The 60,948-nt window shown below is 47.5% G+C and overlaps 1 protein-coding gene across 1 annotated transcript; it reads right to left on the bottom strand.

Moving 5' to 3' along the window:
* Positions 1-22,874: 22,874 nt before the first annotated feature.
* NOC4L (nucleolar complex associated 4 homolog) lies at positions 22,875-60,495 on the bottom strand. The gene is made up of 15 exons (XM_081842697.1): positions 60,310-60,495; positions 58,040-58,160; positions 56,580-56,686; positions 55,561-55,662; positions 53,481-53,630; positions 49,729-49,828; positions 47,571-47,605; positions 45,407-45,457; positions 44,297-44,408; positions 41,921-41,981; positions 40,942-41,052; positions 39,673-39,836; positions 37,890-37,972; positions 23,580-23,693; positions 22,875-23,062 (listed from the first exon to the last, which is right to left on the bottom strand). Exons 1-15 carry the CDS (start codon positions 60,439-60,441, stop codon positions 22,946-22,948), a joined length of 1,560 nt encoding a protein of 519 aa, XP_081698823.1. The 5' UTR covers positions 60,442-60,495; the 3' UTR covers positions 22,875-22,945.
* Between the last annotated feature and the right edge of the window lie 453 nt (positions 60,496-60,948).

Below are 60,948 nucleotides of genomic sequence, written 5' to 3' on the forward strand. Positions count from 1 at the left end.
CATCACACTGATTGGAGTCCTTAAGCCAGGCTTCCTCAACCTCGGCCCTCCAGATGTTTTTGGCCTATAACTCCTATGATCCCTAGCTAGCCGGTCCAGTGGTCAGGGATGATGGGAACTGTAGTCTCAAAACATCCGGAGGGCCGAGTTTGAGGAAGCCTGCCTTGTTGTTGTTTAGTCGTTTAGTTGTGTCCGACTCTTCGTGACCCCATGGACCAGAGCACGTCAGGCACTCCTGTCTTCCACTGCCTCCCGCAGTTTGGTCAAACTCATGTTCGTCACTTTGAGAACACTTCTCTTCTCATGAGGTGACCAAAGTATTGGAGCCTCAGCTTCAGGATCTGTCCTTCCAGTGAGCACTCAGGGCTGATTTCCTTAAGGATGGATAGGTTTGATCTTCTCACAGTCCAAACCAGCCATTCCTAATTTCTCTCTGGCCAAGGTGTGAGCACCTTTGCGTAGGCTAAAAACACTCCGTCCCTATCAATGCCCATTGATGCACATGCAAACAGAAATTAATTGAACCTGCCCTTCTTTGCAAATGGTCGTGCTTGGTCATTTATAAAAGCGTGCTGGTGCACATACATGAGATATTTAACTATAATAAAAATGTTGTGTGTGGTTTTTGGGTTTTTTTTAAATCCCACCAGAAATTAATTGAAGCCCTGCTGTGAAATGCAATGGCGGTGGGGGGGTGGACAGAGAACTTCACTGTGCTCGAAGGAGGTAGTGTTGCTCCAGAGAGCAGGACCGGGTCCCAAAGCTGTGATACCTGCATTGCAGTGGGTTTAACTAGATGAGCAACACCAGGCTCAGGACAGAACCCTGCATCATTTATTCTGTGGCCATCAGCTTGGGCACTGCTTTCCTTTTGGCTGAAGAAAGAGGCAAAGGAGGTGTTGAGCAGTTCTAACTTCTCTCTGTCCCCCAATAGTGGTTCTCCATCTTCTCCACGCAGAGGACCTACCACTTGCTTGTTCTTCATCTTGCTTTAAACAAGAAAAACCCTTCTTATTATTTTTAACTTCTTGGAAAGGTAAAAGGTAAATGACCCCTGGGCGGTTAAGTCTAGTCAAAGGCAACTATGGGTTGCAGCACTCATTTTGCTTCAGGCCGAGGGAGCCAGTATTTGTCCTCAGACGGCTTTCCAGGACATGTGGCCAGCAGGACTAAACCGCTTCTGGTGCAACGGAACACCGTGACGGAAGCCAGAGCACTTGGAAACGCCATTTATCTTCCTGCCACAGGGGTACCTATTTATCTACTTGCACTGGTGTGCTTTCGAACTGCTAGGTTGGCAGGAGCTGGGACAGAGCAATGGGAGCTCACCCCGTCGCAAGGATTCGAACCACTGACTTTCCGATCAGCAAGCCCAAGAGGCTCCTCTTCCTCTTGGTAGCCTGAGCTTGTTCTGAGCTTTAATCCGCCTGATCTTCTGCATGTTACTGTTGGCAACTCATTTATACCCTTCCTTGGTGATTCCCCCCCCCCATTCACTTCTTATGCACACCCCTTTTAAATCTCAGTCATTGTGTACAGTGGCGTAGCGTGGGGGGTGCAGGGGGGGGCCGGCCGCACCGGGCGCAACATCTGGGGGGGGCGCACTCGCACTCGAGTGCTAAAATCCATGGGTTAGGGGGCGCAAATTATTTGCCTTGCCCCGGGTGCTGACAACCCATGCTACGCCACTGATTGTGTATGCTCCTTCATGCAGGCAAACTGCTTTCTGTAGATGCCTGTTTCTTTATGGTCGTATGTTATTGTTTACAGAAACTTAATAAATATACCTTTTTTAAAAAAAGGAACACCCCACTGATGGCAATGATTTTTCAATGAAAAAGAGCAGCATAGCTTAAGGTAGCCTAAGCACAGGTGCCAGGAGGAAAAGAATGGCAGTGTAAAGAAACCCCCCTTTGCTACAGATTTCTCCCTGCTCAGTTGTACAGCTTTCTGCACATAAGGGATACACCCCATTCCTGTGGCAGGCTCTGCAAAAAGAGAAAGCACAAGGCCCACTGCAAGGACTCAGTGGGGTATGAAATGGCTCGGCTTGTCTCTTTGTCAGCCAGCGATAGTCCATTCATCACCCTCAAAGTATGTTGTGGATGGTGGCTTTTTTTATTGCTATTTTTCTCACCGAGAGTACAACAATGAGGTTGTGAATCAATCAGATACGTTTTTTAAAAGAACAGTCACTGCATATATATAGCTAGAGAGAGAAGGGGAGAGTGGGGCATCTTTAAGGCATTGTTGAAGCCACCCTGGTCTCCAAGCCGTGAGAAACCCCAGTGCTTACCAGAGTTCAGTGTCCTTGGAATGAAGGCCAGCTGAGACTCTGGAGCAGGGTTGGCAACCTAAAGCCAGATGCGGCCCAATCGCCTTCTAAAGGCGGCTCACGGTCTGTCCGGGAATCAGCGTGTTTTTACATGAGTAGAATGTGTCCTTTTATTTAAAATGCATCTCTGGGTTATTTGTGGGGCTCGCCTGGTGTTTTTACATGAGTAGAATGTGTGCTTTTACAGTGGTACCTCGGGTTAAGAACTTAATTCGTTCTGGAGGTCCGTTCTTAACCTGAAACTGTTCTTAACCTGAGGTACCACTTTAGCTAATGGGGCCTCCCGCTGCTGCCACACGATTTCTGTTCTCATCCGGAAGCAAAGTTCTTAACCCAAGGTACTATTTCTTGGTTAGCGGAGTCTGTAAGCTGAAGCGTATGTAACTCATGGTACCACTGTATTTAAAATGCATCTCTGGGTTATTTGTGGGGCATAGGAATTGATTCATCCCCCCCCCAAAAAAAATGCATTTTCTATCTCCTGTATTTTGCTGGAGAATGGGCAAGTAGCTCAGTGTTAAAGCATTTGCATGCAGAATGTCCAAATCTACAATGGCAGCTGCAGTCAGGGCTGGGAGAGGCTCCTGTCTGCTCTAACTCAGCATAAGGCAACTTCCTGCATGTTGAAACTTCTGATTAGAACATTGCTTTGTAATACATTTAATGAGCATTTCTTTTTGCATGTTTCTCTTCTCATTCCCCAGCACCCTCCCTCCACCCGCTGCAAACGATCACCTCTGCTTATTTTCTCCCAGAGTGCTAAAACTGGCTGTGTACGAGGCAAAGCATTAGAATATTCAGCGGTTCCCATCATCTCGCTCTGATCCCTGAAGCCTAGCTATTATATTATGGGATAGCTGGCTAGCATGACAGCATTTTCTATGTAAATATGGGATTACTGCCTGTAAACACAGATAAGGAAAGGAGATTTGTGTCAGTAAGAAAATTGATTAGCTTCGCGCCTGGCCTGTTTTAAAATAATCTACCGAAGGGCCAAGATAATCCCATCGTGCAACAGTGTTCAAGGTGGAAATTACCGAGTGAGATGTGGCTAAATCACCACACTTTTGCTTCATTCATAGGACCACAGGAAGCTGCCTGTCAGGTCATTGGCCCACCCAGCTCACTATTGTTGACACTGGCTGGCAGCGCCTCTCTGGGATTTCAGACAGGGTTGTCTCTCCCAGACCTACCTGGAGATGCTGGGGACTGGCTCAGGAACCTTCTGCATGCAAACCTTTCCCACAGAGCTACGGCCATTCCCCATTTCAGTGGAGGCAATTCAACGGAGTCTTTTATATGAAGGGTTATCTGGTCCAAGTCAGTTTAGAAGTCAAGCACCATAAGAAGGGAGAGCAAGCAGGGGCCTTGAGGTCCAGCTCCGAGGTCCTCCTGGTTGTTCCCTTGCTGCGAGAAGCCAAGTTAAAGGGAACCAGGTCTTCTTGGTAGTGGCACCCACCCTGTGGAAAGCCCTCCCACCAGATGTCAAAGATAAAAACAACTATCAGACTTTTAGAAGACATCTTGAAGGCAGTCCTGCTTAGGGAAGTTTTTGATGTTTAATAGACTATTGTATTTTAATATTCTGTTGGAAGCCGCCCAGAGTGGCTGGGGAAACCCAGCCAAATGGGCGGGGTATAAATAATAAATTATTATTATTATTATATTATTTTCAAACAACAGTAAGTGGACATTGACTAAGCAGGCGCACAGGTCACAGCCATCTCCACTATGGGGGCTGTATTGCCTCACTATTAAAATAACAGTAATCATTTCTAAATTTCCAGCCACACCTATTGATCAGTTACACAAAACTGTCGCCTTTTCTTTTCTTAAAGGTAAAGGTAAAGGGACCCCTGACCGTTACTTCCAGTCGTAGACAACTCTGGGGTTGCGACGCTCATCTCGCTTTACTGGCCGAGGGAGCCAGCGTACAGCTTCTGGGTCATGTGGCCAGCATGACTAAGCCGCTTCTGGCGAACCAGAGCAGTGCACGGAAACGACGTTTACCTTCCCACCAGAGTGATACCTATTTATCTACTTGCACTTTGACATGCTTTCAAACTGCTAGGTTGGCAGGAGCAGGGACTGAGCAACGGGAGCTCACCCTGTTGCAGGGATTCCAACCGCCAACCTTCTGATTGGCAAGCCTTAGGCTCTGTGGTTTAACCCACAGTGCCACCCATGTCCCATTTCTTTTCTTAGCAACATGTAAAAGTGTGTGCATGTGGGCTCTAGGAGCCTAAGGTAACGCACCTGGGGAACCATGCACATAAATGTCTGGGGACAGGGAATTATATGTACACAGAAAAACAAGGTGGTCCACTTGGGTACTGTGAGACAACACCGCAATCTCTGAGTGGTGAGAGACTCTGGGGGGTTCCAAGCACTTATCCAGGGCTCAATTTCCTTGGAATGTAGGTCAATGGTGTCTTTAGGAAATGTTGTTGGCATCCAGCTGTCTAGGGAGACAATGGAGTGTGCCACTGGAGGTGAAGCCAAACTGCTGGAGAATCACATCGCCTGCTGTGGCTGCAGAGACTGGTAACTTGCATCTGCTGCCTCCTGTATTGTTTCCAGGATAGAAGCCTGGGCAGTGTGTCTGGAGGCCAAAATGGTCAAAGGCCTGGAAACGATGCCTTATGAGGAATGGCTAAGGGAGCTGGGCATGTTTAGCCTGGAGAAGAGGAGGTTAAGGGGTGATATGATAGCCATGTTCAAATATGTAAAAGGATGTCACATAGAGGAGGGAGAAAGGTTGTTTTCTGCTGCTCCAGAGAAGCGGACACGGAGCAATGGCTCCAAACTACAAGAAAGAAGATTCCACCTAAACATTAGGAAGAACTTCCTGACAGTAAGAGCTGTTCGACAGTGGAATTTGCTGCCAAGGAGTGTGGTGGAGTCTCCTTCTTTGGAGATCTTTAAGCAGAGGCTTGACAACCATATGTCAGGAGTGCTCTGATGGTGTTTCCTGCTTGGCAGGGGGTTGGACTCGATGGCCCTTGTGGTCTCTTCCAACTCTATGATTCCATGATTCTATAGGTCCTGGGCTGCCCAGATGGCAAGACATCCAAAGGAAAGCAGAGCAATACGATGGGCACCAGATTGGCCACAGGAACTGCCGGAAAGAGGTGTACAAGGCGCCGTCCAACCATCTTAGAGATTTCTCCTTAGCCGTTTCTGCTTCCAAAGGTGTCCCACATAGCAGTGGGTACAGATTTTTCCTTATACATATATACAACCCGAGCTTAAGATGGAGAGCCTCGCTGCATTCACACCCCCAAAGGTCTTGCTTCTTTATGAGTCAGTTTTAGATCCAACACATGGCAAAACATGTCTCTGGCTTAATCTAGACACCTCAAAAAAAGCAATTCAGTTAAATGTGTTGTAAATTTCATATGGGGAAATCCCGTTGGCGAAGGACGGGACTCCACAGTACCATCTGGTGTGACAATGTTATAATGCATATAAAGCGCTTTATCTCTACGAATGTAGCTGAGTCCTCTGTGCCTCCCACTTCCGGCCCAACTCTCACATGCTTCCTCTGGTATTGTTTCCCTACCTAGCAACTAGTTGTGGCAGAGGGAGCCCATCCATTTTTTCCTATGGCACAGAGCAACTTCTTCGGTTATGCTGATCATGGTACTTAACTAGCCGGCCAAAGCCATTAACTAGAGCAGCCTTTCTCAACCTGTGGGTCCCCAGATGTTGTTGGACTACTAGCAAGGCCAGAGCTCAGGGATGATGGGAGTTGTAGTCCAACAACATCTGGAGACCCACAGGTTGACAACCGCTGATCTAGAGAAAGGAACTGGTTTGCTAGGCTTGCTCTTATGCTCTGTAACCCTCACATGTACGCAGGATCACAGGTGTGGAAGGGGCACAGGATACCAGCCAGACTCACCTGCAAACTCATAGCACTATGTATGGTATCAGCTGAGTCAGGATGTGGATAATATTATTGAGAAAAACATTTTTATTTTCTTTCCTCTCTCTCTTGCCTCCTACCTGAAACAAATTGAGCTATTAAGGAGATATTTTTATGATCACGTTGATTCAAAAGAAGCTCCTGCCATCTGTTAATCCATGTCATTATAAATGCAAAAAATATCATAATTCACATGCACATAATACTGTTTTGAAGAGGGAATGAGCAATTTAAATGCATACACACCTTTGCAAATTAATCTAGATTTTTCATGTGTGTGTCTTCCATCCATCAGTTATTGAGCAAGCAGCACCAGAAATGGAGGTGCATGATTTGTTGAGCTTTGAAGGCCACATGGGAAATATATCATGCAATGGGAAACCTTTGTTAATGCACATATGGTGAAGGCATGCAATGAACATCATTTATGCATTTTTACTGCATGGACTTGGTGGTTGGTATGTTGCATTCGTAACCATACCATTAAATGCTTTTTTTAAAAAACCCACCTGGGAGCCAGTCATTAAAAAGCAAAGCTTAGCATCATCTTAATGTGCTGAATTTCTAAGACTTACCTGGGGAGTAAGCATCAGTGAATCACTGTGAGATTTACTTCCAGACATATGGCTGCTAAATTTAACAACTGGAAAGTGCAATCAGCTGCCATCAAACTTATTTCAGAAGCTTGGTTTATTCTTTATTTTTGTTACAAACAAAATCACACTAAAGGCTCAAATAAAACTTACGTAACAGGTTAGAAATGATCCAAGCAGGTCCCCAAAGAGATCATAGCATTGGCTTTTCCTATGGGGTAGAGCTGTGTGCAGGCAGAACAGGACAGACCCAAAGAACCTGCCACTGCTTATGCCTGCAGGCAAACCAACGGATAGGCATAGGTGCGGATCTAATGAAACCCACATAGCACATATATCAAAGGTGGGAAGGATTAGGCCCTCCAGATGCAGCTGAACTCCCATCATTGCCAGCCAAGGATAATGGGAGGAGTGGTCTAACAATGTCTGTTTGTTCATGGGCCATTGGTTCATCGAGCCCCAGTATTGTTGACACGGGCAGGCAGTTCCCCAGGGTTTTCAGGCTGTGTGTGTGTGTGGCTTTCCCAGCCCTACATGGCAATGTCAGGAATTGAACCTGGGGGCTTTGGCATGCAAGGCAGATGCTCTACCACTCAGCTATGGACCTGCTCCTTATCAAGATGATAGCTGTTTTATAGTGAGTCAGCCCAGGCAAGGAGCAGATCTCCAGAATTTCCCCCATTACTAGGGTTGGGCCAACCAGGCAGTTCGGGGCTCTCTCAAGTTCTCCTTTTTCCAATCTTAAGCTGAATTCTTCACATTGATCTGCTTTTTCCCTTTCTTTTCCTTGTGAAAATTTACCAGCATTTTGGTGCACTTTCCTCTAAATCTACAAAATTGAACATTTGGCTTTGCCCAAAATCCACATTTCTTTTGCAAACCAATGTTGCTGATACACGCATTTTATGCACCTTTTACCCAAGCAAGTGTATTTTTGTACACATTACTTGGCAGGAGAGCCGTACTGCAAAATCCAGGAAAGGCGCAACTTTTGAAGGGCTGCTGCATTTCGGGAGACATTGCTGGTCTCCTTCCACACCTAGGGAGGAAATGACTAGGGCTGCCCTCTTGGGTCTCCTGGGCTCTGCAGCCAACCGGCATGACTCAGAGTGAACCCATTTCCTCACTACAATGGCTATTGATTCCCACTTCAACCATTGAGTAAGGCTGGTTTGATCCCCTGCTTGCTCCCAATGTAGATCGTCACTCACCCCCTTATCATTATTTCCTCTCTCTTGTTCCCAAGACCCTTGGGACCCTTCTTCCCTGGCTGTGGGGGGCGGGGTGCCATTTTGCGGTTTGCCTCAGGCGCCAAAATGCCTTGTGCCAGCCCTGCTTCCACCATACCTGTGGGCAGCTGGCTAGCTTAAGGGAAGCAGGGCAGGGTTGCTCAGCAGACAAAGTTCTCTTCTCCAGCACCTCCTCACTGCTCCTTGCCTCCCCAGCACCTGAGGCAGCTGCATCACTCTGCCTAACGCTAGGGCCGGCCCTACAGAAGACTACACACACTGCAGTCAGTCTTCTGCTCAGTTTTGTTTTCAATCCCTTGCTCTCGAGTCTTCAAGCTCCCTTAACCGTTTATGCTTTAATCCAGTACTTCAAGACATATAATGTTTTCCTTTCCCCAGCACCTCCTCACTGCTCCTTGCCTCCCCAGCACCTGTCACCTGAGGCAGCTGCATCACTCTGCCTAACGCTAGGGCCGGCCCTACAGAAGACTACACACACTGCAGACAGTCTTCTGCTCAGTTTTGTTTTCAATCCCTTGCTCTCGAGTCTTCAAGCTCCCTTAACCGTTTATGCTTTAATCCAGTACTTCAAGACATATAATGTTTTCCTTTCCCCAGGAGGGAGTGGGGAGCAATGCAATATGGAGGGCCAAAGCTGCTGGCAGCTGCAACGCCGTAGCCCAGCCTCATCCCCATGCCATAGCACAGCGCGGCCAAAAGGCGGAAGAGCAACATAGGTCATAACATTATGTTTGCTGACTGGGAAAAGTTGTGGACCACCGGTATGAAGTTTACGGCATGTAATGCCTTAAGAGAGAATATTATGAAAATGATCTATAGGTGGTACATGACCCCAGTCAAGCTTGCCAAAATTTACCATTTGCCTGATAACAAATGTTGGAAATGTAAAGAAACTGAAGGCACATTCTTTCACCTTTGGTGGATGTGCCCGAAGATTAAGGTTTTCTGGGAGATGATATATAATGAACTGAAAAAGGTATTTAAATATACCTTCCCTAAGAAACCAGAGGCTTTTCTCTTGGGCATAGTCGGCCAATTGGTGTTAAAGAAAGATAGAACGTTTTTTATGTATGCGACAACAGCAGCAAGGATACTTATTGCAAAGTACTGGAAGACACAAGATTTGCCCACCTTGGAAGAATGGCAGATCCAAGTAATAGACTACATGGAATTGGCAGAAATGACTGGCAGAATTCGAGACCTGGGAGAAGAAGTGGTGGAAGAGGACTGGAAGAAGTTTAAGAACTATCTGCAGAAACATTGCAAAGTTTATGAATGTTAAAATGATGTTGGATATAAAAATAATATGGCATTAGGGATACAGTGTTAAAAAGTAAGCAAAAATGTAATAGAAAAAGGGTGAAAGTCTAAAGTTATATTATGTCAAAAGTAGACAATATGTTAAAGGTGTTCAATAATAATAATAATAATTTAAGTTACAGATAGGTAGCCGTGTTGGTCTGCCATGGTCAAAACAAAATAAAAAAATTCCTTCCAGTAGCACCTTAAAGACCAACTGAGTTAGTTCTAGGTATGAGCTTTCGTGTGCATGCACACTTCTTCAGATACACTGAAACAGAAGTCACCGGACCTTTCTATATAGTGAGAAGGTGGGGAGGGGTATTACTCAGAAGGGTGGTGGGAATGGGTGATTGGCAGATAGCTGCGATGAGCCTGTTGACGACTCTTAACGACTGCAATAGGTCTAACAGGAAAAAGCAAGGGGTGAGAAGGTGAAAAATGGCTTTGTCATGTATAATGAGATAAGAATCCAATGTCTTTATTCAAACCAGGTCTCTCCATAGTTTTAAGTTTGGTGATAAGTTGCAATTCAGCAGCTTCTCTTTCCAGTCTAGATAGACTTGCTTTTTCCTGTTAGACCTATTGCAGTCGTTAAGAGTCGTCAACAGGCTCATCGCAGCTATCTGCCAATCACCCATTCCCACCACCCTTCTGAGTAATACCCCTCCCCACCTTCTCACTATATAGAAAGGTCCGGTGACTTCTGTTTCAGTGTATCTGAAGAAGTGTGCATGCACACGAAAGCTCATACCTAGAACTAACTCAGTTGGTCTTTAAGGTGCTACTGGAAGGAATTTTTTTATTTTGTTTTAATAATAATTTATTATTTGTACCCCGCCCATCTGGCTGGGTTTCCCCAGCCACTCTGGGCGGCTTCCATAAAAACCAGAGATACACTAAAATATCACAGATTAAAAACTTCCCTGAACAGGGCTGCCTTAAGATGTCTTCTGAATGTCAGGTAGTTATTTATCGCTTTGACATCTGATGGGAGGGCGTTCCACAAGGCGGGTGCCACTACCGAGAAGGCCCTCTGCCTGGTTCCCTGTAGCTTTGCTTCTCGTAATGAGGGAACCGCCAGAAGGCCCTCGGCGCTGGACCTCAGTGTCCGGGCAGAACGATGGGGGTGGAGACGCTCCTTCAGGTATACTGGGCCGAGGCCGTTTAGGGCTTTAAAGGTCAACACCAGCACTTTGAATTGTGCTTGGAAACGTACTGGGAGCCAATGTAGGTCTTTCAAGACCGGTGTTATGTGGTCTCGGCGGCTGCCCCCAGTCACCAGTCTAGCTGCCGCATTCTGGATTAGTTGTAGTTTCCGAGTCACCTTCAAAGGTAGCCCCACGTAGAGCGCATTGCAGTAGTCCAAGCGGGAGATAACTAGAGCATGCACCACTCTGGCGAGACAGTCCGCGGGCAGGTAGGGTCTCAGCCTGCGTACCAGGTGGAGTTGGTAGACAGCTGCCCTGGATACAGAATTGACCTGCGCCTCCATGGACAGCTGTGAGTCCAAAATGTTTTTTTTTTTATAAATATTTATTAAGGTTTTTTTAAAATATAAATGCACACATAAAACAATCTTACTTTTATAACAACAAATTCTTCACTTCTTTGGACTCCCTCACGTCCCCCTCTCCCATTTACATCATTAAAAAAAAATTTTTCCAAACAAATTATCAACTTGTTTACAATCTCATGTCCACACATTCCAATATGATTTAACACTTTTTCCAATAAAATTTTTATATTTTCTTTAGTCTCACTTATCATCAAGTTTAAATCTAGTTTAGTGGTGGCCAGTTTTTTATAATCTAGCATCCTTCTTAACATTCAAACAAATTACAATGTTTTTGTAGATACATCTTGAATTTCTCCCAGTCTTCCTCCATCTTTTCTTCTCCCAGATCTCGGATTCTGCCAGTCATCTCGGCCAGTTGCATATAGTCCATCAGCTGCATCTGCCACTCTTCCAGTGTGGGTAAATCTTGAGTTTTCCAATTTTTTGCGATGAGAATCCTTGCTGCCGTTGTTGCATACATGAAAAATGTTCGATCCTTCTTTAACACCTTCTGGCCGACAATACCCAGTCCAAAATGACTCCCAGGCTGCGCACCTGGTCCTTCAGGGGCACAGTTACCCCATTCAGGACCAGGGAGTCCTCCACACCAGCCCGCCCCCTGTCCCCCAAAAACAGTACTTCTGTCTTGTCAGGATTCAACCTCAATCCATTAGCCGCCATCCATCCTCCAACCGCCTCCAGGCACTCACACAGGACCTTCACCGCCTTCACTGGTTCTGATTTGAAAGAGAGGTAGAGCTGGGTATCATCTGCATATTGATGGACACCCAGTCCAAACCCCCTGATGATCTCTCCCAGCGGCTTCATATAGATGTTAAAAAGCATGGGGGAGAGGACGGAACCCTGAGGCACCCCACAAGTGAGGGCCCAGGGGTCTGAACACTCATCCCCCACCACCACTTTCTGAACACGGCCCAGGAGGAAGGAGCGAAACCACTGTATAACAGTGCCCCCAGCTCCCAGCCCCTCTAGACGGTCCAGAAGGATGTTATGGTCGATTGTATCAAAGGCCGCTGAGAGATCCAGCAGAACTAGGAAACAGCTCTCACCTTTGTCCCTAGCTCGCCGGAGATCATCAACCAGCGCGACCAAGGCAGTTTCAGTCCCATGATGAGGCCTGAATCCCGATTGGAAGGGATCCAAATGGTCCGTTTCCTCCAGGCGTGCTTGGAGTTGTTCAGCAACCACCCGCTCAATCACCTTGCCCAAGAATGGAAGATTTGAGACTGGGCGATAGTTGGCCATACTGGCCGGGTCTAAAGATGGTTTTTTAAGAAGCGGTTTGATGACCGCCTCTTTCAGCGGATCTGGGAATGCTCCCTCACAGAGGGAAGCATTCACCACCCCGCAGAGCCCATCGCCCAGCCCTTCCCGGCTTGCTTTTATTAGCCAGGATGGGCAAGGATCCAGGAGACAGGTGGTTGGTTTCACGCGTCCAAGCAGCCTGTCCACATCCTCGGGGGTAATGGATTGAAATCGATTCCATGCAGGGGCGTGGAGCTGAGAGTCGATCGCTGCCTTGGCGGAGCGAAGCCGCGAGCCATGACCGGAGAGCGCTATCTTTCTTCCTGAAATTTGGACTGAAAAAACAACTCGTGAGTAGAAGGAAATTTTGGCACTAAAAGTTTTATCATTGAATTTGAGTACGAGCGGGGGATGTGTTAAAAAGGAAGTCCACACTCCCCCCCCCACCAAAAGACTTAAAGTAAGGAGAGGAGCACTAAGTCGGAAAGACTCTGGTGTTGAAAGGAGAAAGAACACTTTCATAAATTGGTTGAAAAAGTTACTTGTGCTGGAGTGAAGAGAGGGGAATCCCAGAGGTTTTGCTTTTGGCGGACCCCCCCCCGAACCCGGGCAGTGCCCTGCTTGGGAACCCGAGAGAAAAAACAAGGTGTTTGACAGCTGTCAAAAGAGCTGTCAAACGGACGTCAGCTTGGAAATTGAGTTAAAACTGTGTTATAACTATATTGTTGGGACTAAAAGTGTTACATTAAATTGACTGGAAACAAACTAATTCTGAATAACAAAGTAACGAACTGTTGGAAAAGAACTATGATGGAAATCCCCCTGGAGGGAACTAAAGACATTGCAATGGCTGCGGAAGGAAAACTACTGGCAGAGATAAAAAAAATGTTTTCCCTGGTGGGAGCTCTGCAAGAGCAGAGCTTAGCCATGAGAGAACAATTGATGACCTTCAATCTTAAGCTAAACAACTCTGTTGGTGGAGCTAACCGGATGGAAAAAGAATCTGCAGCTGCAGAAAAAGAGACAACTTCAGAACTGGGGGAAAAAGAAGAAAAAGAAGAAGGAGTTCAGGAGGAAGAGAGCAATCAAATATCTGTAACTTTTGGGAGGAAAAGAAGTGAAAAAGACAACCAATGGATCACAAATCTGCAAAGAGAGAGAAAGATGGAAGTCCCTGGAACAACTGAAACATTAAGCTACGAAAGAACGAATAAGTATGATGGAGACTTCTTCTTTAAGCTGCAACATGGGAGATTTGTTGATCCTGGACAAAGACTGTTTTTGTTAGAAAAATATGAGGAATTGGTGACAGAATTCCTTCGAGAAGAGAAGATCAATAAAAAGGACTATAAACAAAACTGCTGGAGAGTGATTAACGGGGGCCTAAGGGCCTCTGATGTGAGAAATCCGGGTTAAATCTGTTTTTTTTTTCTTTTGGATATTAATGTGGGAAGGGGCAAACACCGGGACAGAGGGGGAGGGGAGTGTAGAGTGGTAAAAGTCTGGGGTTTAGAATAGAAATATTATTGTTTTTTGATTTAATATAAAGAGCAAGGAATTTATGGGAGAGAAATTAGGCCGACCTTAGAGAAACAACTTAATATGTATAATGGGATTTAAAGTAAAAATGGATAAAGGATAAATTATAAGAAAAGATATGAATAATATTTAAGAGATTTGAACAAATAACTTGCTGAGATATTTAATGAAATGGGAAGGTGGTTGGGGGGGGTGGGGGGAAGTCACTGAAAGAGGGCAATGATTGTAAGGGTATGAAACTACAGATATTCTGTTTTGTGTTTTGTGTTTATGATATATGTTTGTGTTTGTTTAAAAAAAATTTTTGAAAATCCAATAAAAATATTTAAAAAAAAAAAAAAAAATGAAATCGATTCCATGCAACTTGACCAGACAGAGCTCTAGCACTCTCCCGCCCCAGCCCTGCTCCCACGGTGGTGTCTAGCTCCTTCCGAATATGAGTGATTTTATCTGCAAAAAACTTTGCAAAATCGTTGCAGGAGATCTTGGGGTCTTTACAAAGCCCCGGTGGTAAAGGTGGTTCCGTTAAATTACGAACCACCTGAAAAAGTCTCCTGCTACTATTTTCTGCAGATGCAATAGAGGCGGTGAAGAAAGTCTTCTTCGCCGTCGCTATCGCCACTTGGTAGGCTCGACGTTGAGCTCTAACCTGTGTCCGGTCAGATTCGGAGTGAGTTTTTTGCCACCGACGCTCTAGCCGTCTCAGCGATTGTTTCATCGCCCTCAGCTCCGAAGAAAACCACGGAGCTGTCCGGGCTCCATGCAATCGGAGAGGGCGTTTCGGAGCCAGACAGTCGATAGCCCTGGTTAACTCCGCATTCCAGCGGGCCACCAGGGAATCAGCTGAAAGGCCATCAACATGGGATAAGGCATCAAACATAAGGAGGAAAGATCAGAGACATAATAGATGTGATTTTAATAATTAGAAATTAGTTTTGAAAGAGGGTAAGGATTTGCTGTATCTGATTGAACAAAGAGGAACACAGAAAAGGGAGGCGGGAGGAAGTCAAGAAAGACTGCTATGTAAATATGAATCCAAAAATTGGAATTTTTATTTTTAATTTGTTCTTTGTATACCAATGTATGTTTGTGATTGGCTTTGTGGTTTTGAAATTCTTTCTTTTCTTTTGTAAAATTAAATAAATATATTTTTTTAAAAAACGAAAGGCGGAAGAGCAAAACTGTAATGTCGATATGGCGCCATCACTCACGCAAAACAAAGCAACGCCGGCGACAGGGACAAACAGGCCTCGCTCGACTAGATCAGCAGCTGGCTATGCCCCGCCAGCTCTAGAAAGTACATAGCACAGCTTAGCAAAGAGACATTCATCATGTTGCGCCAGCGATCGGCTCCCGACGCAATCTTCAAGTACATGCCAGGGAATCCAAAAAGGTAGCCATCTATCATAAGTCCGGCTTCATTCTCCGCTGCCTGCAGTCCTGCTGATAACCGGAGGCTGGTTGAGCTCAACCAGATTTCAGCTGTTTAATCTCTGTGAGTGGATTCTGCCCCACAATATATCTCAGGAGCTTAGGAGATCTTTGGGGGGTGGGGTGGGGGGGAAGCTGCTGCCTCCAACCAGGTGATGTTGTTTGCTTGGCCCAAGATTGTCTACTGAGTAGTGGCGATAGCAGATTCTCTGCCCTTGTTCGCCCTGCCAGGTGCTTATAGGGTGAAACTCCCTTTGATTCCAAAGCACATGAGCAAGCGAAAAGGAGTCACCTGGCTCCATTGTAACATCAGACCATTCACAGATGAAAGTAGCTGTGTGTGTGTGTGTGTGTGTGTGTGTGTGTGTGTAGGTAAATATCTAGCCCTCCCCGGTCTGCTCTGGGTGGTAATCTATAAACAGTCAAACCAGTGGTTCTCAAAGTGGGTGGCACTGACCCCCTTAGGCACTTTTTACCCAAGCAAGTGTATTTTTTAAGTGTATTAAGTGTGAGATTACTTAAGGGGCGCTAAGAGACAAGGGGCAGCTGGGGGTCTAAGTGACTAAGCTGGTCTCACCGAATCAAGTTATCAATTTTGTTAGATTAATTGAACAAAATAGTTCTAAGAGAATTTTGAACAAATGTGCTATTGTTACTACAGTGGTACCTCTGCTTACATACTTAATTTGTTCCGGAGGTCTGTTCTTAACCTGAAACTGTTCTTAACCCGAAGCACCACTTTGGGGCCTCCTGCTGCTGCAGCGCAGCCACTGCACAATTTCTGTTCTCTTCCTGAAGCAAAGTTCTTGACCCGAGGTAATATTTCTGGGTTAGCGGAGTCTTTAACCTGAAGCATCTGTAACCTGAAGCGTATGTAACCCGAGGTACCACTGTATTCGGAGTTTTATTGTGTTGTTATGTTCCTTAGTGGGTCATGCAAACCGCTATTCCAAATAGCAGTTTTTATAGGTTAGGGGGCACTGGGGGTGAGTTTATGAGAACTATAAAGTTTGGGAAGGCATAAACAAAGAAAATACTTTGCCCAACCCGGCCTTGCATCTATACCCCCCAAGAAAGAACTTAACCAAAACCCATTGGGTCAAAGAGCATATTTCCTGCCCATCTTTGCAAATTCATTTCCCCCATCCACAAATCCTCCAGCCCTGTTGGCACTTTCTGTTCTTATTGGGAAGCTACCAACATCACCAACTTGCAACATCCAAATATTCCCCCCTAAACTTGTTTTTGCACAATGATGACAAACATAAGAAAAAAGGGGGCAAGTTGAAGCCCTCTTGGACAACGAGTTCCACAACCTTGGAGCCACCACGGAAAAGACTCCGTTTTCACATAGCCACTTCCAACACTTCCAACTGATGTGGAAGAACAGAACAAAGCAGCTGTGGTTCAAGTGTATGGGAGGTTTCACAGGACAGGTGACAGCCTTGTGGCAGTGGCTGAGATAAAACCTCTTTCCCCAAAATCTCCAGCAAAACTCCGAGGCTCTGGCCCAGGAACTTGGGGTTCCACTGCAGACAAGTCCATAGGATAAACTTGGAAAATGCCGTGGTGTGGGGGAAAGCGAGATATTGTAACGCAGAGGGCTCGGAGCACTGGAGGGGAAAATGCTATATAAATTAGTATTTTTAAGTCGTCAGGGTCTTTGGCTCAGCCCTGGATCAAATTAAACCCTCGTTTCCTTGCCTCAATACACCTCCCTCCCATTTGGTTCTTTTTCATTCATTTGTAAAATTTATCATGTTAAGAACGAACTCCCTTCCGCTTTCCGCAATGCGCACACCATCGAGAACACTTGGGTCAAAATAGATAACTTTAATTACTCAACAAATGAGATTCTTACTCACGTGCGAGCACATACACACACATATATCTAATACCATTACATAGTGAGGGAGGGGGGCGAGGAGAATATTTATTAGCGTTTATTTATCTATTTAGCCTGGAGAAGTTCAAAGGGAGATCTGAGAGCCACCTTCAAATTTTGAATGGCCTGTTGCATAGAAAGTGGCGATCTGTTCTCTGTGGCTTCAGAGGGCAAACTGGGACCACTTCGTGGAAATGCCGCAGAAGGAGATTGTGGCTAAACATTACAGAGAAAGTTCCTAATGGCAGGAAGAGGCATTCTTTCCTCAGAGTAGACCTATCAAATCCACCTGACACAGCTTGATTCCTTTGTCATGCTCTGTCCTGCTATTTTAGCTTGGCAGATGGAAACCAAGCCACCACTGCCAGCTCAAAAAACAAATATACGTTTCCGAGCACAATTCAAAGTATTGGTGCTGACCTTTAAAGCCCTAAACGGCCTCGGTCCAGTATACCTGAAGGAGCGTCTCCACCCCCATTGTTCTGCCCAGACACTGAGGTCCAGCTCCGAGGGCCTTTTGGCTATTCCCTCTCTGCAAGAAGTGAGGTTACGGGGAACCAGGCAGAGGGCCTTCTCGGTAGTGGCACCCGCCCTGTGGAATGCGCTCCCACCAGATGTCGAAGAGAAAAACAACTTCCAGACTTTTAGAAGACATCTGAAGGCAGCCCTGTTTAGGGAAGCTTTTAATGTTTAATACACTATTGTATTTTAATATTCTGTTGGAAGCCCAGCCAGAGTGGCTGGGGAAACCCAGCCAGATGGGTGGGGTATAAGTAATATATTATTATTATTATTATTATTATTATTATTATTATTATTATTATATCAGGAAATATGCCTTTTGCTCTTCCCAGAATGAAGGTTCTTGCAAGCAACAGCTTGTCAATACTTTGGGCTGCATTCAACATTCACTGTCCGCTAAGGAAAGGGCTCTGGTGAGTTTTAATGCTGTGCAACAGAAGAATCCAATGCAATAGCTCTCAGGATTATAGAACGGTAGACTTGGAAGGGACACCAGCGATCATCTAGCCCAACCCCCTGCAACGTTCTTCCAGGCACACTGCATGCAACCTTCTGCACCTTTATGCCACCACCAGGTTCCAGGTACCTCAAGAGTGATGCTATATACAAACATGTACGTGCAAAACACCTAAGTAACGCCACACCTCTGCTTTGCAACCTCTCCTTGCCGTTGACCACAGCTTGCTAGTTCTCCTTGCTCTTTGCAAAAGGCGTTACTGACCTCTAGTGTCCAATCTCTAGATCCAGATTAATGTTGGTGAACACCAACAGCACAGGAATTCTGAGCTGAGCACTCTGCAAAAGTTTCAGCTGTCAGGGAACTCTTGGCACCCACCACCAAGCAATGCCCTCATGCACTGCGATGGATTCTGCTTACGCCTGGCATTTCCACATGGTATCCTTGGGCAGGGCTACCGCTGGCACCTGCCGTCTGGATTAGGTAAACCAGATTATTTTCATCTCCGGCTCTGCCCATCATTCCCTTTCTCCATTCTTGCTTTACGTGTGACCCTCCAAGTGTCCCTGTTTTCCAGGGACAGTTCCAGATTTTCAGAAGACATCCTGGTTTCTGATTTGATCCTGGAATGTCCCACTTTTCCTTGGGATGCCCCTATTTTCAAATGTTGGGAGGATATAGATTTATGTGACCCATGAGCCAAGGAGTTAAGTAACTATACAACCTTCAGAAAACATCTAAAACATCCTTATATTTTTTTAATGTTTAAAGTTTTATTATGTTTTTATATATGTTGGAAGCCGCCCAGAGTGACTGTGACAACCCAGTCAGATGGCCAGGGTATAAATAATAAAATTATTATTATGACTATTGTTGTGGTGGTTGTTGTTGAATGGGCCATCCCAATTTTCATCAGAGAAATATTGGAAGGTATGGAATCGGTTCTTGTTAATCCTTAAACTCTGAATAATAATAATAATATAATAATAATTTATTATTTATACCCCGCCCATCTGGCTGGGCTTCCCCAGCCACTCTGGGCGGCTTCCAAAAAAATATTAAAATACTGTAATACATCAAACATTAAAAGCTTCCCTAAAGAGGGCTGCCTTCAGATGTCTTCTAAAAGTCTGGTAGTTGTTGTTCTCTTTGACATCTGGTGGGAGGGCGTTCCACAGGGAGGGTGCCACTACGGAAAGGCCCTCTGCCTGGTTCCCTTCTCACAGCGAGGGAACCACCAGAAGACCCTCAGAGCTCGACCTCTGAGTCCGGGCTGAATGATGGGGTGGAGACGCTCCTTCAGGTATACTGGACCAAGGCCATTTAGGGCTTGAAAGGTCAGCACTAACACTTTGAATTGTGCTTGGAAACATACTAGGGGCCAATGTAGGTCTTTCAAGACCAGTGTTATGTGGTCTCAGCGGCTGCTCCCAGTTACCAGTCTAGCTGCTGCGTTCTGGATTAGTTGTAGTTTCCGGGTCACCTTCAAAGGTCACCCCACGTACAGCGCATTGCAGTAGTCCAAGCGGGAGATAACCAGAGCATGCACCACTCTGGCGAGGCAGACAGTTCCCAGATTCAATGCCTGGCATCTGCCGGTTGGGTTGGGAGAGGCCCATCTGAAATCCTGGAGAGGTGCTGCCAGTCAGTGCAGACAAACTGAGCTAGATGTGCCAAGGGTTTCACTAGGTATTAAGCAGCTTCCTGTATTCCTATGAGCTGCCCAGAGAGATGGAGGCAAGGCCTGTGTTTCCAGAGAGGTGCCTTCCTTTCAGTAATCACACTTTATTTATTTATTTTAAAAGACTGATAAAAATCAAATCACGGCTGCAATGATTTATGCTCCCCTCTGCATTGCCGCTTCCATCTCGCCTTGCAGTTAATACCAAAACTGATTAAAGCATCTATAATCTTCAAGCCTACAGAGACCCCGGAAAGTCTCGTGGGAGAGCGGGTGTGCAGGCCGATAAGGCTCACGCCGTCGCCAGGAACAGCCTCGCACTTTTAATATTTATAAACAGCCAGCTTTCCAACTCAGCGGAGAATGTGCAGAGCATCCTTTTCCCCACCCCACCACCAGCCCCCAGAAATCCTGCATGAAGTTTAAAGATAAGCAGCTCTTTGAGCAGACAAGAACACACCTGCTTTCAAGGACAAGACAGTCGTCAAGTCAGAAAGAAGAGAGGTGGTTTTGCGGTCCCCATAAATCAACGGCAACACAAAATCGTGAGGAGCGTTTTGAAAAGCCCATTCTGTCTGCGGTCAGGACACTGACAATCCCAAGTCATGTAATAGTTTTATCGCCCCTCTTTACAGCAACATGGGTTGAACTATTTTCTTAGCTACTGGGCCAAATTCAAGGTGTTAGTACTAGCAGACAAAGCCCCAAGGGACGCGGGTGGCACTGTGGTCTAAACCACAGAGCCTACGGCTTGCCAATTGGAAGGTCAGCAGTTCGAATCCCCACGACGGGGTGAGCTCCCATTGCTTGGTCCCTGCTCCTGCCAACCTAGCAGTTCGAAAGCACGTCAAAGTGCAAGTAGATAAATAGGTACCACTCTGGTGGGAAGGTAAACAGCATTTCCGTGTACTGCTCTGGTTCGCCAGAAGAGGCTTAGTGATGCTGGCCACATGACCCGGAAGCTGTCTGCAGACAAACACCAGCTCCCTCGGCCTGTAGAGCAAGATGAGTGCACAACCCCAGAGTCATCCGCAACTGGACCTAACCGTCGGGGTACCTTTACCTTTTTAGAAAGCCCCAAGTACCTAAAGGTGTGCCTTCTTCCATGTCAACAATCTTGGAGACATCTGCGATTGGCAGGTGAGACCTAGTTGTTGTTGGTGCTGCTGCTGGGGGCCGCCTGGTTGACATTGACCCACTGACAGGACCTTTCCAGTGGTGGCTCCCGTTTGTGGGATGCCCTCCCTGGTGAGGTGCACCCATCTCCCTCATTATAAGCTTTCAGGAGGAATTTGATGACTGAAAGATAACTGTCACTAGCAACACTGGTTGATGGCCGGGATAAAGTTTTAAACTGTCTTTGTGTTATTATTATTGATGTGCTTGCTGCCCTGAACTTCAGAAGGAAGCACGGGACGAGAAAAAGGAGGAGATGAACTGAAGACTGAAAAAAATGTGAAAATGAATCGGAAAGGTTTGGCTATTCCTAAGTGCCCTACTTGGACTTGCGAGCTAAGAACGTAAGAAGCTACTGCAAAATCAGGCCAACGGCCCAACAACAGGCATTCGATTCTCACACCAGCCAGCCAATTGCCTTAGCCCCATGACAGGGCCTTTTCAGTGGTGGCTCCTCATTTGTGGAATGTCCAGGAGGAATTTAAATAAATTCCTGTTTACTCAGACATTTGATCGCTGAAAGAGATTCCTGGCAACCTCAAAACCAGTTTTTTAGAATGCTTTTAAAAATGTTTTTATTTTGGGCGTGTTTACTGCCCTGAGCTCCTTTGGGAGGAAGTGGGGGATATAAATTGAATAAACAAACAAGTAATATATTATTATTATTATTATTATTATTATTATTATTATTATTTACATACACCATCAGTGTACCTGAAGCTTTACATCAGGGTTCGTCAAACGTTGTGGACAAGCAGGGCCAGATTAAGAAAGGATGAGAGTTTTCCTTTTATTAGATGGACCATCTTCTCTAGAGCAGTACTGGCCAAACTCTGCCCGCCAGCTGTTTTGGGACTACAACTCACATCATCCCTAGCTAACAGGACCAGTGGCCAGGGATGATGGGAATTGTCCCAAAACAGCTAGAGGGCCAAGTCTGGCCATCACTGCTCTAGAGCATGTGCACAAAGCGCCTTCTGGACTGCTGGACGCAGTATTGATCCTGTCTGCTCTATGCGCTGCTGCCTGTCTTTACATGGAGGGGAAGTCCCTAACTCTCCAAAGGTTTGAGACCCATCGGCCACCGTCACCTGGTTGAGCCCCACCCTCCTCTAACACCCCATACACCCTATTCAGGTTGTAAAGGTAAAGGGACCCATGACCATTAGGTCCAGTCGTGGACGACTCTGGGGTTGTGGTGCTCATCTTGCTTTATTGGCCAAGGGAGCCGGCGTACAGCTTCTGGGTCATGTAGCCAGCATGACTGAGCTGCTTCTGGCGAACCAGAGCAGCGCACGGAAACACCGTTTACCTTCCCGCCAGAGCGGTACCTATTTATCTACTTGCACTTTTACGTGCTTTCGAGCTGCTAGGTGGGCGGGAGCAGGGACTGAGCAACGGGAGCTCAGCCTGTCGCGGGGATTCGAACCGCCGACCTTCTGATTGGCAAGTCCTAGGCTCTGTGGTTTAATCCACAGCGCCACCTGCGTCCCTACTCAGGTTGTAAATATGCATAAATGAAACCGTGCATCTTGAAGGCACCAGTCTCCTGACCTTCCTTCCAAAGGAACTGAGGACCAGGGTAAGCAGCACCATAACCCCAGAGTCTCTCATCACTCAGAGATTGGGTTTGCATGCATAAACCAAGTGGCCGGTACTTTTACTGCACAAGAGATTGTGCACTCAGCTGCACAGGGAGTTTCCACTAGCACAATTGCAGGGTTGCACAACATTAAAACTTAGCCCTTGTACCAGTGGGCAGAGAATTATGTTGGATACAGTTTTGAATAAATCATCATTCTCTCACACCCACCAAACAGTCTGAAGTGGTGTGATCTGTTTCCCAACCCCACTGGCCGCCCCAGGGATTCAACCACATATTTAGACATGGTCTGTTCTGGGTGCAAAGGTGCACTGAGTATTTTAATTTTTTTTTTAAGCAAGCAATGTGCAATTTCTTAAATAACAAAAGCAAAGCTTTATTTGTACAGTATTTTCCAACACTACAAGTTGTTGTTTTTTTAATCAACCTAATGTAAAATATTCAGGAAAAATATCATCTTTCTTGCCAAACAGACCTCGGGCTTGTTGAAATTCCAGCGGGATATCTGTTGCTTCTTTCTTTACATCCCTATCAAAGATCTGGTAGCAGTGGGGAGAGAGACAGATAGAGAGAGAGAGAAAGGCAGACAAAATATCAGTCTTTTGCAATTTGGTTCACCAATACTGCGGGCCCCCATTTTCTCCCACTGCCCACCCTGGTGGGACAAATTTGACTGGGAAAACAACATCAGCGGGGCAGACTGAACACCGACTCTTTGCCTGCCTAGATATAAGACAGAGAGGGGTATATCTGTGCATGTGAAGAAACTAGCTTACTGTGCAATGGTGGCATTTGCATCCCATTGCCCCACCCACTTTTGCCTCTGGCCCCGCCCACTACTGGAATATGGCCAGAGGCATGTTGGCCATGTGGGGCCCTCAGGCTAGGAAAAGTTCACCACTCCTGAAGTTAACAAATAAAAAGGCTGTTCCCCTGTTTCTAGAGAATCTGCAAACGAAAGCGCTGGAGATGCTCAGCTTCTTTGTTTTTAAAAAGGGGTCTGGGATTTCAGTCTCACACACACACTGCTGCATTCACACAAAGAGCATCAGTTACCTCATAGGCCGTCAACTCCAGGAGTTCTGATAAGTCATCCTCCATCTCCGACAGCGACGTGTTGATTGTGGTAGCAGCCTTGGACACTTCTGGGTGGTAATGGCTCTGCAGGGTCTGAGGCGCCGGGAAGAACAGAACATACCGTCAGCTTAAGTCAAGGCCTTGCTGGAGTGGCCCCGGCAAATCCCTGGCGAGATACGGCAGCTAAGTGTGCAAGTGTCATGGACTGGTTGGACACAGAGGAGTGGTGGGAGGCACCAGCTGAGGAACCCCAAGGGAAGAAGACTCAGAGCCATGGGATTGGTGGTGGGACGATGATGAGTGGTCAGAGGGAGAAGAGGGAGTAGACTGGGAGGACGACGTGCCGGAAGCTGGAGAGGCGACAGGCTTTAGTGAGCAGGATGAGGGTGTGGCGGGGAGCAGTCCAGAAGCAGAGGCAGAAGTGGAGGCTGGAGAGAAGGGGGACCAAGAAGGACCAAGAGCCAGAGATGAGTCCGGTTGGTGAGGAAACTAGGCTGTCTTCCCCTCCTCCCAGTTCCCAAAGAGGTATGAAGAAGGCACAGCAAAGACAGACCAGGTAGAGAAGTCTCAGGTTGCTTAGGAAGGACCTGGAGGAGGAGACTTAAGAGAGCGGTGGGAAGGCAGTCCTCACAACTGCAGGAAGGGGAAGGGTTGCTGTGCCCGCTAGGCCTGGCCTCCTGGGCCGTTTTGTTTCTTTGAAAAAAGACTTCACTAATACCGTGTGAGTTATTGCCGACTTGCTTCTGAAAGGCACTCCTGTCAGCAGGCTGGGATAGGCTCCCCTGTCCAAACCTCAATTTTGCCACAAATTCACATGGTGGTTTTGTCTAGAAAGGGACTATCTATGACAACACGTAATAAGGATAATGCTTCTTTGACACATATGTTTATTCAATGCCCTACGCCTATGAAGTTTTAGGAGAGAGTACTAGATTGTACAAATATTACTTTGGGGAGAACGTTAATGTTGCCAGAGGGTACTATTATTTTAAATTATCTACCTACTACAGGGAATGTGACAACTGGCTAACATAAAAGGATTCTACATGCCCTCACTACAGCTAAAAGACTGATATTGATCCACTGGAAACATAAATCTATGGCTCCCTTTAATGAATGGATAGAAGACATGACAACTCTTGCTACATATGATTGGAGAGCTTAAAGACATAGACTGTGTATGGACAAATATTATATTTGGATAACATTTATAAAAATTATATATATATATTTTTATATAAACTTTTATTGGATTTTCACATTTTATAAAGACATACATACACAAAAAGACACTGACAAACACGTATGTAATTTCATACCCTTACTTTCATTGCCCTCTTTCTCTGACTTCCCCCCACCCCCTCTTCCTACATCCCAATTTCACTAATTATTTCAGCAAGTTCCTATCCATTATCTTACACATATTATTATTATTATTATTGTTATTTTAAGAAAGAAAAAACGTTTTACTTAAAAACCTTTAACTTTTCACTTTCCAATTCTCTTTTTCCTAAGGTCGACCCCATTTCCCTTCCATGAATTTCTCCCTTTAGTATTACTTATAAATCCAATTGGCCCGATAAAAGATTATAAAATTTTAAAAGTTTTTGTTCTCCCCTCCCTCCCTACCCCGGCTTCCGTCCCCATAGAAGCATCCCCAAAAAGAGTTCCTAGCCCTGATTCCTCACATCCGAGGCCCTTAATTCTCTGTTAGTCTCTCTCTGCCAGTTTTGTTGGTAGTCTTTTTTGTTGGTCTTCGGTTCTCGAAACAGTTCTGTCACAGTCACATCAAATTTTCTTCCATCCAGAAAGTTTAAAAGCTGTTGTTTCTGAAGATCAGGCCCATGCTTAAGAAGGAAGTCTCGATCATATTTCTTTATTCTTTTAAATTCCAGTGTTCCAAGTAGTCCAGGGGCTTCCTTCTTCATCTTTCTCATCTTTTGCAGAGTTGTAATCCAAAGATCTTCTTTACTTTCTGTCAGTATAGGCTTTTGGTTGGTATTTAGTTGGTTGATATCTTCCACTTGAACTGTCTCCCTTCCTCCTTTCCTTTCCATCCCTCCTTGTAGCTCGGCTGCAGATTCTTTTTCAGGCGTGTCGTTTGTACATTCGGCAGAGTTGTTTGTTTTGGAGTCCAAGGTCATGAGTTCTTTGCTCATAGCCGTAGTCTGCTCTTGTAAAATTCCCACGAGAAAAAACATTTTTTCTATTTCTGCCAGTAATTTTCCCTCTGCAGCCATTGTAGTGCCTCTAATCCCCCCTAGGGGGATTCCAATTGCTTGATAGTCCTTTCCAACAGTCAGTTACTTTGTCATTTATTTACTACTTTGTTTCCAACCACCTCATTTTAAATGTATCGCTTTTAAAAGAGAGAGTTATTAGATAACAAGATTTTAACTTTGGCCGCTCGTTTGACAGCTCCTTTGACAGCTGTCAAATTCTTTGTTCTTTTTCCCTCCGGCAAGACGCTCCCGGGTTCAGGGGGGGGGGTTTACATTAAAAGTTCCAAAATTCCTCCCTTTCTCTCCAGCACAAAATCTTCACCTGTCAGATTCATGGAAAGATCTTTTTTTCCCTGATTAGACAACAATTTTTCCACCTTAGTTCTCCGATCCTTGCTTTAGGTTGTTTGTAGATAGGGGGGGTGCGGACTTCCCTTTAGCACATCCCCCGGTCGTACCAAATTCAAAACCAAGAAATTTTGAGTCCAAATTCCCTTCTACTCACGGGTTGCTTGTTTTACAGTCCAAATTTCAGGAAGAAAGTTAGCACTCTCCGGTCATGGCTCGCGGCTTCACTCCACTGAGGTAGCGATCTACTCACAGCACCACGCCGCCCTCCGTACCCCTCCGTAGCCTTTAAAAAGGCTCTTCATGAGTCAGGGGGGCGCTTAAGGTGCCCACCGAGTCACCAGGTCCGCAGGCATCCGCGCCTGCGGTTTCTGAGGGTCCCCGCGTCACCGGCGCGGCAAGACCCGTCCTCAGCGGAGCCGATTCCCTCCGGAGCTCGGAGGGAATCCGCCATTCGCGTTTGCGCTAACCCGGAAGTCAACATTTATAAAAATTATAGTAGGTTATAAATAAATGGATATGTATTAGAATAAAAGTTTCATTTGTATACCTTTGTACTAGATGAGTAGGTACAGAATTATAATGTGGTTCTGCTTTCGGGGGTTTTTGTTTTTTTAAAAATTACGTACTACTTGTTACTTTTTTCATTTATTTTTCACTTTATTTTGTTCAACTGAAATATTTTCAATAAAAAAATAAAATAAAATTAACAGTGGCCTTACAGAAGCCACTGTTCTCTCATCCTCCACCTGCAAAATGGGTTCATTGTGCAAAGACAGAATTCACATCAGTTGCCGCACCCACAAATTGCCCCAAGGGGATCCAGCTCTTGGGTGAAAAATGTTCCTCACCCCTTTTGTTAGAGAGAAGGGCTACCTGCTCCTGTTTGCAGTTGCCTGTGTCTCCCTCGGTAAGCGTTAGACATTTTCTACATTTTAGGCAAAACGAAGTGGCAAAATTCTGGACTGTTCCACTTCTGAAAGTAGGGAATGCAGCCATGCTTTTGAATGCTGCCTGTCAGGGAACTGCCATCGGAAGAACAGGTGGTGGAAAGGCTCCAGGAGAATAGGAGAGACTCTGCAGCAGAAGAGGGAACCAGTAGGGGGGGAGCAGGAGCTCCAAGGGAAAGGGAGTAGGAGGGGAGGCTCTGGGATACTTCCAGTGAGAACAGTGAGGAGGTATCAAGGCCCCCTTTAGGGACCCCCACCCCTCGCCGGAAACTGTCACGCAGAGAATCCAGGAGACGCGTTTCCGTTAAACAGCTTTTATGTTGGAAACGTTTTCACAGACGCCCACTGTCGGATTCTAACAGCGACTGACGGAGTCATGCCAAAGGGCTCCGCTCAAGGCAGAGCTTTGCTACGCTGAGCAAACTCTGAGGGACCAACCCTTTTAAGCACAAGCAGCTCATTATCCCATCACAGCAATCCGACAGTCTCTGAAAGCAGCTTGTGCAAGGAGAGGCATCATGAGCAACCCAGCCGGAGCAGGAGAAGGGGGAGCAGCTGCAGCCGGTCCAAGCCTGGAAGAAAGGTACAGGATGTTGGAGGTCCAGCTAGCTCTGCAAACGGCTAGGCTGGAGGAGAGGAGGGCTCACGATGCAGAAAAGGGAAAAGCCACCTGTCAGGGTTTTAGGGAGAGAGGAGACAGAGAGCGAGGGCGAGGAGGAAGAGGACGACAACGAGCCGAGGTTGTCCCAAAGTCCGTCTAGCGAATCAGAGGATTCCCAGAAGGGAGCCCCCCTGGTCAGGCCAAGGGGCAATAGAGAGGGAATCAGTCAGAGAGAGGGGAACGAAGAGGGAATCCCCAGTGGGAGTGGCAAAGCGGGACCAGCTCCCCCGTCGGAACGGAGTGGAGGGGGGGGAAGTTGCCAGTGTGTCAGAAAGAGCAGGACAGGAAGGAGGAAGGGGGAGGAGTTCGGAGCAAGACGTCCTGCCTGAAAGGGAGGAGTGTAGTACCGAGAGCAGCGTAACTGTAGAAAGGAAGGTCAGAGGCAACGTACGCGCGCCAAGTTCAAATATAGAGGCGCGCGGAAATGAGGAGAGCTCTGAGGAGGAGCCTGGTGCCAAAGCACGAAGGAGGGGGGAGCAGGCGGGAGAAGACTCAGCCTCTGGGGAGTCCCGGAAAGAGGGAAGACAGGGGGGCAGGAAGACCCTGCGGAAAAGGAAAGAGAGGAAAAGGTGGAGCAGTACAAGCCTCTTAAATTGGTGCAGGGGAGGGACGGACTCAGAGGGGACTTCTAACATCTAAGGGTAACAGATGCGGAGCCACGGAGTTTGGATGTAATGACGACAATGATCTTCAATAAAACCTTTTGTATATAGCTTGGACTGGACTTTGGTCTCTTGTGAGCTGGGACCCAGGGTGGCTCTGACAGAAAGTCCCCTCTAAAGAACGCAAAATTTTTTTTTTTGCAAAGCTCACGAACGGTGACAGCCATGAGTGCGGAGGAGCAGTTGACGGCGCTGCGAACTACAGTTTCCGAACTCACTGCTGCAGTCCTTGCGTCTCAGAAGAAGCATGACGAAATGGAGAAGCGCTGCCAGGACCTGCAAACAAGGTGGGAACGTGCAAGCAGGGAAGGGTTCCCAGGGTCCAGATCAGAGGGGATTGGACTTGGACGGAGGGGGGGCAGCCTAGTCACCCACTTCGATGGGAACCTGAAGCACTACCCCAGTTTCAGAGCAGACGTTTTGTATGCATTGCACTTGCTTCGTCATGACTTTAAAGATGAGGAGGAGAAAGTGGGGTTTATTGTTTCTCACTTGCATGGGCCGGCCAGAGACTGGTTGCGCAATTTGTGGCGTGAAGATGGCCCTGCCCGCCGCGATGCAGATGAATTCATTAAAGCGATGGATGCCTGCTTCCAGTCTACTGTAGATGTGGATCTTGCACGCAGGGAAATTTTTGGATTGCGGCAAGGCAAAGCCACTGTGCGTCAATACCATTCTAGATTTTTTGCTTTACTGACTGCGCTCAGCTGGGAGAAGGATTGTGCACCTGTGAGGGATTTGTTCTGGGAGGGGCTCAGCGGTCCCATTAAGGATGAACTTGCCAGGGGAGACAGACCCCAGACCCTGGAGGAGCTTGTGCAGAGGGCTTTGGCGATTGGGATACGGCACGAGGGACGTTCTTGGCACACTGAGGAAGAACGTCAGGTGCGTCCACCAGCGAGGACGTCTTCTTTCATCCCCAGGGAGTTCAGTCAGTCACATCCTTCGCCAGTGGGAAGGCAGGGGGAGGAGCCCATGGAACTTGGTGGTGCTAAGGCTCAAGCAACAGCCAGAGCCCCAGCTTCCGGTGCAGTGAAGGCAAAGCCTCCTAGAGGGACCAGGAAGTGTTACATTTGCGACAGTGCACAGCACATGGCGAAAGAGTGTCCCCAGAGGCTGCAGAAACACACTGCAGCTTTAGCAACTGTTGCAGCAGAAATGATGCAAGCAGAGCAACCTCAGGGAAACGACAGTGCCTGGCTGGAAGCAGAGCTGCTGGGGCTCAGCCAGGCGAATCTGTAGAGCAGTCCCCAGCGCTTTTGCAACGCACAGACCCTTTACCACCCAAGCCAGCGGTGCAGCTCACTGCAACACTTCAGTTGCCGAATGGAACCACCCTGGAAGTCCCCATCACGATTGATTCTGGGAGCAACGCAGATTTTGTGGGGACGCACTTTGTCAAGCAGCATCGCATAGCGCTTCTGCCAGCGACAACACCTCTGAACGTAGTCACGGTGGATGGCAGGAAATTGCTAGGAGGACAAGTTGTGCAACAGACGCCTCCCATGGTGATGAGGATTGGAAATCATCGAGAAGTCATCAGCTTCAATGTCACCCGCCTTTCAGACACGCCTATAGTATTAGGCATGAGTTGGCTGGAGAGACACAGTCCTGCTGTAGCGTGGTACCAACGGCAGATCACCTTTTGCTCATCGTACTGTGCTCAACATTGCATCCAGTCCAGCCAGGAGGAGGGAGCTGAGCAGCAGTTGCAACTTGGCATGGTGCAGGCAGTACCCCGCAAGTACGAGGGGTTCCTGGAGGTTTTCTGCGAGAAGGAAGCTGACCAGTTGCCGCCCCACAGGCCTTATGATTGTGCCATCGACCTGGTGCCAGGGGCGCAGTTGCCGACTGCAAAGCTGTACTCCATGTCTGAGGACGAGATGCAAGAACTCAGGGAGTTCATAGAGCACAATTTGAAGCGCGGATTCATCCGAGAATCGAAAGCGGTGGGGGGCAGTCCTGTTTTCTTTGTAAAGAAGAAAGACACGCCCCAGAAAAGACTCATTGTGGACTATCGATTCATAAACAGTAAGACCAAACCCAAGGCCTTCCCCATGCCCAAGATAGATGATCTCCTGGCAACCGTAAGGAAGGGGAAGATCTTCACCAAATTGGATCTGCGTGGAGCGTATAACCTCATACGCATCCGGGAGGGCGATGAGTGGAAGACGGCCATGTTCACGCCTCTGGGCACGTACGAATACAGAGTTATGCCATTTGGTCTCCAAAATGGATCTCACGTCTTCCAAGCATTTATGCATCACGTGCTAGCGGGACTTCTCTACAAGAAATGCGTGTGTTTCCTCGACGACATCCTGATCTTTTCGGAAACGGAGGAGGCCCATGAGAAGGACGTAAAGGAAGTCCTGCAGAGACTACGGGAGAACAAGCTCTACGCCAAGTTAGAGAAGTGCCAGTTTGATGTGACGGACGTGGATTTCCTAGGCTACAAGCTGTCCAACAAGGGGCTGGCCATGGACAGCGCCAAGGTCCGCGCGGTGTTGGACTGGAAGAGCCCTCGCAATCGGAAGGAAGTCCAAAGATTCATCGGTTTCGCCAACTTCTACCGCAAATTCATCAGAGGTTTTGCAAAGGAGACGGCAGCGATCACGGACACTCTCAGTTCCAAGAAAAAGAGGTTCGTGTGGACGGAACAGGCGGAGCGCTCTTTTCAGAAGCTTAAAAGCCTTTTCGCCTCCGAGGAGCAGCTGCTGCACGTGAATCCAGGCAAGCCCATACGACTAGAGACCGACGCGTCAGACAGAGCGGTTGGAGCCGTACTCCTGCAAGAAGATCCACATGGAAACTGGAGACCCGGTGCCTTTTACTCCAGAAAGCTCAGCAAAGCGGAGCAAAACTACACCATATGGGACAGGGAGCTGTTAGCCATTCACGCAGCTTTCAAAGCGTGGCGACACTTCCTCATAGGAGCCAAGCACACAGTACAGGTCCGCACGGATCACAAGAACCTAGAGTATTGGCGCACGGCGAAGCTCCAAAGCCAGAGGCACATGCGCTGGGCGGAATTCTTCGCGGATTTCGACTTTCGGATAGAGTACGTCCCAGGAGATTCCAACGTTATAGCCGATGCGCTATCCAGGAAACCGCAATATCTCGATGAAGCGGCGCCTGTAGCAGCCAAGCACATTTTCGCACCGCAGGCGTGGTCGTGCGCTGCCGCCACAGTAGATCTGGACGCGGTGCGACGCGCGTTGCAAGTGGATCAGTTCGCACAGTCCAAGATGGAGGAATTGCGCAGAGGTGTGCAGAGTGGCGAAGAGTTCCAACTACGCGACGGGCTGCTAACTCGCAAAGGTGCCCTCTACGTGCCAAGCGACGAGCTTCGCGCAAAGGTTCTGCAGCAGTTGCACGACGCCCCCAGTGCGGGCCACTTCGGTAAGGAGAAGACAATAGAACTGGTGGCAAGAGACTTTTGGTGGCCCCGGATGCGTGGAGAGGTAGCGGATTACGTCGCCAGGTGTGACACTTGTCAGAGGTTCAAGCCAGTACACCAGAAGCCAGCGGGGCTGTTGGAACCGCTGGAAACGCCACAGCAACCGTGGGAGAGGGTAGCTCTGGACTTCGTTACTGACCTGCCCAGCTCCAGGGGGAAGACGGCGGTACTGGTGGTTGTGGACCTGTTCACCAAGATGGCGCACTTCATTCCATGCGCAAAGGTGGCGACGGCGGAACAGACTGCCAAACTCTTCATCGATCACGTGTTCAAGGTGCATGGGCTGCCGCAGTCCATCCTGTCCGACAGGGGGCGCCAGTTTGTTTCCAATTTTTGGCAGAAGCTTTTAGGTATCCTGAACGTCAAGATCAACCTCACGTCGGCGAGACACCCACAAACCAACGGCCAAGCTGAGAGGGTCAACGCGATCATGCAGCAGTACCTGAGATGTTACGCCAACCAGCGACCAGCAGTTTGGGTGGACTACCTGCCGATGGCAGAGTTTGCCTATAACAACACAAAGCACGCGTCCACGGGGGTGACGCCGTTTTTCGCGAACAATGGTCGTCACCCCAGAACCTTCCCGGGGTTCGTGGCACCGGGAGAGGGGGTGCCGCAAGGAGCCGACCAGTTTGCAGCGGAGCTGCAGGAGGTGCACGAAGAGTTGCGGAGACATTTAGAGCTGGCCAAGCAAGCATATAAGGTGCAGGCTGACAAAAACAGGAGAGAGGGAGAGGAGATCCAGGTGGGGGACTGGGTGTGGTTAGCGGCCCAAGCGATGCCAGCCAAGTCGTTGGCCAAGAAGAAGCTGGGGCACAGGCAGTTAGGGCCGTACCAGGTGGAGGCTAAAATCAACCCTGTAGCCTTTCGACTAGCCCTCCCCGAAGGTTCCAGAGTGCACCCGGTCTTTCATAGATCGGTGCTCACTCCCTACAAGGCACCGCACAGGTTTCAGGAGTCTGACACAGTCACGCAACAACACACTAAGTCACAGGAGAGGGAGAGGGCGCCTAGGGCCGAACCACTCAACGAGGTCACAGAGATCCTGGACTCGAGATGGGGGCAAGAGGGAGTAGAATATTTTCTAGTCAGAGAGGGTGCCCCAGTCAGTGCCAATGGTTGGGTGCCGGGCTACGCCTTAGACGAACCTCTTTTAAAAGACGAGTTCCATGCCCTTTTCCCTCATAGACCCATGCCAGCCGAGTACTTTGATGACTGGCTCTTTACGCCCACATGTTCAGGCAGCACTTTCCACGGCTTTTCTTCAGCTGAAGAAAGGTCGCCGGACTCCAACTCGCCCAGGGGATCGTGTTCGGGGGTGGACACAGAACCCTCTTATTGGTGGGACGAGCAACCAGAGGAGGACTGGCGCAGGAAATGGCTGACGGGACCTTGGCAGGCAGCACCGGACCAGGTACCAATGGAGGAGGGAGAAGAGAACACCTTGGGTCAAGAACCCGAATTCGAACACTCATACAACGAACTGCAAACAGAGGAGATGGAGGTGCAGAATCTGTATCCTGCGTCCGCCTCCGAAGAGCGGCAGCTTCCACAACCTGCACCCGATGAGCGGAAGGGGGGAAGGGGGGGCTTCGAGGGGGGGATGGATGTCAGGGTTTTAGGGAGAGAGGAGACAGAGAGCGAGGGCGAGGAGGAAGAGGACGACAACGAGCCGAGGTTGTCCCAAAGTCCGTCTAGCGAATCAGAGGATTCCCAGAAGGGAGCCCCCCTGGTCAGGCCAAGGGGCAATAGAGAGGGAATCAGTCAGAGAGAGGGGAACGAAGAGGGAATCCCCAGTGGGAGTGGCAAAGCGGGACCAGCTCCCCCGTCGGAACGGAGTGGAGGGGGGGAAGTTGCCAGTGTGTCAGAAAGAGCAGGACAGGAAGGAGGAAGGGGGAGGAGTTCGGAGCAAGACGTCCTGCCTGAAAGGGAGGAGTGTAGTACCGAGAGCAGCGTAACTGTAGAAAGGAAGGTCAGAGGCAACGTACGCGCGCCAAGTTCAAATATAGAGGCGCGCGGAAATGAGGAGAGCTCTGAGGAGGAGCCTGGTGCCAAAGCACCAAGGAGGGGGGAGCAGGCGGGAGAAGACTCAGCCTCTGGGGAGTCCCGGAAAGAGGGAAGACAGGGGGGCAGGAAGACCCTGCGGAAAAGGAAAGAGAGGAAAAGGTGGAGCAGTACAAGCCTCTTAAATTGGTGCAGGGGAGGGACGGACTCAGAGGGGACTTCTAACATCTAAGGGTAACAGATGCGGAGCCACGGAGTTTGGATGTAATGACGACAATGATCTTCAATAAAACCTTTTGTATATAGCTTGGACTGGACTTTGGTCTCTTGTGAGCTGGGACCCAGGGTGGCTCTGACACCACCCAACTCTCGAGGAAGGTGCCAGGACTGGTGCAGAAGTTTGGGGGTGATCCCAGGAACTATCAAGCCTTTAGGACAGAGATGCAATATGCCCTCAATCTGCAGTTTGATGATTTTCCTGATGAGGAATCGAGGGTAGCGTTTGTGATTGGCCATCTCGAAGGGGGGGCGAAACACTGGGTGAGACCCCTAATGGCAGCCAATAATGAGGTCCTAAAGGACACAAGGAAGTTTTTTCGCGCCATGGATTTGATGTTTTCCAGCGAGATTGAGCAGGGAGTGGCGCGCAGACAGTTAATGGCGTGTAAACAAGGGAACCGATCTGTCCGTGAGTACTGGACTGAGTTCACCATGTTGATCCATAAATTAAGTTGGGATTTGTCAGCGGAACCGATACAAATGCTGTTCGAAGGAGGACTATCTTCGGCAGTGAAAGACGAACTTTCCCGGGCGCCCAGGGCGGAGTCTATGGACCAGCTGACTAAATCCGCGCTGGCCATAGGAGCACGCCAGGAGGCCAGAGCCTTGGAGAAGCGGGAAGGGAAAGGGGAGCGTTGGAGGGATTTCCGCATTCCAGAGATTCCAGAGCAGCCTTCCCCGCCAGCAGAGCCGATGGAAATTGGAACAGCGCACGCGCGCGCAGTTTCAAACCCCAGTGAAGGGCGGAAGAAGGAGGGAAAAGGCGCCAAGAAATGTTTTCTCTGCCAACAGCCAGGTCACTTTGCCAGAGTTTGTCCGCAAAGAAAGGAATGGCAAGGGATGGCGGGAGCTGTTGGGGAGGAGGCGGAGGGAGCTAAGGAGCAAGTAAAAGCCAACGCCTGGCTGCCACCATCGGGGCACAGCAGCCAGGCCAAGGAACAGTGAATGTGCCCACGCCGGAACCACCAAGACCAGCTCTTGTAATAGAGGTGTTGCTAGAGCTGGCAAACGGACACCCACTAAAGGTGAAGGCGCTATTGGACTCAGGCAGCTCCTGCAACTTTATGAGTAAGGAGTTTGCAGCCGAACACCAGATACAGACTATCCCCTTAAATAACCCTCTGCAGGTGACCACGATTGATGGGAGGGCGTTGTTGGGAGGAGAAGTTAACCAGCAGACTGTCCCCATGATAATGAAGGTGGCAAGGCACACAGAACTGATAGCGTTTAATATAGCCACCTTGGGAGGAGCGCCCATTATTTTGGGAATGAGCTGGCTAGCGCTGCATGATCCGCTAGTGGGATGGCACTAGAGGGTGGTTTCCTTTGGGTCAGCGCATTGCCTGGCACATTGCACGGAGAGGGAGAGCCAAGTAGGCACCCAAGCCACGCTAGCAAGGATGGAAGTAACAGACCAAGGGAGGGTACCGAGAACGATGAATACGCCCAAGAAAAGCTCAGGGAACTCAGGGGAACAGGGGAGAACACAGGGGGTTTTGAGGAAAAGAACGGAAAGTTGTATTACAAAGGGGCACTCTACATACCAGATGGGGAACTAAGAGGCCGAGTGCTCAGACAGTTACACGACAGCCCCACGGCGGGGCACTTCGGGCAGCACAAAACCATGTGGTTGGTTACCAGGGAGTTTTGGTGGCCCAAGGTGAGGGAAGACGTGCGGGAGTATGTCCGGGGATGCGACAGGTGCCAGAGAGCAAAAGGAGAGAGGCTGGCACCAGCGGGGCTATTAGAACCCTTACCCACACCAGAAAGACCATGGGAGATGGTATCCATAGATTTTATGACAGATCTGCCAAAATCCAAAGGAAAAACAGCTGTCATGGTGGTGGTGGATCTATTAACTAAGATGTGCCATTTTATAGCCTGTTCACATGCAGTCACAGCGGAAGAAACCGCAAAGTTGTTTGTAAAGCATATTTTCAGGTTGCATAGCGCCCCCTTGAGGGTGGTCAGCGATAGAGGGAAACAATTTACTTCCAGGTTCTGGAGGAAGCTAATGAGCTTGCTGCACGTGGAGGTAAATTTTTCCACCGCCAGACACCCAGAAACAAATGGGCAGGCAGAGAGGGCAAACGGGGTTTTGCAACAATACCTGAGGTGTTATGTAAAGGACAGAGAAAATGATTGGGTAGATAAGTTACCTCTGGCAGAATTTGCCTACAACAACACGGAGAACGTGTCCACAGGGATGAGTCCCTTTCTGGCAAATTATGAGTGTCATCCTCGGGCATTTCCAGGAGAAGGAGGGGAGAGGTGGAGTGTACCGGCGGCGGAACATTTTGTTGAAGAGATGGAAGCGATCCACCGTCAGCTCCAACTCAACTTAGAGAAAGCCAAAGAAGAATATAAGAAGCAAGCAGACAGAAATAGGAGGGAAGGTGAAACCATAAGGGTGGGTAACCGGGTGTGGCTATCCACCCAAGGACTGCCGTTCAAGGGAGGGTGTAAGAAATTGAGACCCAAACGGTTGGGACCCTTTGAGGTCATACAACAGGTCAACCCAGTAGCATTCAAACTCAGATTGCCCAGTCACGTGAAATTGCACCCAGTATTTCACAGGTCATTACTGTCGCCGTACCGAGAGGGACGTGAGTGGGGGGAACATGAGAGGGAGGTCACCCAAACACCCGTCATAGAAGAGAGAGAACGCAACATGGACGTGGCAGGAATCATTGATTCCAGGTGGAAGGGGAATCAGGTGGAATACTTGGTAGAATGTGAGGGGGAGGAAGAGTCAGAAAACACATGGGTACCGGCAGAGGAAGTCAATGACGAGATTTTAATAGAAACGTTTCATCGGCGTTTCCCAAGAAAACCGCAGCCAGTGGCACGATTTAGGAGGGAACACTTCGGGACCACCGATGAGGAAGGGGAGTTTGAAGGGTTCCCAGAGTCAGGGGTGGAGGAGGAAGCAGACTCCGACGAAGAAGAGGAAGACGGGGAAAGAGACGGAAAGCCGTGGCTAGAAGTGTTTGAATCCTCTGAAGATGAGGAGAGTTCCTTCCGGGGCTTCCCATCCTCACCGCCAGTAGGAGAGGAGGCGGGAGGGGGTGAAGGGGGCCCTGGGGGGGGAGGTGGAGAACAGTGAGAACAGTGAGGAGGTATCCAGTGAGAACAGTGAGGAGGTATCAAGGCCCCCTTTAGGGACCCCCACCCCTCGCCGGAAACTGTCACGCAGAGAATCCAGGAGACGCGTTTCCGTTAAACAGCTTTTATGTTGGAAACGTTTTCGCAGACGCCCACTGTCGGATTCTAACAGCGACTGACGGAGTCATGCCAAAGGGCTCCGCTCAAGGCAGAGCTTTGCTACGCTGAGCAAACTCTGAGGGACCAACCCTTTTAAGCACAAGCAGCTCATTATCCCATCACACTGCCCGATGCGAAGAGCTCCCTGCATGCAGAGAACAAGCACATCAGGGACAGGTCTCTGCAAAACCTTTCTCCCCAGTGACCTGGCTTTCTAGATTCAGGCCAAGCTGAAGAGGTACATAGGGCTGAATCCCACCAGCGCTTTCTGCATCACTTATAGAGCAGCCCGTCAATGGCGTAGAAAGGGGAAAGGCAGGGAGTGCTGTAGCCCTGGGGCCATTTTTTGGAGTGGGTGGGACCAGGCTCCCCCATGACAGGCTCCCTCACTGGAACCTGGCACCAGCACACAAGGAAGCTGCTCAGATACCCAGAAACGTACTTGTATCTCCCAAAGGGAGCTCTCCAACGCTCTGCTTTCCGAAGGCTCTTCTTCACTCATCAAGTAGGGATCTTCTGACATCTCTACGAGGAAACACAGAACGCCATTACCAGCAAACATGTGAGGTCCATGTCCCAAGAGGCTACACCTCAGAACTGACTCTAGCGCCACCTACTGTTGACCTCCCTGCTTTACGCCTTTAGTGTCATCAACTCTGGCTCTCCCTGCTGTTGTTGGATTGCTTGCCTTCCACCCTACCAGTCCCAATGGCCACCAGCTGGCATGACGAGGTTACCCAGACAATTTGGCATATATTTCATCTAGGCCAGAGGGCCTGGTACCCCCTCAGGCACAACAGAACTCTCTTGAGGTCTTTCCCGATACCGACAAATCCTCTGAGGGCTCCACCCCAACAGCCTCCCTTATTTATGATGTGGTGAAAGGGGTTGTCTTCTTCTCTCATGAAAGGTACCTAGAAAACAGAAGTGCCAACACGCTCTGGCAGCTAATAAAACGTTTGGAAGTGGCCAAAATGGATAAGTTCGCTCCTTCAAAGAAGAAAAAGGAATGCTGATTTTGAGGAAAGGTGGGACAGCTTTTTGTTGAGTATCTGAATGCATGGTATGGAAGCATTAAGACTGGAAATACTTTTTTTGTTGTCGGTAACATTAAATAAACAGTACTAAAAAAAAAAACCTCCAAGCTTTCCTACTTCCATAGCAGGGGTCAGCAACCTAAGGCACATGGGCCGGAAGTAGCCCACGGAGACCATTTAACCGGCCCACGAGCTACTCCCGAACCGAACCGCCTGCTTGGTGAGCCCCCACGCGCTGCGCTAAATCAGCACAGCATGGCACGGGGACACTCTTCCGTGGCTCTGGAAATCGCTTCTGCACATGCCCAGACGCTGGAAATCACGTCTGAGCAAAAGTAATTTCCATGGAGGATCTCCGAGAGTGATCCGGCCCATGCCTGGTAAGCTGACCCCTGTTCCATAGGGTTCAAAAGGTTGGCGCCCCTTTGATGCAAGCTATGTGCATGTGCATGTCCCACAAATTTGGACAGAGGCAAAAAAAAAAAAAAAGCTCACAGAAATGCTCAGCCCTGCCTTTGCCTTTGTCCAGAAATGGTTCAAGGTTGTGCCACCTTCCTCTTACCACAAAAGACATAACCGGCTGTACATTTGAAAAAATAATATATACTATTCATTGTATTGTAGATTTCAACTGAAGTAGCTCATAAAATTCAACGAAAAAAGTAGAAGACCCAGTGGATCAGTTCATTCTCTAATCAGTTCATGCATAAGATCCATATATGTGAAAGTGCCTATTCCACCTGTCTGTTCATAGAGTCCATAGCAGCTACTACTATGCTATAAGAACCACTGTCCTGTGATATCATATATGAGTTTGTACTACTGGTGAAGCCCAAGACAGCGAAACAAGGCTAATATTCCGGAATTCCTTGTCTTACTCTGTGAAAGGATTCTGTGGAATTGCAACAACCTTTCGTGTGGATTGTTGGACTCTATGAACAGACAGGTAGAATAGACACTTTCACATATATGGACCTTATGCATAAACTGATTAGAGAATGAACTGATCCACTGGGTCTTCTACTTTTTTTGTTGAACTTTATGAGCTACTTCTGTTGAAATCTACAATTCAATACAATGAATAGTATATATTATTTTTTCAATTGTACAGCCAGTTACGTCTTGTGTGTTTATTGAATATATTTCATGTAACCACAGGTTTGTTGTTGTTTCGCACCTTCCTCTTACCTGCAGGGCCTTCGGGCCTGTGGATGAGGACCTTGCACGCTGGATGCCTCCGCAAGAGGTTGCAGATGAAGGGGATGACGATCAGTAAGCCGTCAGGCGGTGCTGTGAGTGCCAGGCGAGCGAGTCGCTTTGTGAAGGCAGCCACCAGATATGCGGGCAAGTGCCTATTGGAAGGGAAGAGGAGAGTGTGGTGAAAACTCTCTTCCTCTCTTCCCCACCATCACACAAGCCCAGTTCAAGGTCACTCAAAGAAAAGGCCTCTGAATATCAGTACAGTCACACCTTGGTTGTCAAATGCCTTGCAACTCGAACATTTTGGCTCCTGAACACCACAAACCCAGGAGTGTTCCAGTTTGCGAATGTTCTTTGGAACCTGAACGTCCGACGGGGCTTCCAAGGCTTTGTTTTCAAACGTTTTCAGAAGTCGAACGGACTTCCGGAACGGATTTTATTCGAGAACCAAGGTACGCCTGTACTTGGGTACGCAACTCTTCAAATTGTAAACCACTTTGAAGGGATTTGGGTTTTTTTGTTACAATTAAGCGGGGTATAAATTTCATGCAATAAAACAAATATGCAAATGTGCTTATTTGCATAATTTAAACATGATGCGGAACACAGCTTCGCCCATATATTTTTCTCCCCTGCTTCTGAATCTCAGCACCTGTCTTGCCAATTGCTTATTGCAAATTATGTTTAAGGCATGCTGCAGAGAAAAGCAGGCCTTTCAAAAGTACTCCAGCACCTAAAATCAAAGTAATTGAAGTGGGGAGGTTGTTTAGTTTTTTGGAGGAGGCGGGTGGATTTTCAGAGGTTCTTTGTGGATTTAAAACCTACTGAAAAGAGATCCTCAAACCTGTCTCATTTACAGTGGTACCTCAGGTTAAGTACTTAATTCGTTCTGGAGCTCTGTTCTTAACCTGAAACTGTTCTTAACCTGAAGCACCACTTTAGCTAATGGGGCCTCCAGCTACTGCCGCACTGCCAGAGCACGATTTCTGTTCTCATCCTGAAGCAAAGTTCTTAATCTGAGGTACTATTTCTGGGTTAGCGGAGTCTGTAACCTGAAGCGTATGTAACCTGAAGCGTATGTAACCTGAGGTACCACTGTATTCTCTGTTCCCAAAGAAAATGAAGAAGGTTTTAGGAGGGCTAGGCCAGCCTTTGGAAACAGCCAAAGGGGAAATGAGTCTTCAGGTTACTTGATCAAAGTCTAAGTAAGCTGGAGACAAAGGGGCCTTGTGGCATTTTGGTTATGTGCGTACTTACGAGGAAGACAGGAATAAATCCAATAAACGGAAAAACCTGGCGCGGTATTTCACGTGGAAGATAGATGGGTCCAGAAGGCTGTAGAGCTTCTTGTAAAAATCCGGATATTCCCTATGGAGACCAAAACAGATAGGCAAGCTGCCTCGCTGAACCCTCTTACACATCTGAGTGACTACTGACTCCAAAGATAGTGAAAACTCATTTAACACAGCGGCTGCGTTTGCACTTCACACCAAACCACGGTTTAGCGCAACATGCAGGAGCTCCAGCAAGGACAACCAGAATTGGCTCTTTGGTTCAAAGCCAATCTCAAAGTCATCTCTTAAAAAATAAATAAACTACGCCTACCCAGCTAGGTTCAAGGCTCTAGAGTTAATACAGAAAGCTCTTAAGGATCGCCTGAGCTCTTATAAAGCCTAGCTCGATCACCCAAAAATATTTTGGATGAGGGTTGTTAGTCGCCCCCTGTGCTACAGAAATTGGAGATTTAGCCTCACTGTTCCCAAGTGCTGTGGAATTTGGTAGGAATTCTCACTTTTGCTTTCCAGGAGTCTCTTAAAGACTTTTTTCACGCAGGCACCCCTGTCCAGCTGCCCATAACTCTCTTGTCCAGCCAGTCACTTAATGATTATTTTGTGCTGTGTCATGTGGTGTTCTGTGTTTTACTTATGATGCTTCTATAATATGGTTGACGATAGATGTTTCAGCGCAACTCGGCTTGCAAAAGGCGAGTTTCGCGTGGGGTTGACGCAGATACAGAGCAAGGGACCTGCACATTCCCTGTACAATTTCCCTGTACATTTAGCATCTTGAGCTGGCCTCCCTATCTCTGTGTGAGATGGCAACAACCAATATATTTAACCAAGGTTCACTCGCCAAACACCGCCCATTCTGCATACAAAAGGGCTTCAATGCATCATTATCCAAACAGGTGGCATCTCAAGAGTGGCTCACATCCCAGGGAGCCGGGGAAACTTACAGGTTATGCTGCAGAATCAGGACAAACAACCCGTTCAAGGCAAGGAGGCTGATTGCTCCACCTGTGAGAGAAGCATTCATTCGTTTACTTAAAATAAAAGCAATTCTAAACTGCTTAATTTTTTTCTAAGCAATACACAGAAATACACCAATTTTTAAAAAATCAGGGGCACACCGCAGAATTGTAGAGTTTGAAGGGGACCCGAGGGTCATCTAGTCCAACCCCCTGCAGTGCTAAAGAATACTCGACAGATGGCCATACAACCTGTTTTAAAAAAACCTCCAGTGAAGGGGAGTCCACCACCTTCCACCAGAAAAACAACAACCAAAAACAGTACATATTATAAAAGCAGAAATTCTGTAATAATAGGGTTCAGTCTTAGGCATCAGGGAAAGCCTGGGGGAAACGTTATTTGGGAAGCAACAAATGGGTAGGAACCGGGCTCTCAGCTCATAAGCAGGACTACACATGTGTGTGGACTGAATGCTATTATTTAAACCTGAAGGAACGTCTCCACCCCCATCGTTCAGCCCAGACACTGAGGTCCTCCTCCAAGGGCCTTTTGGCAGTTCCCTCACTGCGAGAAGTGAGGGTACAGGGAACCAGGCAGAGGGCCTTCTCAGTAGTGGCACCCGCCCTGTGGAACACCCTCCCATCAGATGTCAAGGAAATAAACAACTATCTGACTTTTAGAAGGCAGCCCTGTTTAGGGAAGTTTTTAATGTTTGATCATGTTTTTAATATTCTGTTGGGAGCCGCCCAAAGTGGCTGGGGAGGTCCAGCCAGATGGGGAGAGGTATAAATAATAAATTATTACAATAGATTATTATATTAAAGATAAAGGTAAAGGGACCCTTGTCCATAGGTCCAGTCGTGACCAACTCTGGGGTTGCGGCGCTCATCTCGCTTTATTGGCCGAGGTAGCTGGCGTACAGCTTCCGGGTCATGTGGCCAGCATGACTAAGCCGCTTCTGGCGAACCAGAGCAGCGCACAGAAACGCCATTTACCTTCCCACCGGAGTGGTACCTATTTATCTACTTGTACTTTGACGTGGTTTCGAACTACTAGGTTGGCAGGAGCAGGGACAGAGCAATGGGAGCTCACCCTGTTGTGGGGATTCGAACCGCCGACCTTCTGATCAGCAAGTCCTAGGCTCTGTGGTTTAACCCACAGCGCCACCCGCGTCCCATTATATTAGAAACAAATTTCTAAAATGCTGAAAAACTGTATACATAAGTCAACAGAATATATTCGATCAGAAATACTAGTTCAGCCAGTAGTGTGGGAGTCACAAGACGTGCAGTCAGAATGTTTTACCAAGTTGTCAAAGGATGAAGGCACATGATGCAGCTGCCTTGCCGAAGCTAATTATTATCATTATATATTTTGTATTATTAATTCCGTTTTTATTCTTGCCCTCCCCCCCTCAACTTAGCAGCCGAATCCTGTGTTCACCGCAGCTTTCAGACAGTCTCCAAGGACAGCCCTACATCAAGCGCATTGCAGCAGCCCAGCATGGAAGGGTGACTACCAAGAGGCCCACACAGACCATCATCAAGTTCCATGCTGGCAGAGAGGCAAAAAACACTGTAGGCCAGACTGATTACCGTATTTTTTGCTCCATAAGACACACTTTTTTCCTCCTAAAAAGTAAGGGGAAATGTTTGCGCGTCTTACGGAGCAAATGCGTGGTCAAGCAGATCGTGCTTTTTTTTTTTTGAAAGAGGAAAGGGGGTGTTGAAAAAAAGCTGCTGAGCAGTTGATCTGCAAGCGATCAGGAGGGAGATAAGGGACGCTAGCGATAAAGGAGGCTGCCTGGAAGGGGGGAGGAAAAAGCACATGGATCCTCAGGAGTTTTGCACTGGGTCACCCCAAATTCACCATCAGATCACATAGCATGTACATGGCTACAGCCTGCACCAAAAAAACCCCGCACCCACTGTTTTGTGGGGCCGCAATGGCGCAAAAATGTGGTTAAAAAGCACGGATCCACATGGATTCTCAGGATTTTTGCATTGGGCTACCCCAACCTCACCATCAAATCACATGTCTGTGGCCACAGCATGAACCCCCAAAATCATACATCCACTGTTTCCTTCAGAATATTTTTTTCTTGTTTTCCTCCTCTTAAAACTAGGTGCGTCTTATGGTCAGGTGCGTCTTATGGAGCGAAAAATACGGCATATGCCAGAGCCAAGCCAGAGACTCTCCTTAGCCAGGAGTGCAAAAGACCCGGATTCCTCTGGCCTCTCGCAGCCCCTGTGCCCCCAGGTTGGCCACTCAGGTTCACCCCAAAGCTCATATGGCCCACAAGTGACTTGCCAGTCCAGCATCACCACTCTCCATCGCCTGGAGAACGCAACCTCTCGACCTACCTACGTCGTAGGCGACCGTCAGGAAATCTATCATGAGGGTTGGCTCGTTCATATGAGGGAGGATCGAGTCGTGAAGTATTACCAGCACTTTTTTGTAGAGGCTGCCAGGTAGCTGGGGAGAGAGGAAGGATAGTCAGACAGTCACAGTCAAGCAGGTTTTCCTTCCAGCATCATCTGTCAGTATATGGAAACATCACCGCTGCAGACAGCCAGATTGTTGACACCACATGATGCGCTTATCTGTGGGAAAGAAGATTTTCCCAGGACGTTCACAGGCTGGATAAGTCTTTGTGAAGAGTGTAACTTGAAACCTTCCGATTGCGCATGTTCAGGAAGTCTGTCTGACTTGCTGGAAGAACTGAACTGAAAGGACGTGTTTTTCTCTAGTGCTGTAATGTCAGAAATAAACATCATGTAAATAGATTTCTGACTTATTTTCTTTCCCCTGCGGAAGCAGGAGGGAGGGGTTGTGCATTTTGCCAATGCTTGGGAAAATGTCGCCTATCAAAATCTCCCTGGTCTGTCTGGATATCAGCCAGAGGAGGTTACCGGTAAGCAAGCTCCGAGGACAGTGAGAGGGGCCAGCCTCTATGGAGGGGGCTTGCAAACCAACATCATCCACCATGGATGACGATCCATCAGGCTATAGAAGATGAAAGGAAAGAAAGCAGAGCAGGGCCACATCATCGGCTCTGCTGGAAGAATAACAACTTCCGGCTCCTCCTCTCCCAGAACCATCCTTATTCCAGATGATCTTTATGAAGAACCTTAGAACTGGCACCCAGCTTTTGCATTTCCCTTCCTTCCCCCCAAATCCCCCTTTTCCCCCTTTTGCGCTGTCCCCTTTTAGTCTGAAGGGCTGGTGCGATATTTGGTCACTGCAAACCACTCTGGGAGCCCTCTTTGAGGTAAAACCGCTTGAAAGAAATCATTAAAAAACCTACTGTAACGAAAGAGTGCAGTTGTTGTTTTTTTAGCGTGACATTAAAGCAAAAACCACGGGTGCTTTAATTGAGATTCCTGCATTGCAGGGGGTTGGGCTAGATGACCCATGGGGTCCCTTCTAATTCTACAATTCTATGAAAACCTTCAACAGCACCAGCCACTCACCTTGTACTTGAGAAATACGAGCCACATCCTCTCAAACGCTCGTCTGTGCTCCTGTAAACGGAAAGGGCAGAAAGAACATGGAGGAAGTAGGTCTCCGCAGGAACCATCTTGCGTTCATTGGGCTTTAGTGGGCTCATGTTTATGGAAAGCGTTATCACACCAAAAGGGGCTTCGTGGATCGACCACTACGGTCTTCACACTCTCGTCCCAGGAGAAAACCAGGGAATTCTTTGAAAGCTTCTCGGCGGGTTCAGATTTCCTCAGTGAGAGGATTTATAAGAGCAAGCACATTTTCTTCCCCAGCAACCTCCAACCACAGGAGGAGCGTTCCAGAATGGATTCAGGAACATTCCAGAAGACCCTAGAAAATTCTGCAGATTGCTTTGCAACAGGGGGTTCTACAGCTGATGCTCTGGGGTTGGCTGGCATAGGAATATATGCAGAGCAGTCCCTCTGAAGGAAGAGAGTTTGAGAATGGCTAGCCCGGACTTCAGTCGGTGGCTACTGACGCAAGACCACAAAAGGAGCCTATGATGGCCACCATCCCTGCTCCCTCGTCACTTCCAGGAAGAAACCATCAGTTTGCATTTCTTAGTACAGAAAGTATCTGTCAGGGGTTCAGGAGCAGAGACACAGGAGATGGAGCAAATGGAGAGTGAGGAGGAGGAATCCGAGGGGGGTGTAGGCAGTGACAGTGGTCAGAGAGATTCCACGAGTCTCTCCAGCGAATCGGAAGATTCACAGAAAGGAGCGCCGATGGCCAGGGCAAGGGGGGTGCCAAGGGGGAAACCCCAGAAGGAAGGGGCCAGCGGGGACTCCCTGAGCAGCAGTTGGAAATCAGGACCAGCTTCCCCACCAGAGCGCAGTGGGGGGGAGGAGTCCCAGGCATCGGGACCAGTGTTCTCACCACCAGAGGGAGGAGATGAGTCAGGATTGACCACGCCTCCATCGGAGAGCGGGGAAACGGTCAAGAGGAAAGTCACCGGCTGGGCGCGCGCGCCAAGTTCAAATGTACAGGCGAGCGGCACAGCAGGTAGCCCGGATAGGGAGCCAGGTCCTAAAGCCCGCCGGAAGGAAGGGCAAGACTCAGGGGGGTCAGCGTCAGAAGAGTCCAGGAGGGAGGAAACCCCAGGGGGCAGAAGGACCCAGAGGAGGAAAGAACAGCGCAGGAGGTGGAGCCGGGCTAGGATCTTAAACTGGTGCGGAAGGGGTAGTGACTCAGAGGGGACTTCGCCGATCTAGAGCCAAGACGTAGGGCTGCACGCTCTGGGGTTTGAAATGGAAACTAAACTTCAATAAAGACTTTTGTACATTACATCAACCGGGCGTTGGTCCTCTGTGAGCTGGGACCTAGAGGCAGCTCTGACAGTATCAATCTGATGTGTGGAGATCTTTCCTATTCTAATTAATTCAAGAGGGTTCTGGAAGCTTCTCTGCATGACACAAACTGGAACCAAGCAAAAGGTTCATGATGTTTGGGTTATTCCTTCAGAGAAGCCGAGTACAGCTGGCTTAAACTGCTCCTGTTATCTCTTTCTGTCAATGTCATGCAGACTAGAATGATAAGGCCAGAAGGAGCCTGGGCTTCACTATCTATCCCTCTTTCCTTCTGGTGTGGTGTTCTGTATATAGTATGCTTAGCGTTAAGGTTTTAGTCTTATTATAAGTTATTGTAAGTTTAAGTGAAGTGTGCTGCGACTGGATTTCTTATGGGCAGTGCCAATCCTGAATGAATTGGATTTGTGACCATTATGCTCATTTGCCTTCAATAGCAGTAAAGCTCTGCTGGATGAAATATTAATTGCCTCTGGTCCATTTTTTGGGAATCCTGCAACGTGTTTAGGTTTTTACTTTGCTAACTACATATTGGAATCCGCTCTGGGTCAATATCAGAAGAATTCATGACAGAAACAATCAAGACGGCCACCTCCACAGGTGCAAAACAGTTGCATCAGACAGCAACCCTAAACCCAGTTAGCCAACCTGGTGCCCTCCCCCCCACAGCCAATCGTGGGACATGCTAGTTGGGACTGATGCAAATTGCGATGCTCCCCAGAGGTCAGCCGCCCACCCAGGCGGACCCTCCCCATCCTGCTGTAAACAAAACAAGATGTGTAAGACAAGAGCAGAAACGGAATTCCATTCAGCCACCCAAAATACTTACCTTCAGCTTTGAGACTTTCCATTCTTCCTGGTTAGCTGTTGCAGGGGGAGAGGAAAAGAAGGAAACAGTCAGGTAAACAAAAACGTAAAGTGTGACCAAGTCTGCGAGGCAGGAGCCACACCTCTGCAGTGGAGCCCATGTTCAGCCTGCAGAAAGTCCAAACCCCAGCATCTCCAGTTCAAAGGACATCAGGGAGCAGGTGGTGGGGATGACTCTGTGCTGGAAGCACTGCTGCCAACCAGAGCAAGCAACACTGGGTTAGATGGACTGCTAACGTGTGCCAACAGCTATGAGACAGCCTGCCATGCCAGAGTAGACAATTGAAATAAAAAAATTAAAGATAAATGTTCATAATTGCATATATAAACCACACAGAAAAAGTCCTGAAGCCATTTTGTCCCTCCCAAATTGACCTCAAATATTTCTCTGCAAGGTCGAAGGAAAAAGGAAAAGCCTCCCCACTGCTTTTTCGTTCACAAATACTGTCTTAAGGGTATGTCTGTGTATGAATAGGGTGAGCCTGTGACCTGGCTCAGGAACTAAGTATTTGTCATTACAAAAGACTGGCCAGGCTTCTCAGGGTATCCAGTTAAGTGACCATTAATAGGTAACCTTCCAGACAGGAGATAAACAACGCACTCAGATTTCTGTTGTAGACTGACCTTTCTGTGATGTATGTATGATGTATCGGGGGGGGTGTCTTGAGCTACACCCCTTCTGTAATGTATGTATGTATGTTTCTGGGGGTGGTCTTGGACTCCGGGGGGGGGGGGGGAATTAAAAATGTCTTTGTTCGGGGTCCTTCTCCTTTCCTGTGTGTGAGGGGAGTACCCTGTTGCAACAGTTCAATAAAGATCAAGCTTATGAGCTGCTTTGCTTCTCAATATTCTCTGGTTGGCCTCTGTTATTTTCTCCGACCGATGGAGAACCTACAAAGGACTCTATAAGGGCTCTTGTGTCCCCCAAAAGGGAATAAGGGCAGATTTTTGTTTATTACACAATAAAGGGCTTGATGGAAAGGGAGCATAATGGTGCTTTCATATGACGAAGCCTGTGTGCGTTCAGTAAACATGCATGCTGTTTTGTACACTTTTGGACACAGAATTCTGTACCGTACAGCATGTACTATACATTTAAAGCAGTATCATACCACTTCAAACAGCCTCCAAAGAATTCTGGGAATTGTAGTTTGTTACGGGTTCTGTGAACTGTTATTTCCCTCACAGAGCTTCAATAAATGTTGTACACCACCCTGGGTACAGGGTATATAATTTGAATGAAGAAGAAGAAGAGGAGGAAGAAGTGGTTTGAGAGTCAACACCTCTTCCCAGGGAACTCCCCAGGTGAGGGGGGGGGCATTATTGTTTTGTTTCGTTCTTATTTATCATGCATTTTGCATTTTGATCTAGTATCCTTATGCTGGGATTTATAGGAGGTATACAAATCTAAATAATAAGCAATAATAAATCTGGGAATTTTAGCCCCTAACAACTCTTAACACCATTAGCAAATGACAACCCCGTCCCTAGGATGCTCAGGGGGAAGCCATGGCCGTTGAAAGTGGCGTGATACTGCTTCAAATGTCTGGTGCAGACATTTGCCTCTGGCCCTTCCTAGGCCAGGGAGCTTGGAGAGGCATCTGTACAGGTAGAAACCTCTCGACATGCGTGAGGATGGGATGTAGCCTGCTGCATGAAGGGCTCTGATCACTTTTGCCTCTGATCCTGCCCACCCCTAGCTTGCGGCCCCCAGAAAGCTGCTCTCAGGGGAATGTGGTCCTTGGGCTGCCTCACTGAAATCTCCAACGCTGGCCAGGCAGAGTTGCTGAGCGTGTGGGTCAAAGCACCCCAGTCCTAACGCAAATACCGTATTTTTCTCTCTATAAGACTCACTTTTTCCCTCCTAAAAAGTAAGGGGAGATGTGTGTGTGTGTGTGTGTGTGTGTGTGTTATGGAGTGAATGCAGGCTGCGCAGCTATCCCAGAAGCCAGAACAGCAAGAGGGATCGCTGCTTTCACTGCGCAGCGATCCCTCTTGCTGTTCTGGCTTCTGGGATTCAGAATATTTTTTTTCTTGTTTTCCTCCTCCAAAAACTTGGTGCGTCTTATGGAGCGAAAAATACGGTGTGTCCGAACGAGCAGCTGCCACACCTCACTCACTGTTTCTCACTAGGAAGTTCTGTATCTCGCTCTCCTCGCTCGGCATGGAAATGGATGAAATGAGGGCAAAGGCGTTTTTCTGGTACACTGGAAGTGGCACCTGCAGAAGAAGAAAAACCCCACATTGTTGTATCGTGGAAGACACACAAAGAACCAAACTTGAATGCAATACCATCAAATAAATGATGTATTTAAAAAAGATAACAGGAAGAATGGCTTTGAAACTTTTAGATCTAAGCTAGAAACCAAATTGTTGGGAGGGAAAAAATAATCATCTTATAAAAAATGTATGACTTACTATTAGAACGGCATACAAAAGATGAAGAGGTTAAAGAGGTGATGATTAAGTGGGCAAAAGACACTGGACATAATATACAATTCGAAGCCTGGTCAAAGTTATGGAATGACAGAATTAAATTCACTGCATGCATGGCGTTGAAAGAAACTATAATGAAAATGATGTATAGATGGTATTTAACACCAAGTAAATTAGCTAAAATGTATAAAATGAGTAATAAGAATTGTTGGAAATGTAACATTAAAGAGGGTAGTTTTCATCATATGTGGTGGACTTGTGATAAAGTTAAAGTATTTTGGGAAAATATTTATAATGAGTTAAAAAAATGTTTAGATATACTTTCCCAAAAAAAACGGAAACATTCCTCTTGCGGACGACAGGAGTGTAAATATTAAAAGTTGACCAGAAATTGTTTATGTATGCTACTACAGCAGCTAGAATTTTATTAGCCCAGAAATGGAAGCAGCAAGAATTACCGACGATAGACAAATGGCAGACGAAGATGATGGACTACAGTGGTACCTCGGGTTACATACGCTTCAGGTTACAAACTCCGCTAACCCAGAAATAGTGCTTCAGGTTAAGAACTTTGCTTCAAGATGAGAACAGAAATCGTGCTCCGGCTGCGCAGCGGCAGCAGGAGGCCCCATTAGCTAAAGTGGTGCTTCAGGTTAAGAACAGTTTCAGGTTAAGTACGGACCTCCAGAACGAATTAAGTACTTAACCCGAGGTACCACTGTATGTGGAATTGGCAAAGTTGACAGGGAGAATCTGAAACCAGAGGGACCAAGCGTTTCAGGAAGAGTGGAGTAATTTTGTTCAATACACAGACCATCATTGTGAACGTATAAAGACACTAGCAGGACAGCGATAAAGCTCGCAACATTTAAAAGAATAATCCTTCTACTTGTGCTTTAGGTTTTAAATAATTTAAGATAAATGTAGAATTTCGACGGTATAAATCTGCAGATTTTAGTTGTGTTCTATAAAAACCAGATGATGGAATGGAGGAAGATCAAAAGCTAAGCAGAGCTAAAATTTGTAAAAGGTGATATGATGTTATAATATTGTCAAAAATGGAAAATCTATAAAAATATCCGATTTCAAGGTGAGGGTGTTGCGCGAGTCCCCCGCTTTGGGCAGTGATCACAAGCACCAAAAAGAAGTATGGGGAATCTTTTCCCGGCAACGAGCAAAATGTCCCTCCTTATTTCTAACAGAGCTGGCAAAAACATTTCTCGCAATTTATTTTAATGAGCGGTTAAATTTCTCCCCAGCTCAGAGAAGGCTACATCTTCCTCTCTTGATGCAAAAATCCTGCCTCCATGTTACCATGTACTAAGAATCTTCTGGTGTTTTTGTGAAGGGGTGTTGCCAATCGGCAATTTTTTTTTTTAATTTGTGAACTGTTTAGAAGCCATTAACCCTAAATAGTAATAATAATAATAATAATAATTTTTTATTTATACCCCGCCCTCCCCAGCCAAGGCTGGGCTCAGAGCGGCTTACAAACAATAATAAAAACAAGAAGAATGATTACAACTTAAAAACAAAAATAAAATACAACATTAAAATAATGGAACATTAAAATATTAAAATGTAGCCTCGTTGCAGGAGGAGAAGGAAAAGAAAAGAAAAAGAGAAAGAGAGAGAGAGAGAGAGAGAGGGAATCAAATTGGCTCCAAGCCAAAGGCCAGGCGGAACAACTCTGTCTTACAGGCCCTGCGGAAAGAAATCAGATCCTGCAGGGCCCTGGTCTCATGAGGCAGAGCGTTCCACCAGGCCGGAGCCAGAGTTGAAAAGGCCCTGCAGTAATAGTAATAATAATAGTAAAAGTAATACGACTACTAATACCATGATTTCATGCTACTGTTGCTTTAGAACCATGTTTTCCTAGTGCATTTCTCCAAGCTGAATTTTTTCATCATTATAATAAGTACAGTGGTGCCTCGCAAGACGAAAAGAATCCGTTCCGTGAGGCTCTTCGTCTAGCGGTTTTTTCGTCTTGCGAAGCAAGCCCATTGACAGCTTAGCGGGTTAGCGCTATTAGCGGTCTAGCGGCTTTTAGCGATCAGCTGAGAAGCGGCTTAGCGCTTAGGGAAAGGGTGAAAAAAAGCGGAAAAAACCCCGCGGGAACTCGCAAGATTTTTTCGTCTTGCGAAGCAACCCCATAGAGAAATTCGTTTAGCGAAGCGCCTCCAAAACGGAAAAACCCTTTCGTCTAGCGGGTTTTCCGTCTTGCGAGGCGTTCGTCTTGCGGGGCACCACTGTAGTCTGTGCATGTAAAAAAGAAAGAAGTAAAAAAAAATTGCATTGGGAGACGTCTGAAGGCAGCCCTGTATCTGTAAGTTTTAAAAGTTTAATGCTTTATTATGTTTTTATATATGTTGGAAGTTGCTCAGAGACTGGGGCAACCCAGTCACACGGGCGGGGTACTCCTCCTCCTCCTAATAATAATAATAATAATAATATTGCAAGGGCTGGAAGGGATTGCAAGATGCCTCTACAGAGATGCATTTCAGCACACCCTCTTGTCTACGAGAGCCAGGCTACCCATTATCCTGTGTTCAACTGAAATGGCACTGAATAGCACTTGCTAGAAACCAGAGGAGGAGAGACTGCTGTAGTGCTTGGGAGTCCTGGTTTCAGGCTTCCCACAGGCATCTGGTGGGCCACTATGGGAGCCGGATCCTGGACTAGATGGGCCATTGGCCTGATCCAGACGAACTGCAATGAGAGTGGGGGACAGGGGACACACCACTGATTTAAGGACCGCAGCTAGACTGGTGACTGGGAGCAGCTGCCAAGACCATATAACACTGGTCTTGAAAGATCTACAGTGGCTCCCAGTACATTTCCGAGCACAATTCAAAGTGTTGGTGCTGACCTTTAAAGGCCTAAACGGCCTTGGCCCAGTACACCTGAAGGAGCGTCTCCACCCCCATCATTCTGCCTGGACACTGAGGTCCAGCGCCAAGGGCCTTCTGGCGGTTCCCTCACTGCAAGAAGCCAAGTTACAGGGAACCAGGCAGAGGGCCTTCTTGGTAGTGGCACCCGCCCTGTGGAACGCTCTCACACTAGATGTCAAAGAAAAGAACAACTATCAGACTTTTAGAAGACTTCTGAAGGCAGCCCTGTTTAGGGAAGCTTTTAATGTTTAACAGACCACTGTATTTTAATACTTTGTTGGAAGCTGCCCAGGGTGGCTGGGGAGACCCAGCCAGATGGGCGGGGTATAAATAATTAATTATTATTAGTAGTATTAGTATTAGTATTAGTATTAGTATTAGTATTAGTATTATATTCTTCTCTGCTTCTGGAGATAGCAGACTTTGGAGACTGACCCTTATCCGATAAGCACCACCTGTTCATCTATATAGACATGCCTTGTCATTTACAAGGCTCCACCCTGGGCTCAGCCTCTTTGTTGCAGCCGGCTGACATTTTCCAGTACCTTTTTGGTCTTCTGCATGACGCCACCCACGTTTTCAGTCACTGACTTCATCACAAAGAACCGGACATCGTCACGTTCCAAGTATTCTTGGAAGCGAGAAATCAAGAGCGAAGAATTAGCTTCCACCGGAATTAAGCCGTCCACAACCACCTAGCAAAAAATAGTTTTTAAAAAATGTTTTTTAAAAAAGAAAAACGCAAGGAAAGGAAGCCAGGAGATCAGCAGGCAAGATCAGCTAAACCACCATACTACCCATCCCTTTTCACTCAACACTCCCCCCATTTCACTGAGATGCAGTTTCTTGCTCAAATAGAACCTCCATTTTCAGAGACAGTGTATCTCTGAATGCCATGTACTATGAAAACAAGCAACCAAGCAAAGCAAGGTCTTCCTACATGCTTGCATACCTCCCAGGCCATTTGGTTAGCTGGATAAAAAATGCTGACCCAAATGGACCTTTACTTATGCCACAATACGCGTGGCTGTCCAACAATGTTGATGGAGTCCAGCTCCCATCATTCCCAGGCAGCAGGGATAATGGTCAGAACTTACGGGTGTTAGGGGTTCTGTAACATCTGGAGAGCCACATGTGAGCTGGCTTGTGATACACAAACAACAAACTAGTTTTCTTAGTGCCAATCCTTAGGTAAAGGTAAAGGGACCCCTGCCCATTAGGTCCAGTCATGGCCGACTCTGGAGTTGTGGCGCTCATCTCGCTTTATTGGCTGAGGGAGCCGGCGTACAGCTTCCGGGTCATGTGGCCAGCATGACTAAGCCGCTTCTGGTGAACCAGAGCAGCACACGGAAACACTGTTTACCTTCCCGCTGGAGCGGTACCTATTTATCTACTTGACGTGCTTTCGAACTGCTAGGTTGGCAGGAGCAGGGACTGAGCAACGGGAGCTCACCCCGTCGCTGGGATTCAAACCACTGACCAGGCAAGTCCTAGGCCCTGTGGTTTAACCCACAGCGCCACCCGCGTCCCTAGTGCCAATCCTTAAGCACCCTCAAAAAAGAGGGTGATAAAAGGATGGTTAAGGGAACAAAATACCCCAAGAGGGAAGAACCCTAAAACAGGCCAATAGAGGACAAAGGATGATCTGTGAGAAGGGAATATCCAGAAGGACTTTCTTTTACGTATAAAGCAAAGATGTGTACAGCCAATAAAAGCAGAAGCATTTTGGAGGAAATATGAAAAGGAACTAGGAGATAAGCAGGTGGAATAGTGGGAGGAAGAAGATAGTAAATAAGGTCATTACAAATTTTTTAAATGACTTTAAGCTATATAAAAAGAATCAATGATGGATTTAAAATTGCTCTCTCGGAATGCTAATGGTTTGAACAATAAAAACTGACGAATTAGGATTACACATATTTTGGCGAGACAAAAACTAGCTGTTATTTGCTACCAAGGAACCTGTATAAAGAGACAACACAGAAGACTATTGTTAAGTAAAGGATTAGGACAGGAATTCATATGTTTGAAGAAGAAGAAAAAGGGGGGGGGAGTACTTTATGTTAATCCCAAATTGGACCATAAACAAATCTTCAGAGACGAAGAGGGAATAAATGATGGCAAAAAGTGAGCTGTGAGTCCAAAATGACTCCCAGGCTGCGCACCTGGTCCTTCAGGGGCACAGTTACCTCAGTCATGACCAGGGAGTCCTCCACACCCGCCCACCCCATCCCCCCCAAAACAGTCTTGTCTGGATTCAACTTCAATCTGTGAACCACCATCCACCCTCCAAACACCCTCACAGGACATTCACCACCTTCAGTGGTTCTGATTTAAAAGAGAGGTAGAGCTGGGTATCATCCGCATACTGATGAACACCCAGCCCAAACCCCCTGATGATCTCTCCCAGGGGCTTCATGTAGATGTTAAAAAGCATGGGGGAGAGGACAGAGCCCTGAAGTACCCCACAAGTGAGAGCTCAGGGGTCTGAACACTCATCCCCCAACACCACTTTCTGAACACGGCCCAGGAGGAAGGAGCAGAACCACTGTATAACAGAGCGCCCAGCTCCCCTGGACAATCCAGAAGGATGTCATGGTCGATGGTATCAAAAGTGCAACTTACTTTTAAAAGTTCTCGCGGGAAGTTAAACCGCCACTCGTTCTTGACCAGAGGGTGCTTGGCTTCCAATTCAACAAATTTCATCAGGGTGCAGAGGGCAGATTCCTTAAAATAAACAGGGGGAGAGGGAAAGATAACATTAGGAAACAGGACTGAAGAGCTAGCCTTATAATCAATCAAACTGATGCAATGCATGTGCGAATGCAGCCACAGTCTTAAGTCGTGAGGGCCTTAAGACTGCCCGGCCTCCTCCCCAAGCATTCTTGACACTGTATTGTTTTCAATATTCGGTTGGAAGCCGCCCAGAGTGGCTAGGGAAACCCAGCCAGATGGGCGGGGTATAAATAAATTATTATTATTATTTTATTTTAATTTTTATTACAGGCAGCCCCCCGTTCATGCAGGAGCTATGTTCCAAGGCACCGCACGCACCAGTGAAATCGCGTATAATTGAAACCCATTGAAAAAGCCTCCAAACACCCCACTCCACCCTTTCCAGTGATGCCTTTATGACATTTCCGAGTCTCTTCCAGGTTCAGAACCATGAGCATATAGAAGGTTGTGCACATATTAAACTTGCGTCTTCTTCTTCTTCTTTGGCGATCACTCGTAGCCGAGTAAGATTGTCTTCCATAAACACGGTTTTAACAATGAGTCCATAAGTGACTGTGGAGGCCAATTGTGGATCCACACGTCCTTCCACAGTGGGGACATTGGTTTCCAGGCAGGAGTCGATCATGGTGTGGATTTGCCAAGCATACCTTCCTCTTAGCAGTTATCTTTCCACAAGGGCCAACATTGATGCTGAAATCCAGCATTGCCTGAGCTCTGCAAGTGCAGCTTTCTCCCGATTGAAGTGCAGAGTGTTTGAGGACCAGGACATTCGCAGGGAAACCAAAATGCTTGTTTACAAAGCTATAAACTTGCGTAAATGGGGGGCTGCCTATATATTTATTTATACAATGCCTTTCTCCCTGACAGTAGAATCATGTAGCCAAACTAATCACCCCAGCAAAACTCACCTGGACTTGGAAAGACTCGTGGCCCATCAGTTCCCCCAAGCAATGTACGCAACTGTTGTATCGATGCCTCATCCAAATTTTGTACTTGTCTTCTGCACTGTAACTCTCTGGAGGGGGCGAGATGAGAAAATGGGCCCAGCGGGAAGTGAGAAAAGAGAGAAGGCAGATGGAAATGATGAACGGGGTTTTTGTCAATCAAGTGTTTATCGGTCAACCAAGTTCAAGTTATAGTCAAGAAAGAAAAAAACAAATGAGCAAACAGATTTTTGTCAGGATTTTCAAGTTCAACAACCCTATTCTATGTATGACCTCTCTTGTTAGGAATTTGTTTGGGTTTTTTATTTTGCTGAACAATTCCTGAGTGTTTCTCCCATGGAAAGAGTGCTCCGCCTGTTTTACTGTACATTGGATAAGTCTGAGAGTCCTTTAATTATACATGTTTTTTTAAAAACTCATGGATACTGTTATTCAATATCCATTTCAGATAGAGCTGTGTTGACTGCATAAGTACAGTGATACCTTGGTTCTCAAACGCCTTGGTACTCAAATAACTTTTGAACCCAAACACTGGAAACCCAGAAGTAAGTGTTCCGGTTTGCGAACTTTTTTTAGAAGCCGAATGTGCTCCAGTTTGAGTGTTACGCTTCCGTTTTGAATGTTACACTGAGGTCTGTCTGTTTTTGCTATTTATTTTGCGTTTTTCTTTTTGCAGCTCTTTTTTTGGTGACTGTGTGGAACCACTGCAGTACATTGTTTATTGCTTTCATTTTATGGTCTCGTTAGATAGTAAAATTCATGTTAAATTGCTGTTTTAGGGGTTGTTTTTAAAAGTCTGGGATGATTAATCCGCTTTGCATTGCTTTCTATGGGAAAGCGCACCTTGGTTTTGGAATGCTTTGGTTTTGGAACAGACTTCCGGAATGGATTAAGTTTGAGAACAAAGGTACCACTGTATTGGCACCCACACCTGTATATCAGAAATAGAAGGAGTCACTGGTCTTCAGCTGGTTGTGGATCAACCACAGAGTTGTTTTAAACTGGTTTGAATGTTATATTTTAATGTTGTGACCTAGCCCTAGGAAGAAGAGAAGAAGAGTATGGATTTGATATCCCGCTTTATCACTACCCGCTTTATCACTACCCGAAGGAGTCCCAAAGCGGCTAACATTCTCCTTTCCCTTCCTCCCCCACAACAAGCACTCTGTGAGGTGAGTGGGGCTGAGAGACTTCACAGAAGTGTGACTGGCCCAAGGTCACCCAGCAGCTGCATGTGGAGGAGCAGAGACGCGAACCCGGTTCCCCAGATTACGAGTCTACCGCTCTTAACCACTACACCACACTGGCTCTCCTAGGACCTTAGGGTGAATGGCAGGCAGGCAATAAATAAATAAATAAATGCCAGTGGTGCCCATCACAATTTCCCCCCTAGACCCATTTCCTGCCCAGATATTCATCCTCACCTTGCAGAGATGGCTCTTCCAGAGGCAGGTTCCCAACAAAGAGCTCTCCCCGTTCAAGCAAAGCCCCAAAGAGGCGGCTGCAGGTCCGGATGGCACACAAGACAATCTCCTTCTGCTCATCCTGTATGGGAATGGGAAGGAGGAAAAATGGAAAATGAGCAAGGTCCCAACCAAAGAAGAATATGCTCAGCTTGCAGACTTAACATATAGAACAACAACACAAGAAGAACATACGTTTAGAGAAGATTGGAAAACGTTTATTGAATATATGGGAAATAACTGTGTACAGTGGTGCCCCGCAAGACGAATGCCTTGCAAGACGAAAAACCCGCTAGACGAAAGGGTTTTCTGTTTTGGAGGCGCTTCACAAAACAAATTTCCCTATGGGCTTGCTTTCTAAGCCGCTAAACCGCTTATCTGCTTATCCGCTAAGCTGATAAGCCGCTAAAAGCCGCTAAGCCGCTAATAGCGCTAATCCGCTAAGCCGTCAATGGGCTTGCTTCGCAAGACGAAAAAACCGCTAGACGAAGAGAATCGCGGAACGGATTCTTTTCGTCTTGCGAGGCAACACTGTACAGCTGAAAACACTGGCAGCATTAAGAAAAATTCAACAGTGTAAATAAGTTTTGATGAATGCAATAATGGAATAATGAAGGGTTTGTCAGTATTTTCATTCTCTCCTGTTGCTAGATGAGTGATTGTTACATCACATGTCTGTGTTAACATTACATGCTTGGAAAGTGTGGGAAACGGAAGCCAAGAAAGTGGGGCCCTAAGCTATAGCTTGTTTAAAGGTAAAGGTAAAGGGACCCCTGACCATTAGGTCCAGTCGTGACCGACTCTGGGGTTGCAGCGCTCATCTCGCTTTATTGGCCGAGGGAGCCGGCGTACAGCTTCCGGGTCATGTGGCCAGCACGACTGAGCCGCTTCTGGCGAACCAGAGCAGCGCACGGAAACAGTGGCGTAGCGTGGGTTGTCAGCACCCGGGGCAAGGCAAGTAATTTGCGCCCCCTGCGAGTGCGAGCGCGCCCCCCCCCCCAGATGTTGCGCCCGGTGCGGCCGGCCCCCCTGCACCCCCCACACTACGCCACTGCACGGAAACGCCGTTTACCTTCCCACCGGAGCAGTACCTATTTATCTACATACACTTTGACGTACTTTCGAACTGCTAGGTTGGCAGGAGCTGGGACCGAGCAATGGGAGCTCACCCCGTCACAGGGATTCGAACCACCGACCCTCTGATCAGCAAGTCCTAGGCTCTGTGGTTTAACCCACAGCACCACCCGCGTCCCTTGTTTAGCTTATACATAAATCTGGCACTGGTGAACTATGGGAGGTGCTGGCTTGGACTGTATGTGTGCCTGCCTGCCTGCGTGTGTGTGTGTGTGTGTGTGAGAGAGAGAGAGAGAGAGAGAGAATATCACCTGCCCAAGGCTGCAATGTGAACCACACTTCCCAGGAAGTAAGCACGTGCGAACTTGGTGGGGCTTCTCCTTTGAGTTAAACCCAGTATCCATCTATCCAGTATCCATCTACCCAAGCATGGGAAGCATTGAGACCGGTGGAGTCTGGGAATCCAAAGGGTATATAATTATAACTTGCTCTGTTTTTATTTTGTTCTGCTATCTGTATGGAAATTGGGAAAGTCGTGGAAGGGAAATTTTGGTTGACTTTAGGAAAAATGTTTAAGAATGAGTAACGATGTATAAGTATTGATGTTTAAGTTTGGATAAGTTAAAAGTGGTTTTCAAAATGGTTTAAATTAAATGAAAATAAGGTTTGCAAAAATAAATTGAGGAAATGGAAGAAGAGGAAAAGTAAAATAACAACATGCTAAAATAAATGATTAAGTTAAAGTTGAGAAATAAGCAATAAGGATTTGCTGAGCTAATAATTTAAATTGGAATACAAGAAGGGGGGGTGTGAGGAGGTCTGAGAAACAAGTTAAATGAAACTAAGTAACTGAAATTTTATGTGTTTTTAATTGTTTTTTAAGTTTTGGATTTTTGGATTTTTGTTATTTTTGGGTCTATTTTTGTTTTTGTGTGGTTTTTGAAAATGCCAATAAATATTCATAAAAAAGAGAGAGAGACCGGCGTCCACTCGTGGCCAGAGGCAACTGCCCTTCCTGAGCATGGCTCCTCCTCTCCATCCTCTTTGCTTCGGGTCGGGCGGCTCCTGGGATTTCCCCCCACCCCCCCCACCCCCCCAAAAAGAAAGAGGTGCCGGAGCGTCCGGTTCCCCCGGCGGCGCCCGTGCGCCTCGCTCACCTGCAGCAGCTCCAGGATCTCGAAGACGCGGTTGGCGCTGCTCCGGCTGCCCAGCACCGCTTCCAGGCAGGCCGCCAGCGCGGCTTCGGCGGCGGCGGCGGCGCCTTTCCCTCCGGTCCCACGGCCCGCCATGGCTCTCTGCTCTCCTCCGGGGCCCAGGCGCCCACGTGCGCGGAAGGAAACCCGGCCAGGCGCCGCCTTCCAGAGCCGATCCTCCTCCTCCGCCCCCGGGGCTGGAAGAGACTCCGCCCGGCTCCGCCTCCGCTCCGGATCAGCGACAGCAGCGACCGCCAGTCCTGGCACTGTGTATCCTTATGTTGCTTTTATTTCCTTCCTCGCGAGGAAGCCGCACGAGGCTCCGTTAGATGCAAGCGCAATGCGCAGCGAAGCGCCCCAGCCAAGGCGCGCGTAAAGAGCCCAGGATCCGCCCGGAGCCGAAGAGAGAAAGCGGCTCTTCAACACGTGCATTTTTTACACACTGTTTTTTTATCAGATTTTTGGGGGGCCTAGACAGTAATGTTGCAAACATGTTTTCTAAGCTGGAATGGTATGCCCTTTTTAAAATGTGTGTGTGTGTTATTGGGTTGTTTTTATTTTGATTATGTACTTTGGGGCTTTATAATTCTGATTTTATCCTGG

The sequence above is a fragment of the Podarcis erhardii genome (genome assembly GCF_964252035.2).
Source record: "Podarcis erhardii genome assembly, chromosome: 15".
Lineage (NCBI taxonomy): Eukaryota > Metazoa > Chordata > Lepidosauria > Squamata > Lacertidae > Podarcis > Podarcis erhardii.

What these genes read in the sequence shown, in the direction of transcription:
- NOC4L (XM_081842697.1), bottom strand. Translation starts at nt 60,441, where the DNA reads ATGGCGGGCCGTGGGACCGGAGGGAAAGGCGCCGCCGCCGCCGCCGAA. An exon ending in GGAAGAGCCATCTCTGCAAG is followed by an intron (nt 56,687 to 58,039) that starts GTGAGGATGAAT and finishes CGCCCCCTCCAG; the next exon opens with AGAGTTACAGTGCAGAAGAC. An exon ending in GACGGTCGCCTACGACGTAG is followed by an intron (nt 41,982 to 44,296) that starts GTAGGTCGAGAG and finishes CTTCTCTCACAG; the next exon opens with GTGGAGCAATCAGCCTCCTT.